The sequence below is a fragment of the Watersipora subatra genome, chromosome 6 (genome assembly GCF_963576615.1).
Source record: "Watersipora subatra chromosome 6, tzWatSuba1.1, whole genome shotgun sequence".
Lineage (NCBI taxonomy): Eukaryota > Metazoa > Bryozoa > Gymnolaemata > Cheilostomatida > Watersiporidae > Watersipora > Watersipora subatra.
In genome coordinates this window covers 13,281,539-13,344,076 of record NC_088713.1, presented here as the reverse complement: position 1 = coordinate 13,344,076, position 62,538 = coordinate 13,281,539, and the positions used below count along the sequence as shown (strand labels likewise).

The 62,538-nt window shown below is 34.4% G+C and overlaps 1 protein-coding gene and 1 long non-coding RNA gene across 2 annotated transcripts in view; both read right to left on the bottom strand.

The window, feature by feature from the left end:
• Positions 1 to 5,086: 5,086 nt before the first annotated feature.
• LOC137398051 (leucine-rich repeat protein lrrA-like) lies at positions 5,087 to 40,146 on the bottom strand. Its single transcript, XM_068084151.1, has 11 exons — positions 40,052 to 40,146; positions 37,330 to 37,470; positions 35,654 to 35,794; positions 30,044 to 30,191; positions 29,787 to 29,831; positions 28,825 to 28,997; positions 21,117 to 21,257; positions 13,000 to 13,104; positions 11,896 to 12,036; positions 7,603 to 7,745; positions 5,087 to 5,181 (listed from the first exon to the last, which is right to left on the bottom strand). Exons 1-11 carry the CDS (start codon positions 40,144 to 40,146, stop codon positions 5,087 to 5,089), a joined length of 1,368 nt encoding a protein of 455 aa, XP_067940252.1.
• A 21,866-nt stretch (positions 40,147 to 62,012) lies between these two features.
• LOC137398557 (uncharacterized) overlaps positions 62,013 to 62,538 on the bottom strand; it is a 3,643-nt gene continuing 3,117 nt past the window's right edge. The window contains exon 4 of the long non-coding RNA XR_010978963.1: positions 62,013 to 62,363. This is a non-coding gene — a long non-coding RNA (uncharacterized lncRNA). The remainder of the gene's footprint in view (positions 62,364 to 62,538) is intronic.

Here is a 62,538-nt window from a genome sequence, read left to right as displayed (position 1 = left end):
TCAAGGTTGGCTTTCGTGCAAGTGGGATGTATGGTCAAAAATCTGCAGTAAATATTTTCATATTTTGGTAACGTGGGTGTTTGACAAACAATACAAAGTTATTTTTGTTAGCAATCATATGTCAGTTAGTGTTTGGTGGTAATTATAGTTGTATACCAAGATGTATGTAAATTATTTGCGTTCATAGTCTTTACTTGGTATAAAAGAGTTGATGAATAATATAATTTTTTTTATCGTAAATTATATTTATTGATAAATTCTTCAAATTTTTGCTTCCATTAATTATGTTTTTGCTGGTCTATATACTTCAACCACATAATTGATTTTACACGTAAAACTGTTTACATACTTCAAGTTGAAAAGTTGTTAGAACTTTGCTTTCTGTAAGGCAGAGTGTAAATAAGTTGATGAATTTCGATTAGTGTAATTTTCTCAAGACATATTAAAAACACACAACTTCATCTGCATACTAAAAGTTAACGAACATTCGGCAATTTTTGTCTGTGATTATGCAAAGATATTATTTGTATCACACAGTTTTATCGTATTGCAGCATCCTTTCATCTAACAAACAACCACAACCTTCGATATCATCTCCTAAAGCCTGGTTCCCATATACGTCGCAAAGCACCAGCGACAGCATCGCAGGCTATTAGTGGTGAAATGGGAACCTAGGCGCCGGTTACCGCCGAGGACCGTCAGTAAGTTGCTGACGGCACTGCAATAGTTTAGCGCTGTTCAAGTTTTGCAAAAGGCCGCAGGCAAAATCTCCCCAAATTGCACTGTACGAGTGAAGGTCACCATTATAGAAACGGTATGGCGAGCAAACATTTTGTTTGAGTTTAGCGATGGAGCTTATACGCGAACATATGCCACCGAGCCTAACACCGCAAACATTTTGCTGCGCAAGTTATTGCCTGAGTCTTACAATTGATATAGGAACCAGGCTTCACATAACTACTAAAACTAAGCAAATTTTGGGAAAGCATAGCTAAAATATTACTATAGCAAACATATTTTGGGAAAGCAATTGTTTGATGATCAACTACCATGCTATTTTTTTGTTAGCAATCATAATGTTGTTATCATTCAATTGGATGTGAGTTAGTACTTGGTATTAATTACATATTTATACATAGATGTCTGAAAGTTATTTGTATCTATGATCTTTTCTTGTTTTACGATTCTTGATTGAAAATAGAGTATTTTTATCTACGTACTACAAGTTAAACAACATTTAGAAATCATTATCTGCCCTTACGCCAAGACAACATGTGTATCACACAGTGTGATCATATTGCAGCATAATTTCACCTAGGATAGCAGTCACAACTTTTAAGCAGTACCCTTTCACCTAGCAAACAGCTGCAATCTAAAACATTGTCCCCGTAGATAACTACTATGGCAGAACAAAGTTCATTTACTATAATGAAAATTGCATTTGTCTCAATTTATCTGTTGAAAACCACTTTTGTTTTTTTGTTCGTTTAAGTGCCTCTCTTTTTTGTAACATGCAAAACATTTCTTCAGGTAAACAGACACAAAACAAATTGATGAATTTTGCTTAGTTAATAATTTATAACTTATAAGTTTATGTCACTCAAGTTCATCCCTTACAAACCAGAAACTGAAAGTCATCCAAGAAATAATTTTTGGATAACAGGATTTCTTAAACACAAAATTGAAAAAGAGTAACTGAATAAGATATAAAAGTATGTATAGTCAACACATTTTATCTATATTTACAACATTCATTCTAAAGGTGTGACGATCACTAGATTAATACAGGCTTTATTTGATCAAGAGTTAACATCGGATGAGTCAGCAAAAGTTTAGTGTCTTTAGGAGAGGCAGTACCTTAACTTTTCACTTTGTCACTTCTTTGTGCTTTTGTTCTAAAACAGCAAAAAATAGATTAAAATAGTTAGAGTTTATGGATGGTAAAGTAAAGAGAAAAATTCCAAATAAAAAACTATCGAAATTGAATTGTGAGCTAGTTTGAGAATATTTCTAAAATAGTATATACCTATTTATATACTGTTACATATTTTCCCATTTTGGTTAGATTTCACTTAACCTATTGTAAAAGCCAGGAATAGACAAGTCCAATGTCACAAAACAAGCTACATGTAATTTACTTTGAGAAACTGACCAATTCCTATTTATCAATGAATAACTGCTGATAACACTAATTATCGCAGCGAGAAAATCTATAATAATTAAAACTCAGTGTATATGAAGTCCAGACCCTGAATGGATGATACTTAGTACAGAACTTTGTTAATATAAAGTTTTTTAAATTGTACAGCATCAATTGATGAATCTACTTATGCATACAAATGAAAAGTTATATATACCCAAATTAGTGTATGAATGTACATATTAATATATGTCTATTTTTGTATTGAAAAATTAAACATATATAAATACATGTACATCCATTGTAAAACCTTTAGCTGAATGCTACGGCGCTCTATTTTTCAACATTTTCTTATAATAGTTGCGATTAATTGGAAGCAGCGTTCAAATAGAGGCTTGCGGTGTATTTTTTATATGTCTCGTGACAATTTTCGAAAGATAAATTTAGCCCCATTACAGGTGATGCTAATTTTGCCTATATTTTGCTCACATTTTTCTAGGGGAGCGATATTAAACTTTTTGGATGCAATAAAACTTCAAAATTATCTCTAATTTGTCAAAGATGTCTTACTAAATGTGTATAAAGAAATTAAGAACTATTTCTATGCGTTGTTAAATATTGCCTGCAATTGACCCGCGATGATATTATAGCCTATGTCCTTCTTTGCAATTGGTTGGCTTTTCCAAATTTCATTTCGTTCCAAATTTGAAAAATATTTTTATTTTTTCACAACCAAACGAGCGGAGTGAATGTTTGAGAGTTTTATGATAAATGCATGTGCACACAACTCACGGGAAGTATTCATCAACAACATTGCAAACCCTTGTACCGAAATCTCATCAACAAATTTAACTCTTTTTCTGTGGAGTCGTTTAAATATAATATTGATACAAAACATGTATAAACCTATTTAAATATTTTACCAAGTCTTTGAAAAGTGTCGACAGTATCTTAAAACTTACCCATCTGAACGGATTATACACCAATAGACAGATTTATTTGACCGAAAATCGTTATTAAAACTTGCTAAGCCTTACTTTTATCAAAATTAAGACCGGCAATTGAAACGCCGAGCGACAGAGAATAAAACCATTAAGTCGTGTGCATTTCACGAAAAAATAACGTGCACAATTCACCAGTCAACAGCATTTTCGAATTGCCGAAGGTTTCAGTAATTAATGTAGAAGTACTGAAATATAATCGCTTCTTTTTTGCCGATTTCAAAGTAACTGACATTTTAGACCCTTTAGGGTACTTTAGTATTCTAACTAATGCCCAACGCAGTGAAAGTAAAGGAAATGACAATGAAATTTTTTTCTAACAATTGTTATGAGATTATTACAATATTTAATTATGAATTTGGATGACTATTGAAGTGTTATAGTCACACTAACAACATCGATGATGGGCAATATGTTACTGTTATTATTTTTTCTATATAATTTTGTTAAATAAATTTTCTAAAAATCTATGTAAATATCACAACTTCTTGACATTGTTAGCTATGACGTCTAGAAATGTAAACAGAATTGTGCATTGGTTTTCTATTATTACTGTATTACTATATTAATAATATTAGCTATTCTAATGATATCAGTGCATTTTACTTCTAATACTGCATTTCTCCTATTGCAGGAGGAAAGATATAAACATATAATCATTTCATTATTGCTGCTTGTTGTACATAATAACACCCACACCCAGTACATTACAGCTACCATTGCAGTTATCCTATTGCACTGCAGTGCCCTTTGACTGCTAATATTGCATTTCTCAACCATCCCTTAATTTTTCCAGTATCACTTTGATCGTGGGCTGTATGACCAGGGAATTTTTAGGGTATCTATATTTAACGAATTTGTATACAAGCTCATTGCACTCATTGATACGTTTTCTGCAGTTTGGAGCCAAAACTAACTTTTTTACATGTATGTGCCATAAAAGGGTTTTTTTTATGTATCGATCCATTGTAATCCGTGTTGAGATAGCCGCAAAAATGCTGTTACGTGTAAATAAAATGCTAGAAATCTGTGTATTTATAAGTTATATAATGATAATTTATCAATTGATACAAATAATATATATTCATGAACAAGTGACATGAACAAACCATACCAATATCACATGGAAAAACAAAAGGTAAAGTTTGTAAAACCAAGATGTGACCATCGTTTGATCGAAAAGCTGCGTTCTGATTGTGGCTTCCGATGAAATGAATATCTTTTAGTTTCCCAATACTTTCCACAGTATTTTGTGGCTTCAAATCTGCTTTTGCACTGCTGCACTAGTCGATATTTGCGTTCAAACCATTTTGACAGAGCAAAACTTTCACGCGTGGCATTTAGCCCAAGTGCCACACATAAAAGTTGGCTCGTTAAACGTAACTTTTGGCCCTAAACTTGTAAACTGTTTAACATGCATGTTTGTCATAATATTAAAACCGTGTTAAGCAGTGAGCTACAAGTAGCTTAAGAAAGTTAGAAATTATTTCTATGATGTTGCTTTCAAAATTCACCTAACACCACAAATTTAAACTGCTTTTTAGATGTACGTGTACTTCGAAATGTCAAAACCATGTTAAACAATAAATTAGTATTAGTGTGAGGCCGTTATTGATTATTTCTATTTCTGTTGTTTTCAAAGTTTTAACCAAAAAAAACAAAAGCTTTGAAGTTGAACAAAGAGATAATTGAATGTTATTAATGTAAACAATTCATTAACAATACGATTTTGTGTACATTTTTCCACAGATCACCTGATATTATAAGTTCACAAAGAGCAAAGATAGTCCAAGCGTCGGTCAAATAGATGTGGTGTTCAAATAGAGGCTGTCGCTTTATTTTCAAACCATATCTCATAGTGGCATTCATTTACAGGTGGAGTTCAATTGAAGGTTTTGCGGTATATTATAAATATAGAATCTTGTGCATGTATTTTGTCATAAATTTAGTCACCTTTTGTAGAAGTTGGCTTTTTTACCAGATCTCCTTCTCCGGTGTGAAGTTCGTGTAAAGTAGGCCGATCTTCGCTGGAATGAGGCACTATCAACAGACATACCAAAATATATACATGTACAGAAATAAGCAAATATAAATACATAGGTATCATACATAAATAATATTGTGCATATATTTTTGGATAAGACTCAGTCACCTTTTCTAGAAGTATGCTTTTCTAGCAGCTCTGCTTTTTCAAAGTTAGGTTGAGATAAAGTAGTTACCGGCTTGCTCCACAGTTCCTCTAGAAATAGAGGTGCATCAAGCCAATGTTTACAAGGTTATGTTTAATACAATACTTTTGCTCAAAATATAGCTGACGACATATTGGAGACTACATAAGAATTCAGGTTATGCGGTTAAACTCGTAATAATTAGCCTCTACAAACAGAAAATGTGCAAACCAACATATTAGCTGCTTTTTTTAAATGGGATATTTCACCGAAAATATTGGTAGCAAATAATATAAAAAAATAATTAGTAAATTAAACTCATGATATATAGAAATCTATGTTTCATGATAAAAGCAGTCTAGATGAAGAAACTGATTTAGACTGTCCTATATAAACAAATCTTTTGGATTAAACACATTATACAGAACTTCGATCATTACCACTTTTTGTGATATATATTTTTATATAGACTTGCACACTCACATACCAAAACACGCACACGCACACGCACACGCACACACACACACGCACAGACCCATACGTACACGGATATGCATGCACGCATACACACGCACTCATCTAGACCAACACATGCGTACAGACACGCACAAGCAACTTGGTTTTTTATATAGATATGAGCCTCCTTATTTGGATATATATCTGGCATTATACACATATATTTAGTTATATTTGGATAGTTATACTTAACCTTATATATACAGTTATATATATATATATATTTATATATATATATACATATATTTTTTATATATACATACAGTATATATATTATACATACAGTATATATATATAGTTATTTATACATATCTGTATATATATATTTATGAAAGTATGTCCGTATGTATGCATTCCGGCTATTGCTTTCAAGTTCTTAGAATAAAGAATCCGTACTTAAAGAAATTGGATATACGAGCTTACCATTTGCAAATCCAATGTCCTACCCAATAGGCCACAGATAATGAGTCGATAACTTGCCGATATAAGTCGCTTTATGAGAGCACATATCCAATAGTTTTGCATACCAGACAGGACGATTGTATAGGTAATTTCTTGTCATTAGCCAGTTTACTAAAATTACTATTGGCAATCTGATAGGTTAATAGGAAGTGGCAGGCAACTTTCATTACTGCTAATTGTTTATAAGCTGATTTTTAATACTTTGACCTTGCCGGGTAGCTCAGCTAGCTCAGCTTGCTATATTTTAATTGACACACAAAAACCAATGCACTCGAAAGACAACATTGATGTTTTTGTTAATATTATTTTCTGTTTAGTGAAACCAGATCCGATAGAAAAACTTTATTGTTTCTGCGGTTTGACTAAAACACCAAACTCCATTCTTTAAGATATACTATATAGTAATTCAAAATAACATATAGCAATCAGAATTATTTGAGCCCCCACTATTGATAACTATCACTTGAGAAAGAACCAAAATTTTAAATTTTTGAAAACTCTAATATTGTGTTATAAATTTGGAGTTAAAGGAAAGCTAACTCTGGCTCACTATTTTAACAAAAGAATGAGCCACCATCGCAATCCTATTGTGAAAACTTTGGACTTGATGTGCGAAATCCATTGTTCGTGATGTATGTTTTCGTAGAAGTGCTAAGGCCAGCTGTTATTAAGACTGTCCTACAGTATGAAAAACGTGGGAGAGTAAAGGTAGGGAATGTTTTTTTTATTTTTCCAGCAGCTACAACATCTCAAAAAGACCAGGAAAGGCCAATCCATCTAACATGAAATATTGCAAGCACACTCAGTCTGTTGAAACCATACATTTATGATTAGATTAGGTAATGGTAAACATTGAACGCAGTCAAATCTAAAGCTTTGCATTTAATCAATATTCCTTTTTAACTTTTAAGCAACATCTATGGGGGTGAAGACTTGAAGCAATGTGCAGTAGCAGTGAAATTACAGTAAAAGGCGCTAGAAGTACCATAAGCGTCAGCTAATCCACATTATCAAACTTTTACTAATTTACGGCTGCAGCAAACCTGAAGGTTCTATGGTTGTTCAAGGTACATTCAAATTATATATGAGTTGTTGGTTTTAGAGTATTATGGAATTTAATGCTCGATAGACAGCAGAGAACCATTTGCATTAGGAGCACAGTTGCATGATCAGTAAATTCCTAGAATGCATTGTAATTGTAATACACTGCAAAATTACTGGATACTGTACAGTATTGATGCAGTGAACTTACAATGTGTAACAAATTTGTCTGATAGAGCAGCTAAAAGTGGCTGATAAGGAGGCTGAGCAATACCTCTGGTGGTGCTGTGTTTTGAAAAGTCAGAATCCCTGATGTCAATAGAAGTATGTCTTGGCAAACTCCTGAGAACTGAGGGATACTCTTCAAAGTAGTTTTTTCTCAGCCGAAGTTTTCTCAGTTTCTTCAGCCTTTTAAAACTACAAACAAATGTTTCATCCTTACTTTAGTCTTGGTATGTATACTCTTAATATTTTAGTAAGACCATCCCTTTTAGCAAGTTCTGTGGGCTAGTTTGACCAGTAAAATGGGATATCAAAATATATTATATTAATTAAACTAGCATGTTATAATTAGTTGGATTAGTCCATTAAAACCTTTTTATCCTATAAAAGTTGTTAGTTTTTTGTATTGTATTTTAACTTTGTCTGCTCAGTGTCGATGGCTTGCAGCTAAGCTTTGACTTCATTTGATTTGACAAATGACCCTGACATATGGATATTTTATGTAGTAAACTGGAAAAATTTTTTCAAAAAACTAAAGACCTGTGGTGAATATTTAAAAGGAACTCAAACGTTTTACAAACCACACACAGCAGAGTTTAAAACAATATGATCTACAAGAAAGCAGATGGGAAAAAAATTAAATGACATTCCCAATATTGATATAATAGTTTTTATATGAAACAAACTACTTGCATTAAAATATATTTTTATGGATAGTAAATGTGGCTTCAAAAAATATTTTCATGGGATGTACAGTTTGATATAAATGGCTATGAGTTATATTACTCATCTTGTTGCGTTTGTAGTGCCTATTCTCAATTTAAAAAAAAGAAAAACTATTCACACGTCTAGGTGTTGAGATAGTTATTGGCATTGACACAATTTTTTAAGTGTTGTAAAAACCAAGCATAATTCAGTTTTATTAAAGGAAGAAGAAACATGCATAATTGGTGTTGCGTGCATGAATAGTTTAGTAACAATAAAAGTTGGTAGTGATGGTAAGAAATATAAACAAATCTAGAGATGGGCATTTTTAATTTTATGATAATTATAACGACAACATTTGTTGATTAAAGGAAATTGGGGTGAAAATCTTTTGCAAATTTTATGTTTATTGCAAAAAATGATTTTCTGTAAACTGATACAAATATTGAGAAAAAAAGAGTCACTCAGTTTGGTTTGTAAAAAGAATTAAAAATGAAAACAGCTGAAGAGAACTACACCAAAGTAGCTCCGACTACAGAAATCTTATCTATGAACATTAGCAAATAATTCACTTTATCAAAAGCTTTGCATGTATTATCATCAATAATACCTTGACTGTCTAGTACACTGTGAGAGGTTATCAGGTGTGCCGATAAAGATGTAGGATCTGCGTTATGGTTCTAGGATGTGGTTATCACTAAATTTATTTGTGCTAGGTAATGTGCTATCACTGTAAAACCTGTATTGGAACAATACCTTTATTTGAAGGCCACCTCTATTTGATCACCACTATAGGAAATTGGTTAAAAAGTAAAATTCCACCTTGTATTTGAAGGCAACTTTTATTTGAAGGCCACATATATTTGAGCAACACTGACATTCAGCTAATTGGTAAAAAAGATGCCTAACTAGGCATGTTGTACTAGAAGAGCAGTGAGATTTTGCACTATTAAACTCATTGAATTGCATCAAACACAGGAATAAACGCACCTGGATCATGGTGCCAAGCGATTAGGTCTACTACATTGAGTCCTGGGCACTCAATTAAACTGCTCTTACCTATAAGTTGTGTGTTAAACATCTTCTAGGCACCACAAGAGAGCATCTATAAACTTTGGCAGACATGTCAAGGACGTACCAACCCATATACCCAAATCATCAAGTCGATCAAGGAATGTGTGTTGACCATGGCTCTAGATGACTCTGAGTATAACACTATTTATTGTTTCAGGTCAGACGGTGCTAAATAGTTTTTCATATGTCTGAAAATATCAGACTGAGTTAAAAAAGGAAATACTCCAAACAAAACATTAGATAAAGTTAATAATTATGTCAATTGGGTCACTTTCAACATTTCAAAGCATTATTACAGTGCACCCTTAGGATACGATTATCCTGATATACGATTTTGTCACCTTACAAAGTGAAACGGAACGATTTTTACCTCACCATACAAATCCTATTTAATCATACGAATATAACAACACTTTTTCAGAAGTTCACATTTTGCGGCTGTTGTGCTTATTACCTATGTTAAAACTACAAAGACACCACGATCCTGCTTGTTAAAAAAAATCACACAACACCTAAAAGAAACACGATGACCGATTGTTCACAATTAGGCTTTTCCCGATGTTTTGTGCGTGTGTGTGTGCATGCATGTGTATGTGCTTAGTAAGATAAACTTATTTATAGTGAATTTCAAAGTTCATGTTATATGTATGTCTGTCTTGGAAGTAAGAACTGTCAACGGTACGCCCTTTGCCACATATTGCAATTTAAAATTTCATTGCCGATCATAACCAATAAATACACTAAATACAACAACGCAACTGTGGATAACTACAATTACTAAAGTTAACATGCTTTTTTGTAGCTAATTTTTAATATGTACACCACTTATATAAATTTTTGACAATTTTTACCAGAGGATGTTGGCATTATATAATTATTACAGTTTCTTTACCCCCACATACAATTTTTCACAATAAGATGCCAACACTGAAACCGATCAAAATCATATCTTGAGGGTGAATTGTACTTTGAGTAAAACAATTCACGAGTACATTTATTGATTATTTCCATGGTACCACTTTCAACATTTTAAGAAAAGCCGTGAATCTTTTCGAATATTAAAACATACTTCGATACGCTATAGCATTGGCTGAAATTCCATAATGCGGCATTCCCAAAGAGTATTTTCATTCTTCACCACAAAGCGTCTACTTTTCAGATCAGGTTTTAAATCACATCATAGATAAATCTGAAGACATTTGATATGTTTTATATTTTGGTGACTGAATCAGAGTGCAGTTCCAATGATTGTGATCATCGATCTTTTCAGGTACACCGCCACTAAAACCGTGGCAACACTACAGCAATGAAAAATAACTAACTGTCATTGATGCAACCATGCTGTTATTATTATTATTATTATTATTATCATTTGTGGACATTTTTATACTGATAACTTTCTATTAAGAGTTCATAAAAACCAAACATAATGAATGTCAAAGTGGTGGTCAATTAGTGGTTGCCTTTGATTGAACGATGACATTGTATTTTTCAACCTTTTTCTCATAGTGGTATTCTATTAGATAGAGTGTATAAATAAAAATAACATTCAAATACAGGTTTTACATCAGTTTATATTCAGGTTTTATATCAGTGAATCTTTAAACGTTTGTTTACAGATTCAAAAAAAGTTTACTGAAAAACTTGTTTGCTAAAAACTAAAAACATTAGTTATTTTTTAGTTTACTTTGGCTTTTTATTTAAATTTGCTTCATAGGATCAAAATTATATTCTAATTCATTTATATAGTTCATTAGCATCATATTGCCTATTTTAATGATATTAGAATAGGCAATACAATACAATACAGTCTAACAAGACAATTTAGTTACTGTTACAACATGAACTCTTTTGATAGATTTTAAATGGGCAGAAGTGTTAACTATAACAGGAAAATTATTATTTCATTAGTTCATGGTAAGATTTTACTTTTCTGGTAAAGTGATTTGCATTCAGAACAAAGCTACCTAGAAATACAGCGAAAATATCAGCTTGAAAAAATGCATACCTTTTACATGTCACAAGCTGCAACCCATTTAACAAAGCAGTTCCTCTTTGAAAATCAGTCTTTTGAATGACCTTTTATATTGCTGTAGATGACCACTTGATAAATATTCGGTTTCATAAACCAAATTGAATAATTTGAGCACTCAATTATTTTCGGTCATTAAAACTTTGACAGTTAGATTTAAAATTAGGAAAGTCAAATCTAGTGTATTCTCCTAACATAGACATGCTTTCTTCAAAATAAAGAAAACGATACATCAACAAAGCTTTAACTACCTTAAAATTGAAGTTAAATATTTGAAGTGATTGGTATTCAAAACGATACAAAACTTTCTAAAAATGCCATGCGAAAAATTGTTTGCAAAACTATGTTGGCCAATAGCACCCCAATGTCTATTACAGTTTTAGTTCATTAATGGAAAAATAAATCTTTTTTAAAGCAAAATTGTTGTGAATGGAAAACTGATAAATTTGATTTTAAAATTTGATTTAATAAATGTAGGCAACCAAAAACCTTTTCCAAAATATTTATATCAATGAATAAGGTTTTTAGACTGACCCGCTTGGTAATTTAGCCAGCTGGCAGGAACCCAAGTCAAGATACTCCAGTGAATCAAGCTTGACTATTTCATCAAGAGTCTCAGGATTTAAAGGATTGCCCCATAAGGCTAAGTCTCTCAGCTTGATCAACGATGAAAGTCTGCAACAGAGAGCTCCAGCAACTTATTTTTACAACAAATAAATCACCCTAAATAACAATATATGCGAGACTCTACATCTAAGAACAGTATGATAGAACATTTTTGGTGTAGCCTGAGAATGTAATAACCTATCATGGTACCATCTCTATTAAAAATAGATGTGAGATGCTAACGTTTTAAAAAATATCGTTGCTTACCTCATTAAATTTCCTTTTCATTTGAAGTAGTATCTATATTCATTAGCAAGGCATTCAGTGAAAATGATTCTCTATGTCATTCATTTATTCTACAATTTTGCTTAAAAAAATCCGTGACTGATAAATAGCCATGTCACCTAGAATAAATGTTTAGATGAGAGGAAACAAGCCTTTACCATTGATAACACTATGTTGCTAAGGTTGTTATTACGCATCTATGAATAATCTTACTGTCAATCATATAACACCAGCAGACGGTAGTACAACCTTTAATGAAGCATTTTCAGTGAATTCGAGTTACATGCATAATCTCATTTCAACAAAGGTAAACAAATGTTATTGAAAACTTGAAAATGATTGTGATTGAGATACTTAACTTTAATGAATTAATCACTGTTACCTGCACGCTAAAGGTACACACAACCATGTGCCGACACAAGAAATAAAAATTTATTGAAATTAACTAGTTTGGCTCAAGTGAATGTTAGATGAAGATAAACAGCTTGTGAGTAATTAAAGTATTTGTGAAGTGTCAGAAGTTTCATTTAGAGATTATAACATTATTACTTGTATTTGTACTATTATCATTAGGGCAATAGAAAAATAGCACAAAAGTAGTTAACTCTAATTTCTTACTAAGTCCATTTGATGTTCATTAAACAGTGTCTCAAAAAATTGAATAATAGAACCTTGCTAAGGTGTTCGATTGAGTGTATATAGATACTGACCTAAATGGAAGTTTTTTTCAGGTCACAAGACCCCAACATGAGCTTCTCCAGTGACACGAGCTTTTCTATACCGACAAGTGAATCAGAATCCAGTTTATTCAAGTTTAAATCCAGTTCTTTCAGATTGGTCAGTGAATCAAAGCTGTAACCAATATACATAGGCTACCATAATATCTGTAACAATAGCCAATCAGGCAAAAGTAATACATGTAACGATCTGACATTCTACTTTCTTAGATTGGTGAAAGGATCGATTCCGTAACAAACAGTCGTAAATATCCACCATATTGCTCGTATTATTCAATAAGAATAAAGTATTTGATGTTTGTTTATAGCTTTAGGTGACACCAACTTGTCAGTGTGTAAAATGATACAGTTTATTGCAACTTATATTCAACTCTGAAATATTGTTCTGTGAATTACATCTGAAACATAACATGACTTATTTATCAAATGTGGTTATACCTCCCATTAAAATTTTTAATCACACAGATTAAAACCTAAATCTGTAGATTATAGCATATTTTGTAAATTTCTAAAATTGTCAGTGAATTATCATGCTGCTGTTATTTTATTCTCACACTGAATGTCAGCAGTTGTGAGCTGTCTCGTCAGTTCATACTCATTTTAGATCTTTCTACAATAATCAAATTAAATTGTCAATTGAAACACAAAATATTAACTTCTGAATGTGCAGTTTTAACAATATTAAAACCAATTATGAGCAGTATGTAAGTAAAAAATAACACAATTACATGATTTCATCACCTAGAAGAACTACTTTATCAATATTACTCGACAAGCTATGAAGTCAGTTGATTCATAAAAAAACAAGAGAAATTGTCCATGAAAGCTAATATGACAAAGTTTTATTACTCTAATAATGCATCAAAAGTTAGTAAATGTTGTAAATTATTATGGAAATGTAATCAGACGCAATATCGTGAATGTTTTCATTAGTTGTAACAATTACGCTACTTAATTAAAAGATAATGTATTACGGGAAAAGTATTTTACTGCATGTTTTGTGAAAATGATAGGGTTGTCGGCATTTGTTTTCAATTAGCTTCACTTAAACCAATTAAATGTTTAATAATATATTATGCTAGTGATTTGAGGGATCAAAGAGCAGGTTTTACTGAAAAATAAATTTTTTGTTTCACACAAACAAAAACTCATGGCGCAGCCTCAACACATATTTTTGAAAAAGGAAGGTTTATAAATTAAAGAGCAGCCCAACCATCTGATTCAAAATGCATTTCACAGTCACAAAGCATTTATTAATACAGCTGTCATATAAAATTGTTTATTACATCTCATCACCTAAGCATTACTGTTTATCACATATTCAAGTATGACTTGACTGAAAACTTAAAAAATATCTCAGCTTGAATCCAGCCACAACTAATCATTGATTGGACCTTTTTCATACTTCTTTGAGAAATTGGTCCCTACAACTGACGACTGATAAAATATTATGTAGCAGGAAATTGAAGTATATATGCAACAGAATAAAGTTCTCAAACATGGTTATGCTCACTTGTTGAAGTTTGGGAATTTTATTAACTAAAAATTCCCTTGTTATACAGCCCATGACCAAAGTGATATTGGAACAAAAAAAATGGTACTGATGGTTGAGAAATGCAATATTAGCAGTCAAATGGCACTGCAGTGCAATCGGATAACTGTAATGGTAGCTGTAATGTTCTGGGTGTTATTATGTACAACAAACAGCAATAATGAAAGGAAAATATTATATATTTATATTTCTCCCTCGCAATAACATAAATTCAATATAAGAAGTAAAATGCACTGATATTATTAGAATAACAAATATTAATAACATAGCAATACAGTAATAATAGAAAACCAATGCACAATTTTGTTTACAGTTCAAAACGTCATAGCTAACAACATCAGGAATTTGTGATACTGTGTTTATATAGATTTTTAGAAAATCTATTTAACAAAAGCATTTAGAAAAAAACAATAACAATAACATAATAATAACATAATATACTTCGATCTTGTAAGTTTGAATGCTTATTCTTCTAATTAAATCTTATAAAATCGAAAAGTTATTCATATAATTAAACCTTATAAAATTGAATAATTATTCTTATAATTAAATATTGTAATAATCTCATGAGAATTGTTAGAAAAAATATCATCGTCATTTCCTTTACTTACACTGCGTTGGACATCAGTTAGAATACCAAAGTACTCATGAGTGTCTAAAATGTCAGTTACTTTGAAATCGGAAAAAAAATAAACGATTACTTTTCAGCACTTTTACGTTAATTACAGAAACCTTCGGCTATTGGACAATGCTTAAGGCTGGTGAAATGTGCAAGTTTTTTTGTCATATGCGCACGACTTAATGGTTCTATTCTCTGTTGCTCGGCATTTTGTTTGCCTGTCTGGATTTTGATGAAAAAAAGCTTGTCAAGTTTTAATAATGTTTTAAGGCCAAATTACTCTGTCTATTCATGTATAATCCGATCAGATGGGTAAAGTCTAGGATTTTGCGGTTCAGTTTCTGAAAAGATAAGTTGCTGAGTAAATTGATTTCTTGACTTGAAATTGGATTTGTGTCCATATCCACCTCTGATAAACATGAAGAACCTGTTGGTCTCCTGTGATGTTTGAAAAATGTTGCAGAAATTGTTCGCACTATTTGGTGGGAAATAAGGGTCGCCTGGTCAGATTATGACTAAATGATTGGGCCAAGCTGAAACGAAACTGTAGAGTAGCGAGTATCTATATTCGTTAAGGGTTTTTTGGTAGGACCCAAAGTTTTTGTCATCAACTACTGCTTCAAGTCATTTTATATTGAGTCTTTTATTGACTTTTCATTTCAGGTGATAACAACACTTGTCAAAACAATAACTACATATAGTTCAATATGTCCTCAAAATCAGGGGTTCCCACCTATGACCGTGTTCTTGATGACTGTGATCGACTGTTTGATTTTGCGCTTTTAAGAGCTTGTAATAAAATTTCTATTTATTTTGAACCTGCAACCCAGCAGAGTAAAATATGGTGAATTTTTCTTTGCCCAAACAACTACGATGTAACTTTTGTTTCAAGTCAAACTTTAAGAAATGTCTCACACATGCATGTCGGAATTCATCACTTAATAGGGCACTTCAGAAATTTCAATTAACATGAACTGCACTAGGCTTGTTTATAACTAATCTGCAGAGAAATACAACCAATAACCCTCAAAAATTCAGATCCGATATTTAGAATAATTTTTTCAAAGGTGATAAGAAATTGTAGAATTTCCAAAATTATTCTCAAAGGACACTAGTTGAAAACTTTTCTAAAAGGAAAATGTACTCTAGAGTTCCAGCGCTCAACTTAGCCATAGTTTCATAATTAATATTAAAGTATTCTAGGAGTAATACAAGTTAACAAGCACCTTTATAATTGAACAAGGTCATAACTATATACTCATTAGTGCTTTAAAACTTGAGAGAAGCCAATAGAATTCAGTGTTCTTATGACAACCTGAAATGTGAAGTTCTATGAAAGTTTTTGTATTGTACTTCCCATAATATATATTGGTTTTGAAAATAGCCATGGAAATTGAAGAGGGATTGGTCTGGAATAGATGCATGTAGTACAAGTTTTAGCTGCCATGAATCAAAAATTTGATGTACCCAGGCAACTTATGGGTAATATTTTTATCGTTAGAATCACCAGATTTTTGAACCTACTATTAAACATCTATGAAATTATTATTGAACAGAATTTCACCAAAAACCTTTTTATTTTCATAATATCAGCATTTTATTGCATCTTAAACTGTTCAGTATAATGAAAATTAGTAGAAAAAAATAAAATAAATGTTTTGTTTGTCATCAAGGTCTCAATGGTATATTGTCTAGAAGTAGCTTTCTGTTTTTTCGTTGTCGATCCCTGCCAAAAGATGAAAATTTTATTCTAAAACGTTCTCAAATTGAGGTTAAGCAGCTTTTCTTATAATTTAAATATAACTCACGATCATTCAAATTTACAAGATTGAGGTATATAGTGACCAATGGTGTGCAATTTGCTATGGTTATTATTTTTCTAAAAACTTTGTTGATGATATATTTACGGTTGTGCCCAATGTCGCAGTTCTGCCAAGCCGTTTTTAATATTTGCAAAATTAAGTAATACTTTTTCTTATAGATACACATCTATTTCTATGACAGCCAGCAAAAATCTGTTTAGATTTTTAAATTCAACATATTTTTTTGGATATAAATCGTAAAATCTAGATAAATATCACATCTTCTTGATATTGGTTGATATGACATCTTAAAATGTAAAAAGAATTGTGCATTTGTTTTCGTTTCTCAAACTTTAACACCAGTTTTCTCAGAACTATGTTTTCGCACTAATGGTCAACGTGCTTTCACTTTATTGACCATAATATATGCTGTAATTAAGCTAAAATCAAATTTTTTTTGCAAGTAGACTGATAATTTTATCCTCCTGCTATAAGCTTGCTAATTCAGCTCTAGTATTGCATTTCTTTTATTGCAGGGGAGAGATATAAACATGTAGCATTTTCCTTTAATTATTGTTGTTTGTTGTGCGTAATAACACCCAGTACATTACAGCTACCATTGCAGCTCTCCTATTGCACAGCAGTGCCATTTGACTGTTAATATTACATTTCCCAACTGGAAGTATCCTTTCTTTTTTTCCATTATCACATTTTGTCATGGGCTGTATCACATGGAAATTTCTAGCATGATAATAATAATCACAAGATTATGCCATCCAGACAAACTTTTTATTTTATGTGAAAATTTTTATATCAATAGTCGGTCGTGAAACAGCAGGGAAAAATATTTTTTGTTGAACTTCAAACCTCTTATTCAACTTATAATTATTAGACTGGCAGCCATAATTCAAAATTATTCTAATCACCGTTTTCAAAAAAATAATTGAAACACTTTATTGGCAAAATATAACATACAGATAATTGCTTTAGTGATCCTTATGAATTGGTTTCGTTAGCATTAACTGTCTTTACATTTATTTAAATAGAGCAATACTGATGAGGGCATGTATGAACACAGACGATCTTCACAGTCAATACACTTTTCTGTAGGAGTGCATTTCCGTTAACTCTTTTGCTACCGCAAGCCGATATATCGGATTTCGTGGTAATTCAAGTACAGACCGTAAGCCGATATATCGGCTTTTCAAAATTGTTTTACTTTTCTTTTACTCACTACGCCTATGCATTAGCTAGGCTGATCAGGTTTTGTCTCCAGTGAAACAACTTTGTTGCCAAGCACTTGCTATCAATAAAAATTTTTTTGGCTAATTATTATCAACATTCCGGGGGGATAAAAGTACTAACCGTAAAACGATCTATCGGCTTATCAACAGGGTTTCACTTTTATTTTCATTACTAAGCCTACACATTTGCTAAAACAATTAAACATTGTCTCCAGTGAAACGACCGTGTTGCCAATTACCTGCACCTAAAAGAAAATTTTTTGGTTCAACTATTTCATTTCTATTTATTATTCAAAACGGCCAAACCAGATCGTCATCGTCATAGCAAGTAAAAACACATTGCGTTCATCCATCGCAAATAAAATGCAAGATATTGCACAAGAGTGGAAGTCATTTTATACTTATCTTGTAGGAAAATTTGTTCTGAATAACCATTTTACATATGCATTTAATATGTATTTTACAGTAAAACATTATCTGTTTTTATTCTCGAGATATTGCTAAAATACTAGCGGTATATCGGATTTTCGAAAAGTTCGTTTTATTAATGCGGGCAGAATATTTTTTCGGTAAGATTTAATTGCCGTAGTGGAAGAGTTAATAATTTGCAATGTAAAAATTACTAAAGCTGGTGATAACTTTTCCTTTCAAATATAGTTTTTATTTACTCTTCTACCCAGTATGTGCTTGACTAACAGCAATAAGTGAGTTAATGTGCATTCATGGCTGTTAGAAAAAAATTATGTTATACACGTTTAATTTCAATCCACAAATGCATCTATAATTAAGCAAACCTTAAAAAGAAGACTAATTAACTTTGCTATAGCAACATAAATATGAATACTATTACCCTTCTTCTACATGATAATTTTTACACCCACTTGATTTAGAAAAGTATGTTTTCAATATAATGACTAACAATAATTAAATAATTTAGATTTAATATTTTGTGTATTACATTATAACCTTTGTTTAATCAAATTTAAATTATTATTTACATTTATTATCTAAATATGGACTATTATACGAACTAGTAAACCAGCCAGCCATGTGCACTTTAAGAATTTTCCGTGAATAATTGGTGTATGCTAAAGTAACTCATGAGACGACAATGTGACTAAATGATACAATGGTAGTGCAGTTGGTTTGGGACCTGATGCTCCTGGTTCCACTCCCGTGCATGGCAATATTTTTTCTTAACGCTTTCAGCATAGCTTTGAATATACGGATAAACAAGATGATGGAATGGTAGATGTTATTCATATGATAGAAAAGATAATAGATGTGATATAATCCTATTATCGACAGCTGAATGCGTTTTATTAAGAAAATTAAAATATCACTTCCCAGTTTAAGATAATCACTGTTGTTAGTAAAACTCTATTAGTCACATTCTATCAAATACATATTATCAATGTATCCAATGTGATGGACTTAACTAGTCACAAATAGAGTTGCAAGTTTTTGATCAGTAAATAGGTAAAACATAAAATTTAAATATCATTCCATAAATATCGATATATTTATTGACTGCGGCAGATGTATGTTGATGCAATGTTATTTGGATTAAACTGCTTTCAACCTTACATTTAAAATCCTAATTTCCAGTATTTTTGCATTGCATAGGGTGTGTCAGAGACCCTGATGAACAATTTACCTGCATCTACATAGCAGTGTTTCAAAGGCCTGTTTCAGAGCAACACCATAAACCAATCAAATTATTTGTTGCACACCATATTAGCCCAAAAATTTTACTTACTTTACCTATTACAAATTGTTTTCATCAAATATCATAATCAACTTAGTTTGATAAAAAAAAACAGTTTACTGGGATGTTGTCACGAAAAAACTAATACGGCTCGTTTGTTGGTATGTGATCAATTATTGTGATGCAGATAAAGAATTAAATGATACTAACTATAATTTTGCAGGTCATTATAGTCAAAACAATTATGAACAAGCCCTAAATAAATATGATGCTACTGGAAATTTTTGTTTAAAGATTTTAAAAATTAAATGAATTTTTTAGATTTTAATTGAAGAACATTTGTTGTTCATTTTTGGCTTTGTCACAAGTGCTTCACCAATAATCATTGACTTATGAACATTTTTAAATACGTTTATTCAAATTTTTAAAAAATCCTGTTGGTAGACAAAATAGACCAAGGTTACTGATGCTGATAAGGATGGCCAGAGTTAAACAGTTAATAATGGATACGATTTTAATACCTCCATATCAACTAATAGATGTCTTTTTTAATTAAAGTGGTTTAGAAAGGAAATACTACAATAGCTATGTAGTCTATCTCATACCATACACAAATGGTCCTACTAACATACCCCGTTCCAAATTAGCATTTGATAAATTTTAGGCATTTTGAACCAGTAAAGATTTACTTAAGTCTTAAGCTATTGTAGTTGCGTAAATTTTCAAAAAGAAAAAAAGAAAAGCCAAAAGCAACAATCTGTGGAGTTGTATTCGTTATTACAATATGACTGAATAGATACAAACTGAGAGATATGACATGCGTAAAAAGCCAAAGCAGTTTAATGTGTTCTTTTCAATGAGTAATCATAAGATGTCACATCATGCTGCCTCACCATACGTGTTCATTAGTATCTTTTGGCTACGATGTCGTCATTTTGCAGCAGAAGTTCACGTCACCACAATATATCAAAAAGTTATTCATATATCATGTGCCGATATATCCCATTTTAATCTTTCTTCTATGTTTTAAATAGATAACACAATATATAATGACATGCTAAAAATTAAAGTTTTAAAAAGTTTAGCAAAACTTACTAAACTCCACGTAAAATCTCATTAAAAAGTTTCACTGATAAGGGAGCAAACATCCGTCAGCATGGAACTCTAGCAAGTCGGTCTAAAGAGTTTATATAGACACTGACCTAAATGAAAGCTTCATCAGGTCACAAGAACACATATAAAGCTTTTCTAATGACATCAGCTTCCCCATTCCAACAAGTGAATCAGAATCCAGTTTATTCATGCTGATATCCAGTTCTTTCAGATTAGTCAGTGAATCAAATCTGTAACAAACAGGCATAGGCAACCATAATATCTGTAACAGTAGTCAACCAGGCCGGAGTAATACATGTCACTATCTTTGATTCTACCCCTCGTGGATAATATATTCATGCATATACCAGCGGTACAACCCAGCGTTAATTGAGTAATAAAAAGCTCCGTGGACAAAATTTATTTGTGTTAAACATACAATAACATATGCCATTTTATCATGCAAACTACATATGGTGAAGAAAGTGTTTTCTGAAATTAAAATATACTATTAGAGAAAATAAAAACAACTGTAAAGGTTTTCGAACTTTGTAAGACAACTGTAACTTCCAAACTTCATGTAATAAGGAAAGTGCTTAGTGTAGGTCCAATAAATTACAAAAAATAAAACAACTAAAATGGTTTAGATGTAATTGTGAAATAATTAGCAAGTAGTAGCTAAATTAAGTCAGTTTTGCTATGAGTACAATAAAAGATCACTCAGTAATGATAAAAATATTACGAACTAAGAAAACTAAATGAAAATTCTGAATATGCTGAATTAGTAACAAATAGAAAGTGTGTGTTAAAAAAAGATTACTGTTCCACCAGAAGATATCCATCAAAACTTTGAACATGACAATACTTCTATCTCTTGATACTAGTGCAAGTGTAAAAATGAGATATGGTAATTTGTCTGACCAAAAGGAATTAAAATTTCGATGCTCTTCTCATGAATGCAGTTTATTTGTCTGTATGAGAATAATTGGCCTTGAGACCAAATATAGTAATGGAACCTTACAAAGAAATATTTCTTAGCAGGGGTATCATCACGCTTAGTCGCATTGGTAAAATAATCAGCTTGGGTAATAGCCGGAAAGACACACATACAGACAGGCACACCAACTTTGAGAAATGTTTAAATACACTGTACTATCTGCATTACCAGCCTGCGTGAACAGATTCACGTGCAGCATAAGGTTTATTGAGAGTTGTCTTTCCTGCAGTAAAACAACTAATTTTCTACTGAAATTGTTGCCCTAATCAGAGTATGCATACACATATACATGTTGATGATGTTGAAAAGAACAATGGAAATCTGCAATGTGTTTTGCAGCTAGTTGCGTGTAAAATCTAGCAAATATTCTAGATTCATGCATCTAGCTTCATTCATTTGTTAATACCAGTCTATAATTGCAGTTGATGAGTCCCCGACTCGGTCGACCAGTCTTTGCCCACTGAGCAGTTGAATATCGCGCTCTTGCACTTGCTTCACAATCTATCGCCTCGCAACCAATCGGCTCGCACTCGCCTCACAACCAATCGCCTTGTACTCGCAACGCAATCAATCGCCTTGCACTCAATCGCCTTGCAATTAACCGCCTCGCAATCAATCGCCTCCCAATCAATCACCTCACAATTTAGCACCTCGCACTCGCCTTGCAATAAATCGCCTTGCACTTGCCTTGCAATGAATGACCTCGCGCCCGCAACCAATTGACTTACAATCAATCGCCTCGTACTCGCCTCAAAATCAATTGCCTCGCAACCAATCGCCTCGTAATTAATCACCTCGCAATCAATTGCCTAGCAGTCAATCACTTTGCAATCACTCGCCTCGCACTCACCAACTCATTCATCCTGAGCATCACGTCTGGAGAATCTCACAGCACTTGGAGCAAAAAGGTTCCACGTATATCCTCCAGTGACGCCGCGACCCCAAACTCGAACCGCTAGCTGCATTACCCGTCCACGCGAACAGATTCATGCGCAGCAAGAGGTTTATTGAGAGTTTTTTTTCATACTGTTAAACAACTCCAAAAATGGAGTCTACTGAAATTTTTTGCCCTGATCAGACTATGCATACACATTGGCAGTCATACGTGTAAATAATTTTGGGAAAACAATGGAAATTGGCAATATGTTTTAAAGCTAGTCTACAATGCATCACTATCAAACCACTCAAATCATAGTTGCCCTAATTGTGTACAGAGAACTGATAATGAAATTGACATTGCTAAGCAAAATGAAGTTCCTCAAACTGGCAGGATTGAAAAAACTTGCATCTTATAAGAAATTCTACAAAACATTTTGCTATCGCTAGCATTTATTGAATGGAGACTTCTACATGCTTAAAACATTAATCATGGCTCACCAGTCCTTTTTCTATAGTCTGTGTTTTGACATGGTATATACAAACAGTAATGTTGTTGTGTCAATAAATTTATATGTATAACAGCACAGACAGTATGATTTCAAGGCAGATACTGCATTAGCACCTTACAATAATAAAATATAACGCCAACATGGTAGCCTTTTGATGAGATACAATAAGGAAAACACATGCATGAAAATATATACATGTATATACTGAAAATATGTTAGAAAATGCTGAACGTGGATAATATCTAGGTACGTATATCTGAACTTGAAGAACATAACATGACATAACAATAACATAATGTTTCTTCAATGAAAGCATGACATAACAATAACACAATGTTAGTTCAACGCAACACTTGCGGACAGACAATATTTTATGTTTTCCTGTCGGGTGTATGAACAAACGGTTTTCAGCTTGTGCCTGCTTTTGAGCAGGCAACGACGAGCTGGTTATGGCTGAAGCAGGGTCACAGTAAGTTGATACCAGCCCCTCTCTTTCTTCTCACCATCGCCTTTCGCAATGCTTGGAGCAACCATACAAGTTCTGTAGTAGTAAGTTACAGTAGGCCTACTCGAAGCTGGTACAAAAAGGTAACTGAGCTGCTGAAGGAAATGAACATGTTGACTATCACGAACAGTGGCAACTATAATGTTTTTAAATAGTAGTGGTGCGGCAGTTCATAGACAATAAAACATTGAATGAGAAGTACTTACTATTTTGAAAAAGAAATTTAGTAGGTAAAACGCAGTAGCAGTACCCGTGCAAGTTCTGTAGTAGCTGTAGTACTCGTAGCTAAAAAAAAAGTAAAACTAACTCCGCTGTAGAAAGAAATGAACATGTTTACTATGACAAACAGTAGCAAATCCAACGTTTTTAACCCTTTCACTGAAGTAGACTCATTTATGCGTTTTCTATGGTCGACCGCCGTAGACACATTTTTGCGCTGTTCCTAGCGATTCCTAGTAAATGAATTTTACTATTCGTAGATCACATAACTAATGATTTTTGGGAATTTTATGGTAGTGACAGTGTTGTCCTAAGATTTTCTATCAAATTAGCCTAAAGTCTAATTTCAACTCTTTGTTCGGGAATTTCCAACTTCAAAACGAAAATATTTTGTGTATGTTCTGTAAACGCCTTCGAGTAAGAAAAAAATTACTTATGTTTATGACATTATAGCCAACTCAGATTTTGGTGATTACGCAATTAATCAAAGTATGAATAGCAGCACTGACTCGGATGGTGTTAAAAGTAATGGTTTGGAAAGAATAAGGAACTATGTAGAGGATCATTTTAGCTTTATATCTTCACATTACTTTATCAATGCACAAAGTATAGATTCAATGAATTTTTTGCATAGTACTGTTTGTTAAAATGTTGGCAAAGTGAAATATATAATCAAAACAAACGTTGTAGATGGAGTTTGAAATTGAAAAATTATTGTATGCATATCATGAAGCAATATCGGCAAAATGGCTGGCAGTAAGCCGATAGCTAAATTTCTGCATGAACAGTAATAAAAGGGTTATGTAGGGGAGGTGTGGTAGTTCATAGACAATACAACAATGAATAACAAGCACTTACCTTGTTGATGCAGAAATTGAGCAGGTGAGAACAGCGTTTTTTTTTAGTGACCACAAGGAATAAATGTTCATGTGACCTTCCCGGTACACAATGGCAGTAAATATCAATTACATGTAAATTACTATTCATTAATTTATTTGATAAGTAGTACATTTTTATAGCTATATAGGGATCTTTGTGTCAGCCACAGAACTTATGACAGTGCTTTTTAACGTGGCAGCAACGTTGCTGTTTAAAACGGAACAGTGCTGTTGTGCACTGTTCAGTACTAACCTACACTTTTTAACCTAATGCGTAACGGAACATTACCGTTAGGCTTTGTTTTGATTGTTTCTTTCACCGCTAGAGGTGCACTAACCAGAGACTCCAGTTAATGCGCCTTAGCGGTGAAAGAAAAACCACAGAATAGCTGCACCCTTATATAAGCAGCTTGGCTCAAATTATCAAAAAAGTAGCGGCTAATAGTCTGAAAGTATGGTATTTACTACTCGTACTAATTCAGTTGGCTTTGCACGACAAAAATGGAATAAAAGACCGCTCTATTATTTATTTACGACTCATATCATATTGGTTCAGTTCTCTTTTACGGCTGAAATTTGTACGACGACGAAAGAAGAAAAGACCGCTCTATTAGGTGGACCAACACAGACACACGCACACACGCACAAACACACACATGCGCACACGCATACACACACGCACACACACGCGCGCACAAGCATGCACACACGTACACACACATTTTGCCATTTAAATAGTAGACAGACAGGGGCACGGTACCGTGTGGGCGCGATGCTAAAAGACTAGCTATAGCTGGACAATCAAAACGACAAATATGCATACGACCAACTTTGAGAAATATATATATATATACATGTATATATTTTTATATATACACCTATGTATCATATCGTATTCATAATATATATATTTATATATATATATATATATTTATATATAGATATATAAATATATATATGTGTATATATGCATTTATGTATATATGTATACATGTATATATATATGTATACATGTATATATATATGTATACATGTATATATATATATATGTATATATATGTATACATGTATACATGTATATATATATATATATATATATATGTATACATGTATACATGTATATATATATATATATATATATATATATATATATATATATACATACATGTATACTATCTGCGCTACCCAGCGTTGCCTGGGTGTTAAAAATTAACTTTGACAATCAGTCTTAAACAATGAGAGATAATGACAGTTGCATGCCACTCGCTATTACCCTGACACAATGCCAATGGATACTCTGAGTTAGCTTACTAATAAGAGCTACCGCTTCTCCATGACATTAGGCCATAATTCTGCATCGTATCGGAAAGCAGTAGACTATTTGCTCCTATATAGTGACATAAATCGCTTAATGAATCCATCAAGCTTGTGTGGCTGATTTTGTAAGGGTTCGGACTGATTAACCGAATGGCCCGAGATCGAATCATCTGCAATACAGATTCTTTATCCCGAAGAAATAAAATAGCTTTAGCTGTACATACACAACGACGACCAACTCAGAGAAATGTACAGTGCTGGACAAAAGTTTGGACTCACCATGCATTATTGACGATATTGAAAATGTGTTAGAGGTTATTGGCTTTAATTTTGGTTCAAACCATGGCAAATTAAATATCAAACTGTTCAGAAAAATAATGGCTATGCAATGAAATAGGTTTATATTTTATTATAAACATATCAAAGGTGATCAGGAAAGATTTCCGCAATCATATATGTCATCAACGAAAAACGTCTACTATGACTTATGTTTTGCAACATTAATCTTGATCAAAAACTTTGTATGTGACAAAGATAAGGTTAAAAATTAACTCTCTTATAGGTTGGTGGCCCTGAAAAAAGTTCCTGGAGTTGTTTGAAGCATTTTAGTATTTAATAGCACTGCTCTTGGCTTTGATAACCATTTGACATCGTTTTGGCATGCTTCTAACAAGTTTGTCTAATTATTCTACAGTGATGACATGGTCCCAGCCTCTCACTATCTTTTCTATCAGCTCCCTTTTACTTGAGCACTTTTCTTTGCTGATAATTGTCTCAATCATCTGCCATAGATTATCTATTGGGTTTAAATTTGGACTCTGCGCAGGCCAGTTGATGGAACACACTTTGTTGTTTTCCATTCATTCTTTGATTTTTTTTACTCAGTGGCAGGTCGCGTTGTCATTTTGGAACGACCACAATTCTCTGTCGGTAAAGATTTCTCAAGTGCATGTTAGCATCTTTCAACACTCAAGTGTATTTTGCTCCATTTATCAAACCATCACAAACTTTTAATTGTCCTACTCCTGATGCACTCATGCAACCCCAAACCATCGCCGAAGTTAGGTGCTTGACTGTTCGGAGGATACAATCTGGTCAGTACTCTTCTCCTGGTCTTCCACAAAATTGTTACCTGCATGGTTCTGTGCAGTGAAAGTTGATTCAACAGAAAACAAAACTCTCTTCCAGTCAGTATGTGTTCAGAACAGGTGCAACTTGGTGCCCACTCCAAACTCTTTTTTGATGGTTTTGTGTCAGCAGAGGTTTGCTCTTTGCTTTGCATCCCTTAAATTACCTGGCCGAAAGTCTCTTTCTAACTGTTCTAGGGTCAACATTACCACTTGTACGTTCTTAGCCAATTCTTGGCTGGTTTTAGGACGATCAGCAAGAAACAGCTTGGCAAGTGCTCAGATGATTTTCAAGGTCTTCCAGATCTGGAACGCGCTTACGGCTTTTAGTCTAATTCCAACGCTTCACAGTTGATCTTACACCTTTCTCACTTCATCCAACTTTTTGGGCTATCTTTTTGGCAAACATATTTTGTGTTTATGGGCAGAATTACTCCTTGCTTATTTTCAGAAAGCATGGCGGGCATGATGTGTGCATGTAGTGTATAAAGAAACGGAAAATTAGAGTATAAAAAATCCACAGTTTGATGCAACTTTTATATGCTATGGAAGGCTTTGTCTAATGCACATTCTTTGCTAAAATGCCAGAAATTCCTCAAATTCCATAAAAGATAAAAAGAAAAATCTCATCACAATTGGATTTCGGCTTTATGGGGTGTTTAATACAGCCAGTTTTTGCAAAAAATTTAATAAAATAGTCATTTAATCTTTTAATACTTTAATCATATTATGTAATATTTATATTAATATTTAATTTGTATCATGTAATCAATAAGAGTTCAGCATCATGTTCAACAAAAAATGGCCTTGATAGAATTAAAATTGATCTGTATATGACAATTTGAAGAAATGCATGTAAGGCCCTTGAGAAATGTAAGGATGAGTCAAAACTTTTGTCCAGCACTGTATCATCCATTATAGACGGAATCTTAAGAGCCTTTCATTCATGAGAGGATTTTAAGAATTTCTTGTCAGATATTCATTGGTTAACTGCAAGCCATAAATTTTGATTGTCTTATTGACATTGAACGACTGATGCCACTAGAAAAGCTCAACTTTTGGTATAGCGACATGACGGAACTTCCATTCAAGTAAGTATGAACAGAATAAAGTAGTATAAGGTAAATGAATATTGCAGAGAGTAGCCTATATTTAGATAGTTTATTCAGCCTTGCTTAATGCCAGGGATAATATATATGCCTTGAAATGGCAATTATATACTATATATTTAGTAGATATTTCAAAATTGATAAATAATTTGAAAAAAATTAGATGACATTCTGTAAACTTTATGTAAAATCTCATAAAAAGTTTCACCAATAAGGAGCAAACTTCCCTCAGCATGAAACCCTAGCAAATTGGTCTACAGAGTTCATATAAAACTGACCTGAATGGAAATTTTGGCAGGCCACAATCATGCAAATTCAGCTTTTTTAATGACATCAGCTTATTCATGCCAACAGGTGAATCTGAATCCAGTTTACTGGAGCTGATATCCAGTTCTTTCAGATTGGTCAGTGACTCAAATCTGTAAAAAACAGTGATAGGCAACCATGATATCTTTAACAGTAGTGAATGAGGTCAGATTAATACGTGTAACTATCATTTGTCTGCATGAATATATAAAAGAAAAATATATATATATATATATTTATGCAGATATATATATATATATATATATATTTATATATATATGTTTATAATAAATCTATATATATAATGCATATGCATATAATGCATATATATAATGCAGATATATATATTTATATATGTATATAAATTTATATATAATCATATATATACATCAATAATTTAGTTATGAACATTAGATGAAAATGAGAAAATAGTATATGTACATGTATATTGTTAGACAAATTGACCTAGGGTACTGAGATTGACAAGGATTGCCAGGGTTAAACGGTTAACATTGGATATGGTTTTAAAGCATGCATTTTGGACCTAAAGTGAATTAAGAATGAAGTGCTACAATGTTATAGTTATGTAGTCTACCTGATACCAAATGCAACAAGTGTTTTGAAAAATTTTAAAAATGTCAGCCAAGTGTAACATTTAAATATTGGTGTAAACCTTCAGTTATTGTAGTTTAGTAAAAATTTCAAGAAAAAGACCAAGGCAAAAACAAGTCTGTGGTGCGTGACTATTTTTCAACTTAAGGCCAACTTAATGTTAAATAATGTGTAGGTACATACCTTGGTACAACACTGTAGAAAGAGTTCGTCCATGAGGCTCTGTGTAGCTTATGTGCCAATGGCACCAAAAAGCCAATAAAGCCGTGAATCCTATACTGTTATTCGGATAGCTTAACACCATTGTGATAGCATCACTCACCTTGACTCCTAGTAACGTCTCACCATTGCCGTAGACATCGTTAGGCTACATAAGGCCTCAAAACACGATTACACACCACGCCCCTATCCTGCGAAAATGCCACCTCAGAAGATCCTAATTTTATAATGTATACTATCATTACCAATCAAGTTAAAAACTTCAAAAGTTTAAAAATTTAAAAAATATGAAATTTTAATCTTGAAGAATTTTAAAATTTCCAAATATTTAAACCACAATTTACCTGTTATTCCAATTACTTTATCATCTTCTTTGCTTCTTAAGGACTCTTTCTCTGCAGCTAGGTCAAAGGTCTTGGACTCCTTTTGATCAGTGCAAGCGTCTGTCGTACTGACAGGCTTGCTGCTTTTATACAAACCTGGGGTCTCCAAAGACTCATCCAGGGAGCTTTTAGCAACAAATACAGTTTCCACCCTGGCTTTCTCCGTACTCAATCTTTCTTCCCTGGAATTCTCTCAAGGCTTGGAGCTAAGTCAAGCAACTTTTTATGCTTAAGCACGGGCGCCGGCAATAATGCTGTTCACATCGGCCTAGCCTTCGCAAATCTAGCTAGCAAGCGGGCTTTCACCTTAGCCATTTCATCTAAGATACCTTGGAGGGCGACAGAGCTCTCACACTAGTTACTCAACTTAATGTCCTTCTTATCTAACTCTCTAATCTGCTCCTAAAACCTGTGCTGTAACCTCTATTTCCTTAACCTTATGTATTTTTTTCCTCCTCAAATTTATTCTCATCCAAAAAGTTGTTGCCTTCTATTTCGTCTAAAACCCATTAACTTCATTCAATATAGAGACTTTCTGAACTTTCCCATTGTTCTTTGCTACACCGGCATAACTAGCACCAGATCAAGAAATTTCTTCATCAGATGACATTAGGTTTAATTCCCTTTCATCTTGATCTTTAAGACCAGGCGCAATCGGTCTGGCTGTTAATAAACTCCATAATAAGTTCCATATTTTCCTTCAAGTTGGTTTTTAAAGTACCAGGAATTGTGCCTAAGCCCTGACAAACATCAGGAAATTTCCTTATATGGTCAAGATCATCATTGCACATACTATTAACGTCAATAATTTTTAGCTGATGTAACTCAGGTAATCCTAAAAGATTTTTCCTACAACTTGTTAAAACATACACAAAAGTGTTGACTGACCTAAAAGTGCTTCTGATTTAAACTTCACAAACTCCAGCTACAGATAGACAAGATTCATTTGCTCTATATAAACCACGTTCAGATTTACTCAAATTCAGACCAAGTATTTTGTTAGTCTCTTCTGTTACCGTTGAAACTTCTGCTCGTGTAAGGAATGTAAACTCAACATTTTTCCATTTACTTTGAAAACCTGTTTAATGTCACTACTACATAGCCCATATTTATTGCTCTTTGTGAATCTCACTCTATGTGAACTCTTTCTAAAACTCTAATTTTTTTCTACTAGACTTCTACCTGTTTCTTGGTGGGCTTCTACTACTACTACTACTACTACTACTACTGCATCTCTTACAATCCCGTCTAGACTCTTGCCTTTCACTAAACTTGTTGCGAGGACAATCCTAAGAACTGTGACGTTTCCTTGACAAAAAATAGCACCTAGCACTTGAGCGATCCCTAACATAATATCTTTTCCTTTTACATGCAAAGAAAATAATACTTCTAGCAAGAGAATTTTATCCTTTAGGTGAGAACCTTTTATAACCTTGCCTACCTCTCCACCCACGCAAAATGGTGTCAGACCAATCACTCCTAAACTATCTCTCCTAGACAGCCTAAAACTAGAACTCTCACCATGAGGTTTCTCACTCTTTCTAGAAACTTGGCAAACAGGGGCAACAGAACTACTGTCACTAGATTCAATATCTGCTCTCACACTGCCAACTTCTACCTTGATATATCTTTTAACACAACTGATAATAGATTCTGATTCCCTAGCTAAATGTCGAGCTTCCAATTTGTTAAATATTTGCTCCTAAGTTAAGTCAATCCCCTGCATTAACTCTTTCTTGGCACTAGATTCATGCAAACCATTCACTGCTACAGCTACACATAAGTGCTGTCTCAAATCAGCATTACCGTCACCAAAATCAATATCTTTACTCAACTTTTCCACTCTCACCAAGTACGCTCTCTCTTCTCCTAAAGCCTATGATATTGTAACAAAATTCATTTTGCTCACAAAAATACTCTCCTCTCTTTCATAATGACCTCTCAAAAGATTTAAAGCAGTCTGATAAGCATCAGCTGCTTGGCTTGCAATATCAAACCTTAAGTTTCTAAGTAACACCATTCCTTTGCTTCTAACCGCGCTCAATAAAGCTAACTATTTTTTTTCTTCCCACAAAGAGCGGGACACCATCTTCAGTATTACCCATATGCATTGAAGTGGGCACACACACAGCCTCAAACTCGCTAAGCCAACTCTTAAAAAAACTAGAGACATTTCCACTATCTAGTCTCAACTTAAGGAAGGCCCTAACATCTAGCTGTTTAGCAGCCATATGCACACACAACTATAATAACAACTGCTTTTACCACACCTAACAATTAACAACTTAACGAACCACTATAGCACTGCTACGAAAATACTAACTCATTACCAATACAACGTGACAACACAAACCTATAAATACTAATCACCTTCCCGAACAACGCTCTGAAACACAAAAGCGTTATCAATTAATATTACCACCATTCAACAAGACAACACAGCATCATAACACCCCTCGATTGATACAATGTAACAACACAGTATCCTGCCTACGATGCCATGTTAGATAATTTGCAGGTACGTACCTTGTTACAACACTCTACAATGAGTGTGTCCGTGAGAACCTCTGTAGCTTATATGCCAATAGCACTGAAAAGCCAATGAAGCTGTGAATCCTATACTGTTAATCTGATAGCTTTAATACCATTGCTATAGCATCACTCACCTTGACTCCTAGTACCGTCTCACCATTGCCACAGATATTGTTAGGCTACATAAGATCTCAAAACATGATTACACACCACTGAAACATATGAAGTATGCTAAATATTTAAAGCAATTTAATAAATTTTTGTAAACGAGTAAACATAACAGGTCACATTATGCTACGTTACCATACATGTTCATTAGTATGTTTTAGCTATCATTTTGCGGCAGCAGTTTACATTCTGACAATAGATGTTAATCATAAAATTGTAAATGTATCATGTGCCAATATTTCCAATTTCAAAGTTTTTCTAATGTTTTATTTAATGTTACAAGATGAAATATAATGACATGCTAAAAATTAGTCTTAAAAAAACTCATGAAAATTTACTAAACTCAACGTAAAATCTCATAAAAAAGTCTCACTGATAAGAGAGCAAGCATCCGTCAGCTTGAAACTCTAGCAAGTCTGTCTACAGAGTTTATATACATGTAGAGCAGTGGTTCCCAACTACCTTGGAGCCATGGACCCCCTGAGCTCTTTATCTCAAAGTCATGGACCCCTTTATAAACATCATAATATATGGTGTTTATAACAATGCATTTTAAATTGGCGTACATTATAAATTAGAATAATATACATTTAAGAGTCAATAGATTTGACATGTTTCTCTTTATTTACTTACATAAAGCAATGCTATATGAAATTGCTTTGACTGTTAAATTTTATTTCGTTAGTGATATAGACCAAAATACTTCTTGTTTTTCACCAAATTCTCAATCTTTGGGGGAATGGTTGACAAAGTCCCAGTCGGTTTCATTGTTTCGATTTGAGAACAGTCATAAAAGATAAAACGGACTCGCACAAGCATGTAGACACAAATGGGAGCAGAGTTCGAAGAGCGTGTTTGGCTGTCTGTGGAGATGGATGAATCATTGAAGGCCACAACTCTTCAATGGTTTTATCTTCATAAACATTTTTGGTTATTTCAACGATCTGCTGGTTTCATATTGTTGTCAAATAAATATAGTTGCCAAATATTGTCAAAATTGTGATCAGTCAGCTGCCATTAACAAGCATTCATCCCATGACCAAACAAGCGGAGCAAAAGTTTGAGAGTTTGATGATAAATGCATGTGCACACAACTCGCGAAAATTATTCATCAACAACGTCGCAAACCCTTGTACCGAAATCTCACAAACAAATTTAACTATTTTTCTGTAGAGTCATTTAAGTATAATAACAATACATATAAACTTATTTAATTATATTACCAAGTCTTTGAAAAGTGTCGACAGTATCTTAAAACTTACCAATCTGAACGGATTATACACAAATAGACAAATTAATTTGGCCAAAAATCGTTATTAAAACTTGCCAAGCCTTACTTTTATCAAAATTAAGACCGGCAATTTAAACGCCGAGCAACAGAGAATAGAACCATTAAGTCGTACGCATTTCACACAAAAAATAGCGTGCACATTTCACCAGTCCATAGCATTGTCGAATTGCCGAAGGTTTCTGTAATTAACATAGAAGTACTGAAATATAATTGTTTCTTTTTTGCCGAAATCAAAGTAACTGAAATGTTAGACGCTTCTGAGTACTTTGGTATTCTAGCTGATGTCCAACGCAGTCAAGGTAAAGGAAATGGCGATGATATTTTTTTCTAACGTTTTTTATGAGATTATTACAATATTTAATTATAAGTTTGGATGACTATCGAAATGATATTGTCACACTAACAATATTGATGATGGACAATATGTTACTGTTATTATTTTTTCTAAATTGCTTTGCTGAATAGATTTTTTAGAAATCTATATAGACATCACAACTTCTTGATATTGTTAGCTATTACGTTTTGAAATGTAAACAAAATTGTACATTGGTTTTCTATTATTACTGTATTACTATATTATTAATATTGGCTATTCTTATAATATCAGTGCATTTTACTTCTAATATTGTATTTCTCCTATTGCAGGAGGAGAGATATAAACATATAATCTTTTCCTTTCATTATTGCTGTTTGTTGTATATAATAACACTCACACCCAGTCCATTACAGCTACCATTGCAGTTATCCTATTGCACTGCTGTGCCATTTGACTGCTAATATTGCATTTCTTAACCATAAGTACCCTTTCTTTTCTCCAAAATCACTTTGGTCGTGGGCTGTATGACAGGGGAGTTTCTAGTGATATTAATGGTCGCCATTGTGAAATGACCCAAATTTGGTTTTACATTTAGACTTTGAATATGAAAACTAAACTGCACAGCTTTGCTGCTGTCCCATCTTATTGGCCAGGTCAAACAATGTGACAACGACAAAAAACTTTGCCATTTTATATTGTAGGTGGAATAGTATTAATGAAAAACTATGGAAATAAGGCCGTTGATTGGACGATTTGCGGTAAGTTATATTTAAATTTGAGCATATACTAAAACTCCTACCAATCTGAAAATTGGTAAAATCAAGTAGATTGAAATTTTTTATCTTCCGTGGATCTTTGTATATCACTTAAATTAAAGAGGGAAAGAGAGAATTACGTGTTTGCTGGTTACCGGCTGTGCTGTTTTGTACTACTAACCGGAAATCAGGTACTATCCAGCGATTGACGCACATAGGTGATAAAAGTCTAGACCAAAAAACCTAACAAGACAACGCGACCGCCACACGAGAATCGCATTAGCTTGGAAACCCAGGCTAGCACAGTCCCAACAGACTTCGATCATTAAACCCAACCCATATGATAGCCGTTGTCTATCTTTTTAGGGTTTTATATCATTGATCCAACCACTATGACAGAAATAGCAGTAAATATCTAGCTAGAAAAACCATTACTGGCTCCAGCCTGTGGACTTCTCAAAACCTCCTGTAGACCCCTAAGGGTCCATGGATGACCAGTTGGGAATCATTGATATAGAAACTGACCTGAGTGGGAGTTTCGTCAGGTCACAAGAATGCAAACTCAGCTTTTCTAATGCCATCAGCTTTTCCATACCAACCATTGAATCAGAATCAAGTTTATTCGAGCTGATATTCAGTTCTTTCAGACTGGTCAGTGAATCAAATCTGTAACAAACAGGCATAGGCAACCATAATATCTGTAACAGTAGTCAACCAGGCCAGAGTAATACATGTCACTATCTTTGATTCTAACTCTCATGGATGATATAATCATGCATATACCAGCAATACAACCCGGTATTACCCAGGTAATAAAAAGGTCTTTGGACAAAATTTATTTGTATTTAACATATAACATATGCATTTTTATCATTCAAACTACATATAGTGAGGAAAGTGTTTTCTGAAACTAAAATATACCAACAGAGAAAATAAAAACAACTGTATGGGGTTTTCAAGCTTTATAAGACAAATTTAACTTTCAAACTTCAAGTCATGAGGAAAGGGTTTAGTGCAGGTCTAATAAATTACAAAAATAAAACAACTAAAAGGGTTTAAAAGTAATTGTGAAATAATTAGCAAGTAGCAGCTAAATTAAGTCGGTTTTGCTAAGAGTACAATAAAGGATCACTCAGGAATGATAAAATTATTACGATGTGAGAAAACTAAATAAAAATCCCGAGTATGCCGAATTAGTAACAAATTGAAAGTGTGTGTTTAAAAAAGGCTACTGTTCCACCAGAAGATATCCATCAAAACTTTGAACACGACGATACCATTATCTCTTGATACTAGCGCAACTGTAAAATTGAGATATCGTAAATTGTTTGACCAAAAGGAGTTAGAATTTCGATGCTCTTCTCATCAATAGATTATATTTGTCTGCATGAGAATAATTGGCCTTGAGACCATTATAGTAACTTAACCTTACAAAAAATATTTCTTAACAGGGGTATCGTCACGCTTAGTCGCATTGGTAAAATATTCAGTGTTGGCTATAGCTATAGCCGGAAAGATACACATACGGACAGGCACACCAACTTTGAGAAATGTATAAACACCTTGTACTAGCTGCATTACCAGCCTATGGGAACAGATTCACGTGCAGCATAAAGTTTATAGAGAGTTGTCTTTCCTGCTGCAAAAACAACTAATTTTCTACTGAAATTGTTGTCTAGATCAGAGTATGCATACACATATACTTGTCTATGATGGTGGGAAGAACAATAGAAATCTGCTATGTGTTTTACCGCTAGATGTGTGTAAAATCTAGTAAATATTCTAGATTTATGCGTTTAGCTTCATGTATTTGTTCCTACCAGTCTATAATTGCAGTTGATAATCGTGCACTTTTGCCCCGAGTCCCCAACTTGGCCAACCAGTCTTTACCCACCTAGCAGTTGACTATCCCGCTCTTGCACTTGCCTCACAATCGATCGCTTCACACTCACAATCAATCGCCTTGCAGCCAATCGGTAACCATACTATTACTAACACTACTTAATCAAGCCAAAGTTATCAAGTTAAAATATTTTATTCTGTTTCTCATAACATGTGGCTTTTAGAATTTATAGCGTTGGAAACATTTTGGACAAATCCACCAAACTCTATCGTATAAAACTTTTCACTGATATGTAAGCAAACATGTGTCAGCATGAAACCCTAGCGATGCGGTTTACGGAGTTGAGATAGAAACTGACCTGAATGGAAGTTTCTTCAGGTCACAAAATTTCATGTCGAGCTTTTCTAATGACACCAGCTTTTCTATACCAACCAGTGAATCATAATCCAGTTTATTCCAGCTGATATTCAGTTCTTTCAGATTGGTTAATGAACCTAGGCTGTAACAAACAGGCATAGGCAACCATAATATATGTAACAGTAGTCAATAAGGCTAGAATAATTATACATGGAACTATCTTTGTTTTACCTCTCATGAATGATATATCTATATATATAGATATATATATATATATATATATATATATATATATATATATATATATATATACATGTATTTCTCAAAGTTTGTGTATTTGTGTATTTGTCGTTTTGATTGTCCAGCTATATCTATTATTTTAGCATTTCGCCCACTTGTTGCAAATGCCCAGTTAGGAAATTTCAATCTAAGACGTTATCATATTTGATACATTGTAACCACACGCTAATTATTTTAGCTAAGCGCTCACACGTTACAAAGCCCCGGCTAAAAAATACTTTGAGACTTATGTATATGCAGCACGATGCTTTTTGTCTTTATTTCGTTAGGGCTAATTTGTTCAGCTCCACAATATTGACAATAATTTACCTACGACCTTAAAATTTGGTGAATTGTTTACTGATGGTTTACGTTATTAGGAGATATCAGTGTGTTGCCATGGGGAGTTCAGCGTTATCCGTAACAGTAAAATAGTTCGCAAACATAAAATCATTTAATGATAAAATTTTAGCTAAATGATGTTTTCGTTGATACATAAAGCTCACAAGTTACTTTTTCCTTATAAAACACGAAGCTTTCCACCAAACCGTATCCACAAATTTCTCTGGAAACAAATAATTGACCATTGTTGTAGTGCTTTTCATTTGCTCATAACATTTTTTATTTTGTATTAATTGTATCATCACCAAATAATATGTTTCATAGCTTACCTTCTTGATATTTCTTTCACATCTACATTTAGTTCTCTACTTAATTATCCCAGCTCCTCAAAATACTTTTGCCCAGCTAAACTATGTTTCTTTGATTTTCATTTGGTACCTTGCGTTCCACTTTCATTCTTTTTATTTTTTTATGGCTTTCACATTATTTCTTTTAGTTATATTTAAAACATCTTGGTTTGTATAAATCTTTTTCAATTTTTTATTTAACGTTTGTTTTAATAGCAAAATTCTATATTGATAAGCCAAATTTCCTTGTCTCAACAGACGAATATTGAGTTGTTACACACGTGTTTCATGAAAGTTCCTATCAGTGTTCGCTTAGTGTGTTAACTTATACATTTTTTCATTTAAACCTAAACAATTAGTAAGTCATGATTTATTTTGCATTTTGCAGCAAAAATTTGTAAAATTACAATAAGATTACATGTCAGATGACCTGTAAGATTTGCTGGACTATTTGCTGGAGATTGGCTTGTAAGAATAGAAGTATCAGTTTTCCTCACTCTCTTATACATGTATATACATTTATATATACAGATGTGTGTTGTTTTATTACCTTTATAAATTATTTATTACCTATGAAGTTTATAATGTTATGGGTTTACTATGCTGAGCTGCTTTAATTACCATAAGCTTTCAGCTATTCTCAGATTAGCCCTATAACTTATAAGCCAGCTTGCGTGAAAAGCCTGTTGATTAACACTCAGACCTTGCTATATAAGCAAAGGTGCTCCAGTGTTAAGGGAGAGAACAAAGAGCACAGAGCTAGGATACAGACTATGAATGACGAAACCAAAGACTGAGAATTACATTTGTAATCTTCATTAAGAACAGCGTGGTAACATTAACCTCCCTTTGTATAGCTTTGTATTTATCTATATATCATAACATTCTAACATTAACAAATGTAACTGTTTGAGTATTTATTCTTTGTAACTCAATTCAGCATTACGCTTAATTGTAGTGAATTGTATCTAATTGTTCTATAATTTCATGCTTATAGAACTTGTGTAGACAAAGAGCCATCATTTACCAGACACATTGCTTGCAACAATTACAGTTGTACACAAGACCTATTACTCAATTGGTGTAAGAAAACTTTTACGCAGAACCCACTTGCAAGTGGCTAGTCAGCGCTGACTTCCACAACATTGGTCGCAGCAGTGGGAAATCTGTAATCTTGCTGCTACTGAAAGTTTAGCTGTAAGCACAACTTAGTAATTGGTAAACAGGTCTCCGGAAAATAAGATGGCTCAAGGCAAAGGCTCCAGAATGTCTACTAATCTATTCCTGACAATCAGTAACCTATTCTTGGACGCGACTAATCCAATTACAGATACTGATGAGAAACAGCTAAAGCAAGTCATGCACTCCAATACATCAGTACACGTTGATGGGGCAACCTTCATCGCTAATTTGTATTGGAAATATGTTGTGGAACTGCAGAACAGACAGGCTGCCAGCAGTGGCATATCTTTTTCAGCAGCAGAAAAAACTCCACAATTTGGCACGTTTTAGTGTTTTTACTTCCTGGCCAACAGAGTAGCTGCATTGTACCAGCATGGTCGAGCTTGCTTTAGAGAAGTTGGATAGTTGTTGGTCTGCCCAAGAGTTGTTGCGCACGCTCAAAAAACCATTAAACCAAGTCTGTAATAAAAAGCTGAGGTTCTAAACTCTATACTCGGTGATCGAGTGAATATCAGGTTACTAAAAATTAATGGACATGGAGATGTTAACTTATTTATACAACTATTTACTGACATTTGTGGCGTAAGCCAATGTGATGACCAAGCCGCACTAATATAGCTATGATCATGCTTAGAGCGAACAGCCAAAGACTGTTGAAGATCTGACATGGTTGCTGAAGAAAATAGGAAGCTAGTACAGATGTTCGGACTGTCTGTGTTTAAAGCAAAAGCACAGCTGCTCTATTTACACCAACGAGCAGTAGAATATTACCTATCATTGGGTAACAGAGTAGAGAGGCTGTCAAATTTAGCCTATGGTGATTTTGAATGCGCTGTCAAGAATGAGTTGGCCTTAGAAAACTTCCAGCAAGCCTCGGATGACCCTGCTCTTTGGGTGCACCTGCTGCTAGTCAGGGTCTAAATTTTGGAGGAAGCCGTCACCACAGAAAAACATTATGAAATAGCTTGGCGTAAACCAGTACAACACTCAAGAACTAAATATCCTTCGAGAGTTACCCAAATAGATATTCCTAGTGATACTAGTGGCAAAGCTGCCAAAGAAAACTCTGAAGCAGATCTGGCTGAGGCTCTATTCTCCATGTCATTAGAACTGGAAAAAACAGACAAAACTGATGAAAGATCAGTCTGCCGGATTGCTGCTCTAGAACAAAAATATGTTGACACAACCAATGTCTAGTCTCAAAGAGTCAAACGTTGTTTCATATGTGGTGACCATTCCCACCTAATGAGGAGTTGTACAGTAATGAAGAAATGGCCACTACCATCCTCAAACCCTAATCAGAAAAACTAGCAAGGTTCACTCCTAAGGTTACAGGTAAAGTGGGTGGACCGGTGTCAGATAATTGTTACAGAAAGCCAAATGAGCAAGGAAAGAGAGAAAAAAGAGTGAGCCAAGCAGACAGTCCTTGTGAGTTGTCACAATTAAAACTTATCATTAGGAAACCTGATTTGCTTCCCTTGCCTCTTCAGTGCTCTGCCGATGCTGCAAACCTTTCGGTAGGTTAATCTAATGGAAGTACTAGAGTTGATGCAGAGCACGCTCGTATAAATTTTGCAGCCACTGCCTCTACACTCTAAATTTCAGGAAAAGTTGAAAGCTGTTCAGTACACTATTTTGTAGACAGTGGATGTACCCTCAATTTGCTGGCAAGGAGAATGTATGATAGGCTGCCTCAGAGGTTTCTTGGTGGATTGTTGGCATTTGAACACAGTACAAGCACTCTGGCAGATGAAGTTGTTTTGATATTTTATGAACAGATAAAATTAGCTGGCAGATTAAGGTCAGAACCAATTGAATTAGATTTTGTTGTTGCAGATATTGAGCCAGATGCCATACTTGGAATTTTTTTTTTAGTAAGCCACAATTGCTTAGTTAGTTGTTTAGACTCTGCTGTTGCGATGAATGGTAAACACTTTGAATGCACCAACCATCGTGGTATATATTTTGTTAGTATACTACAGGTCTTTGCTAATGAATCTATTCCTGCTAGATCTGAACGGTTGGCCCGGTGTCGGTTGGTGAATGACATTTGTACCTCTGTTGGCGTAGTGGAAGACACAGGAGTTGCGGCTAAGCATGACATGGCCATTGCCGCTAATGTGAGTACATGGAGTGAAAAAAGGAATTTTTTCTTAGATGCATTAATCCTGCAATGCAAGTATGTCATCTTAACGCTGGATCTACTATTATAGGGCAGTGTGTCAGCTTGAAGAAGGAACAGATTGTCAATTCATATAATCATATGATGGATGGGAACCACAGAAAGCTTGTCTCCGATGAAATTATTCCTGCTATTTTATCTCACATAGAGATCCTATATGAAGAGGCAACTGAAGCATGTTTTCATCTTTCGCAACGCAAAGCGATTGCTAAGTTGTTGCATAGTTTCAGTTAGGTCTTTTCGAAAAGTGACTCTGATCAAGGACTGACTTCTTTAATAAAACGCTCTTTCCCTGTTAAGGTAATGTCAAAGCAAATCAAACCGGCTCCAAAACGTTTAGGGGTGGAAAAAGAAACCAAGGTCAGTAGGAAAGTTCACAAGTTGTTAAAGCAAGGTCTTATTGAGCCTTCGTATGGAGCATAAAGCTCTTCTGTTGTACTCGTGAAAAACAAAGGTGGCAGCTGGAGGTTTTGCATTGACTATCGCAAATTAAATGCTGTTACAGTTTATGATGCTCACACCCTGCCTCGTATAGATAGAAGTCTGGAGGCCTTGGCTGGCAGCAAACTCTTTTCCATACTAGATTTCATGAGTGGCTATTGGCAATTTCCATTAGATGAAGTTGCTAAAGATCAGTCGGCATTTTGCACTAGAGAAGCCTTGTGGAGATGGAAAGTCTTGCCGTTTGGTTTGACAGCAGCTCCGGCAACATTTCAACAAATGATGGAGCAAGTGTTACAAGGATTGCATTGGGAGACTTTGCTCTATATCTAGACAATGTTATATTCATTTGTAACAGCTTCAAAGAACATTACCTCAACCTTGAAGAGGTTCTATCTCGGTTTTGATTGGCCAAGCTCAAGCTTAAGCTATCCATATGCCATCTCTTTCAAGAAGAAGTGGCATTTTTAGAAAATATAGTTAGTAGTAGTGGTGTAGCAACTGATCCAAAAAAATATCTGCTGTTGCTTGTTGACCAGCTCCAAGGAAAGTGACTGAGCTACAATCTTTTCTTGGGCCTTTTGGTCACTATCGTCACTATGTCCGGCACTTTGCCAACAAAGCCCAACCACTGACAAAGCTAACTTGTAAAACAGCTAAGTTTGAATGGACTGAGGAGTGCCATGCAGCTTTTAACACACTAAAGCAGTCACTGTTGACGGCCCCGGTTTTAGGTTATGCAAACTCAGCTCTTGATTATATCCTGGACACAGATGCTTCTTTTAATGGGTTTAGCGTTTTTGTCTCAAATCCAAGATGGCCAGGAACGAGTAATATTTTATGATAGTCATTCTTTGTCGTTTGCTCAGCAAAACTATTGTGTGACTAAAAGAGAACTGTTAGCCGTTGTTAAAGCTTTTGCTCATTTTCTTCTTTATTTTTATGGTAAAGAGTTCCAAATTCGTACTGATCATGCTTCACTTTTATGGTTATGCAGGAGGACTATGCCTTCTGCCCCAGTTGCAAAATGATTAGAGATCTTGAGCAAATTCACCTTTACCATAGAACATTGACCAGGGAGCAAACATGAGAACGCTGATGGGTTATCAAAGAGGCCATTCCACAACGGCACCAAATGTGACAAGGTGACCAAACAGTGTGGAGGACCAAGTATGGGCCACATTCAACATGAATTGTCAAAGAGGGCGCAAAACAAAAACCCTGTGTGTACTAGGATTGCTGATGAGGCGTTGATTGCACAGAATGCGCTGATGATTTGTTTGATGAAAATCGCATCCGTATAGTGGTTGGTACAGACTGTGAAGTATCAGCTAGGATTGGACAAGAGTCCTCACAAGCTGTCAGCTTAATCATAACTAATGGTGATGGTTGTTGCAAGATAGAAAGTCTAGCTCTAGTGATAACTGCCGGAATGAGGAGGAGCAGACGACATTAGACTACTCTTCTAATCAACAAGGGCGTAGCAACCAACCTTCTGCAAAATCACAATCGGATACACCTAGCTCTGATGAACTGTGTCTGGCTCAGCTGCTCCCAAGTGATATTGCGACTATCTACAATGCTGTTAAGAATCAACAACCTCGGGATCCAGCTACAGTCAACCTTGGCAGTACAGAATTATGTAAGCTTAGCATCATGCTCTCTTTAATGCAAATAAGAGAGGATCAAATGCTGGTAACTTGTATACAGGTTGAGAAAAGATCTCGGGAGGTGATACTTTGTCCTATGAACAAACGGAAGCAGGTGGTGTGGAACATGCATACCCTTTCTCATGCCGAGATAATGAAGACACTCGGGAGACTTACACTGACATGGTACTAGCCTGGAATAACCACTAATGTTTGATGTATAGTGAACAGCTGCGAAATATGCCAGCCAGTAAAATCTGAAGGGTTGCATCATTCTTCGAGTCATGGGATTTTCTGGGTCGGCCGTCTTTGGCAAAAGGTTACGATTGACTTAGTGTGACTGCTGCCTTTGACCCCTCAAGGAAGCAGATGGATTTTAGTGTTGACAGATCATTTTACCCGTGGCAGGCTGCCGTACCTCTACCTGATGCTACAGCTCCCAAAATTGCTGAGGCTATAGATAGCGAGCCGTATCTTTTGCTACTTTGGATTACCCAAAGAGCTCCATAGTCACCGAGGAACACAGTTTAAAAGTGACCTTATGGCAGAACTTTCCGCAATGTGGAAGATCACTAAAACTCAGACAACTGCCTATAATCCCCAATCTAATGGGGTGGTGGAACGTGGAAATAGAACTTTGGCGACTCCTTTTGCTGTCTTCTACTCAGTCAGATGGAAGCTCAAGAATACTGAGACATTGTGCTACCACAGGTCATGAGGGCCTTTAGAGCAAACCCACATGCAGCAACAGAGGAAATTGCAAACTATTTGATGTTAGAACAAGAATGTATGCTCTCTGACCAGTTAATAGGTGGTACGCATGATGTCGATGAGACTACACAAAGTGAATACGCTTCACATATGTAAAATCAGTGAGATAATGCTTACCAGTTGATTCACACTCAGCTAATGTTACCTCCTGGATTACTTGAACAGGAGGATGCAATCTTCAAATAAGATATCTGGTGTTGGTGCAAAATAAAGAGTGAGATAAAGGGATTCATCCAAAACTATAACCTAAGCTTAAGTGCCATTCATTCTAACGAAGGTATTTGACAACGTCACTTATTAAGTTGCTGGTCAAGGAACCATCAACGACTTTTTTTCAAGCTGTTCATGCCAGCATCTGATCCAGCTGGACAACTGAGAAGCCCAAAGACACGCTCAGATGTTGACCCGCCGATGAATTATTCTCTCAGTGATATAGAAGAGCATATTGAGGCTGAAGAGAATCCAGCATCACCAGATTCTGCATTCGATCAGCATTTTGATGATCTCAAAATGTCCTTGGAAGAACAATTTCCACCTCCTGAACGGCCAATGCGAGCCTTGAGAAAACATGCCAGGCTGAAGAATAATGTGTTACATTGACCTTTGTGGCCAAAAAAGAATATACTGGTATGCCCGATGACCCAAGTTTGGAAGCTCACTTGGGGAGTCTTGGATGCCTTTATCTACAGTCTCAACCTTGCTATAGCATCAACTGTCACTCTTGCATGCCTAACATGAAACAGCGCATTATCTCGTGTAACAGACACTTGTTAAACAATAAGCAGAGCACGACTATAAGTAGGGCCTGCAATTGTTGAGCAAAGAACAACTGCCAACTAGATGGAAACTGCCTAACTATGAATGTAATATATCAGGCTATAGTGGAAAAAGAAAATACCGGCACTGAAAGCACGTGCATAGGGCTATTCACAACTGACTTCAAATCCAGCTTTAGAAACCACAAGGCCTCGTTCATACACAGTGACAAACAAAACAGCGCATATACCAGTAAACACAACTGGAAACTTAATAGTGACAATACAAGCTACAGGATTACATGAAAAAGCATGCAGAAAACTAAACCTTATTTAAACCAAGCAAAGAAATGCCATCTGCACCTTACTGAAAAGTATTACATCATTTGCAGGCCAGAAACAACCACATTAAACAAAAGGAACAGAGATAAACAACACATGCCGACACTCCAAAAAATACCTTCTTAGACCTTCTTAGCCAAAACGATCTAAGCAGAGGCAGAGCTACCAACACCACTAGCAACACCAGGGGAGGCATTTCTACCAGCCATTTAACACAGGTCACTTGGAGAGTGCACCAGCACGGAACAGACCTGTCATGACCAACCCCAGAGAAAAACATCAATCCGGGAGAAAGATAAGCAACATTGACCTATTCCAACACTCTAGTTGGTTATAACACTCCACACTTTTTAGAGCGTAGAGTGCTGTTAGCAGTAGGCCTGAAAACATACATATATATATATGTATATATATATATATATATATATACATATATATATATATATATATATATATATATATATACATAGCGGAGTGAGAGTTGACTAAAAAAGCTTTATTACTATTAGTTTAATTTCCATAGTAAAACGTACAATCCTCAGATAAAACTCATTTACTAGTGACAAGCAGGTAAGATATACCTTGAACAACCCCACTATAGGATTAAAACATAATTATATGAAAGCCATGTTGTTAAGTATATGGCTAGGTTATATTACTGGATAATAAGAATTTTTTACGCATTCATAACCCTTAAAGATCCTAAGGAAAACTTCATAAATACACCTAGCGCTAGACTAATCAACTCGGCCAAGTCTGAAATCAGTAAGATCAGTAAACAGCTGCTTGATAACATCAACAAGTGTGTCACAGCTAATTGTAACGCTAATCTGTGGAGAAATACTTCAGCAGTCATAGAATGGCTTAACACTACTGACAAAAAAGGTACGAATTTTATATCATTAGATGTTGTGAGTTTCTATCCATCTATAACAACAGAGCTAATGAACCTGGCTCTAGAATATGCCACTAATTTCACCACCATATGTGCTAATACCCGACACATTATCATACACGCCAAGAGAACTATACTAGTAAATAAAGATACTCATTGGGTGAAGAGTACCAGAAACAGCTCTTTCGATGTAACAATGGGATCATATGATGGGGCGGAGACATGCGAGTTGGTTGGCTTGTTTATGCTACACAAGATTCAGGAGAAAAGTAATCACATTTTTTGGATTATACCGAAGTGACGGGCTAGGAATTGTTAGGAGCACACCTAGGAAAGCAGAAGCGATCAAGAAAGGCCTTTGTAACATCTTCAGCAAATATGATTTAAATATCATTATAGAAGCCAACTTCAAAGATGTAAACTTCCTGGATATAACACTTGACCTTAACCAAAACTCGTACAAGCCCATCAACAAGCCAAACAACATACCACGCTACATTCACACGCAATCCAATCACCCACCGCAAATAGTTGCAAACATACCAGACTCTATCAGTAGGCACCTTAACAACATATCGTCAAGCAAACCCATCTTCAACAATGCTACTAAAATATATCAGGATGCCCTAAATGATAGCAAATATCAATTAAAGCTGATATACAAACCACAGAATAATGAAGATAGGAAACGACCAGACAGCAGAAAAAGAAACATATTATGGTACAACCATCCATATAATCTGGCTTCCAGTACCAACATAGGACGAGCTTTCATCATAATGATTAAAAGAATATTCAACAATTTCCACCTGCTTATAAAAATATTTAACCAGAATACACTCAAGCTAAGTTACAGCTGTATGGACAATGTAAAGGGCATTATAGAAGGCCATAACAAAAAGCTACTAAACACGGAAAAGAAGAAAAACAACACCAGCAATAGAACCTGCAACTGCAGAAAGCCAGAGGAATGCCAACTAAAAGGAAGGTTTCTAACCACAAACCTAATAAACCAGGCAGTAGTTACATATGACCAGCAAAACAGCCAAACATATATTGGGCAGTGTGAGACCACTTTCAAGGCTAGATTCACCAATCACAAGGCATCATTCAACAACGACAAAAAAGACAAGCAACAACGCTCAGTAATTATATTTGGGAGCTGAAAAGGAGCAACAAAGGGTACACCATCAAATGGACTGCAGTAAAGCAAGCGAAAGCATATGACAACACCTCAGAAATATGCAGACTATGTTTGTTAGAAAAATATTATATAATTATGCATCCAGATAAGGCCAGTCTAAATAAGAGACAAGAACTTATTTCTACATGTCGTCACAGTAAAAAATTCTTATTATCCAGTAATACAACCCAGACATATACTTAACAACATGGCTTTCATATAATTATGTTTTAATCCTATAGTGGGGTTGTTCAATGTACATCTTACCTACTTGTCACTAGTAAATGTATTTTATCTGAGGATTGTGCATTTTACTATGTATATGAAATCGATAGTAATAAAGCCTTTAAGTCAACTCTCACTTCGGTATATATCAGGTTTTGCTTTTGGTAATTGAGCACTATGTTAGAAAAGTTTTGAGCTAGCATTCTATATTATATATATATATATATATATATATATATATATATATATATATATATATATATATATATATATATATATATATATAATGGAATGTCAGTTCAAAACTTATAAAATAAAAGTTTAGAACTTATAGAATGTCAGTGTATAACTTATATATATATAAGTAAATTTAGAACTTCACTTTATAGTTTAAACATTTTATTATAAATTGTTTCATGTGGTACATAAGTATCAAACTCTTTAGTTAAAATCTCTACAATGAATCTCATACACCAGTAATATGCTGTTATACAGAGTTAGATAAGCGGTTTACAATAAATGCTAATAAAACCATCTCTAATGTTACTATTAACCTAGACAATGTTACGCACATTCTATACATAAAACCCAGGATAGAACAGTGTATGTCCACAAAGAGTCCAACCACCCGCTGGGTATAATTAAGAACATCCCCAAAAACATAAATAAGATACTTCCTACAAGTTCATCTGATGCTGAGTGTTTCAATAAAACAGCAATTATCTATCAGGAAGCACTGACTAAGAGTGGATATGACCACCAACTGACATATCAACAACAGCAATCAACATTTTAAAACAGACAACGCAGGCAAAGCAGAATAATTACACAGTACAACCCACCTTACAGCAATAATGTCTCTACTAACATTAGTAAACTTATCGTCAAAATATTTAAGAAGGAATTTACAATAAGGCACCTACTACATAAAATATTCAGCAGCAACACTATCAAAGTAAGCTAAAGTTGTATGAACAATACAAGAAACCCCGTCAATGCTCACAACAAAACTATACTGACCACCAACACCGCAAATGCAGATAGGACACAAAACTGTAGAAAAAGTGAAAAGTGCCCAAGGAATAAAGACTGCCTGAAAACATCATTGATATACCGGGCTACTGTGAAAATCAACACCGCTTCATCAGACCAAACCCACATTTTACTCACAAAGAATACTTATGCGACGTGATTCACAAACTAAAAAGCGTCTTTTAACCACCCCTCTAAAAGAAACTAGCTGAATTAAGCAAATTCAAATGGTCACTAAAGGATAATAATACCAATTACACGATATCATGAAAAACTCTATGACATCTGAAGCATACAAGACCACCTCCAACACGTGCAACTTATGCCTATGGAATTTTTTTATATTATTTACATACCATCACTAGGCACTCTTAATATACGTAACGAGCTATCGTCATCATGCAGACATTCGTGTAAGTTCTTGCTACGTAATTGTATCACTCAACTATTTGGCTTTTGTTTTCTATACTCATCATCAGCCTATCTAACTCTTCATAACAGCTTATTACTGGTGTATGCGATTAACCAGTAATGATATTTTATCTGAAGAGTGTGATACTTATTGTACTGCAAGAAACTTCTAGTAATAAAATGTTTAATTTATAGAGTGAAGTTCCACTTTTGCATATTTTATAATTTAGCTGCGATTCATCATTGAGCACTCTATAACAAATTATGCAGCAACCACTTTATGTATATATATATATATATAAAAAAAATTGTTTCCTCACCCCGGGTACCCCGTATGGGTGGTAAATTCTGCTCTAACTCGGGTCTCCTACCAGAGACCTGGGAGTTTGAGCACTCGTCTCAAGATCTTAGCTGTTCCCAATAGCGCACTTTTCTGCAACTCACCTGAGTTGATTGTTGTTGGTATTTGGGCAAGCCACATTTTATGCGCCGGTGTTATTGCGCCCAGTGCCCCAATGACTACTGGGATTACGGTTGTTCTTACATTCCAGCATTTTTCAATTTCTTCTCCAAGAGGGAGATATTTTTCTACCTTTTCTTTTTCTTTGCTGGCTATATTGTAGTCATTGGGTACTGCTATATCTATTATAGTAGCCCTCTTGTTCTCCTTGTCTACCACCACTATATCTGGTTGGTTTGCTAGGACATGCTTGTCAGTTTGGATGTAGAAGTCCCAGAGGATCTTAGCGCGGTCATTTTCATTCACCTTACCAGGAGCTTCCCACCAGTGTTGTGGTTTATTAAGGCCATACTCATCACAGAGACTTCTATACACAACACCTGCGACATGATTATGCCGCTCAGTGTATGCGTTCCCTGCTAGCTGTCTGCATCCACTGATGATGTGTTGGATGGTCTCAGGTGCATCTTTGCACAGTCTGCATCTAGGATCGTCTCTAGTGTGATAGATTTTCGTTTGGAGTTGCCTTGTTGGGAGCACTTGCTCCTGGGCTGCCATGATTAGCGACTCTGTATTGGCCGTTAGGTTTCCTTTGTTCAGCCACATATATGTCTGGTGAAGATCGCCAACCTTAGATATTTGTTGGTGGTAAGCACTATGAAGAGGTTTCGTGTGCCAGTCAATTTCCTCACCATCAGGGCGTAGGTCTGTTGTGAGAGCAGCCGATTGAAATTCTGCTAGCAAATTATCTGAGATGGCCATGGAGGCTGCATATGCTTTGATGCTTTGCTCCTCCTCTTTCACTGTCTGCTGTACACTTTTGAGTCCCCTACCGCCATCTTTCCTATCAAGATACAATCTAATAGTATCAGATTTTGGGTGGAGTGCTCCATGCATGGTCAGCAGTTTACGAGTTGCTATATCTGTTTCTTTGATGGCTTCCTCTGTCCACTTTATTATGCCTGCTGGATATCTTATTACTGGCAGTGCGTAGGTATTTATTGCCATGATTTGGTTCTTGGCATTGAGCTGGCTCCGTAAGACCTGCCGAAGGCGTTTCTTGTATTCGGTAATGGCTTTGTGACGTACCTCGGCTTCGTGGTTGATGTTGCTTTGCATAATCCCCAAGTACTTGTACCCTTCTTCTATATCTTTGATGGTACCATTTGGCATTCTTAGGCCATCTGTGAGCATAGAATGGCCTTTCTTAAGAATTAGCCTTCCACATTTCTCAATACCGAAGGTCATTCCGATGTCCTTGCTGTATACCTGAGTGAGGTGTATTAGCGAATCAATGTCCCTTTCTTTGTTAGCGTACAGCTTGATGTCATCCATGTAGAAGAGGTGGTTTATCTTGGTGCCACTCTTAAACTGGTACCCATATTGAGTCTCCTCCAGCATATTGCTTAGAGGGTTTAGGCATATGCAGAAGAGCAGCGGTGATAAGGAGTCACCTTGATAGATGCCTCGCTTAATTTGTACACTCGCCAGCTTTTTGCCATTAGCCTCCAGTTCCGTCTTCCATTTGGTCATTGACATCTTGATGAATGCCACAAGAGCAGGGTGAACATTGTACATACTGAGGCACTCAAGTATCCAACTATGGGGAATTGAGTCATAGGCCTTTCTGTAGTCAATCCAAGCCATAGCAAGATTGGTTTGCCTTCTCCTGCTGTCTTGACAGACCGTCCGATCCACCAGTAACTGATGTTTAGCTCCTCGGGTGTTGCGCCCAATTCCTTTCTGAGCACTGGTCATATAGTGACTCATGTGCTCTTCCAGTTTGTCTGCAACTATTCCTGAGAGCAGTTTCCAAGTGGTGGGCAAGCACGTTATTGGTCGATAGTTTTTGGGAATCGGCCCCTGCTTTGGATCTTTTATCAGAAGCACAGTTCGTCCTTTGGTCAGCCATTCTGGATGGTCACCTTGTTCTATTAGGCATTCCATCTGCTTAGCCATTCTAGTGTGAAGTGATGTCAATTTCTTTAACCAGAAGGCTTGAATCATGTCATGGCCAGGTGCTGCCCAGTTCTTCATACGCTGCACTCTGCACTTAATGTCATCTTTGCTGATGGTGAGTCCTTGCTGAGCCACAGTGTGTTGATGGTTCTCTTTAAGCCTCTTCAGCCAATTTGCAGTGGTGTTATGAGTGGTCTCTTTCTCCCAGATGTCCTTCCCAGATGTCAGATATATATATATATATATATATATATAGATATATGTATATAGATATATATAGATATATATATATATATATATATATATGTATATATATATATGGGCTCTCTAAAGGAAACTTGTCCATGCGACCTAGACGTTTGTAATTTGATGTCTTGATTGTTCTAGGGCGAATAATATGTCAGAAATCAATTTCTGAGGTGTTTGATTTGCTGGGATAATTCATTAGACTGTTTTGCAGACTTGGGATGAGACTTGGGATTGGGATGGGATGGGATTGGACTTCGATGGGATTATTTAGGCTTACAGTGTAGAGAAGCAAGTAATAGTGATTCCTGAAGCAATAAGATCGATTCAGATCTTGAGAGTAATTGATTAGAGGAAAATTTTCAGCCAAGTTTTACTGATAACAGTCGTAGTTTAGAGATCCTGTCGTCATGACAATATTTAACAGAAGGTTCGAAGCTTGGTACCAACACTCCTTTGACTAGACCTTTTGCTGCTCACAACAGATTTAATTATGCACAACAGGTAGGTCAATAACATTTTTAAAACATTTCTTGTTGCTTGTTACAAAACGCAAATCTTATTTTATTTTTTCGTCAAAAACGCACACGCAGCCCATAAAATAACAAGTTTTACTCAAATATTACAACGTATAAGGCTATGATTGTAGTGTTTTAAGTTGAAGCATTGCTGACTTTTAACAATTGGCAATTAGCAATTGCAACTGCTAGTTAAGAATCATAAAACAATCAAATTTATAAATTAAAATATGCATTTAAAAGTTAAAATATAAATAGTAAGTGTACAATGTACTTGCATGTCTATAAAAAAAAACAAAAATGTTCGCTTTGTTTAATTCTTAGGTCCACTACTCTGGCAACCCACAGCAACCTGGGCCACTCTATTTCAAAACCTCTTGGATGTGTGCGCTGTTTGGAGTGACCTGTGACACCTTCCTGCACAAGTGAATTATCTTATCTGATTGATGAGACTGTTTTTTGCGACGAAAGGAGCCAACAGCGTCGTATCCTATTTCCATCGCTATCTAGATACCTATGGCCTTGGTGAAGAGGAGGCTTTGTTCCACACTGAAAACTGTTAGTATGCAAGCAACAACCATTGTTTCGAAGTTTTATGTTTGTATTGAAAATGTATTGATGAAATTATGTATATCAAACCCTTTCTAGTGGCCAGAATAAAAGCACCACAGTAATACAGAACATGACTTGGTGCATTGCAAACAGGCTGCACAAGGAGATTGAACTGAATTTTCTCATCGCAGGTCACACTAAGTTCAGCTGTGATTACTGCTTTGGCCTGCTAAAAAGAAAATACAAAACTAACATAGTTCCTCTCTTTCTGACATAGCTGAGGTATGTTTCTCATTTTGTCAATTAGTGAAAAAAATTTGCAAGTCTTGCATGAGCTATTTATACACAAACTATCTTAAGGTTCTTGGTTACTTAATCTGAGTTTTATTTAATTAGGTAGTAAATGGCTCGCATAAACAGTGCCCAGCAACTAGCAGTACTATCCATCGATGGCCGATTAATAAAAAAGTCTTTGACAGAAAATTAATTTGTATTTAACATATGTAACAACTTTTGCCATTTTAACTTTCAAATTACACATCATAAGATACATGTAAGTGTTTTGTGTAGTTGTTATAAAAAGTGTTCAACAGAAATTTGATTTGTATTTAACATATTTGACAACATTTGCCATTCTATCTTTTAAACTACATATCATGATAGAAGAGTTGTGTGTAGTTAAAATAATTCAAAAGAGAAAATAAAAACAATTGTAGAGGTTTTCACACTTTGTCAAACAACTGCAACTTTTTAACTTGTTATCCTGTAAAATTATTTTGTGCAGGACAGGTTCTTTTCTTTGGAGGTATTAGACAATGGGTAACTTCTGAGAATACATGTATTAAACAGATTAATAAAAAATATGGCAGAATATGGTAGTATTTTGTAATTGAAAATTTAATAAAACAATGTCTGCAAAAATGGTTGAATAAAGAATTACTATTAATATTAAAGATTGGAAACTAATTTCTTAGGGATAACTGATACAGAACTTGTAATCTTACACGATAGTAGAGTAAATCTTACAGAAAATCAAACAGATAATCTCATACTAAATTTACAAATGTGTCCTGTGAAATGTGCAATTAATCACGAATTACTAATTGGTTAGGTTCAAATGGAAATATGTTTAAGTTAATAAACAAAGCGAGCTTAGGATGATAGGAATGATAAAAAACCTTCATGAAACACGTGTGTAACAACTCAATATTCATCTGTTGAGGAAAGGAAGTTGCGCTTATTAAAATACTATATACTGTAGCTATTAAAATAATCGTTAAACTAACAAATAAACAAAATATTCATAATAACAAAGAGATTTTAAATAGAACTGAAAGAAATAACGTAAAATCCGTAAATAAACGAAAGAAAAAGATTTTGTTTGCAAAAAATGAATGTGGAACGCAGAATACCATAAGAGAATCTAGAAAACAAAGTGTACCTGGGAAAAGGTTTTCTAAGCAGCTGAAATAAATAAGTCAAAAACTAAATGTAAATGTGAAATAAATAGCAAGTATATAAACTACGAAACATACCATCTGGTGATGATACAATTAATACAAAGTGCAAAAACAAAATAAAATTCGTTATGACCAAATGAAAAGCACTACCACAGTAGCCAAATGTTTATTTCAAGATAAATGTGAAACCATTTTACTGTAATAAATAATGCTGAACTCGCCATGGCAAGACACTGATATATTTTAATAACATATGTAATCAGTACACAAGTCACCAAATTCTAATTTCGTAGATAAATTATTGTTGATATTGTGGGGCTGAACAAATTAGCCCTAACAAAAGAGGTCCCAAAATATTTTTCCATTAGGGCTTTGTAACGTGTGGGCGCTTTGCTAGAATGTTTAGTGCATGGTTAAGACATATCAAATATGATAACGCGTTACATCAAAACTTTCTACTCGAGTATTTGTAACTTGTTAAATCAATGCTAAAATAATAGCTATAGCTGGACAATCAAACCTACGAATACACATACGACCAAATTTGACAAATATACGTATATAGATGAGAGGTATATATAAAGATACATGTTTATACATAAATATACCAGGTGAATACCCGGCATTGGTCAGGAAATAAGTTTTTGCATAGAAAATTAATTTTAATTAATACATACCAGATATAGTGTTATAACTTATATGGAACTGTTTATTTCTAGAGTTTGTTATTTGTGGACATAAGTCATTTTTAAACCACCTTGCTAGTTTAATGCCGGTTTTGCGTGGGTAATTAAATAGACAGAATATTTATTCTTTTTCAACATATATTTTATATTTTTTTAAATCTATCATTCTATAGATGACCGTAATAGAATGACATCACGAAAAGTATCCTTAATTTTAGTGCATTTTTTGATTACTTTCTGCATGAAAATGTAACATTATAATGTGCTATGTGCAGACATCTTATTTTCAAAAAAGCCGCATAACATATACACTGAATCTAATTCATATGAAATTAGCTAACTAAAATCATACTTGAAGGAAGTTTTAGTATGTATTCAAGTATATTTTTAGTATGGATTCACAAATGTTACTTGAATATATTAACTGAGTGAAAAATATAATGAAAACAGTGATGTTTTCAAAAGACCTTCATGTTTAGCTGAAACCACACAAGACTGATGCAAGTGTTGACTTTTCAACATAATGAAAGAATCTTTAATGATTAATTAAGCAGTTTGGTTTCCTATTCACAGATCTACAAGTTTGACACACAAAGCTTGCTAAGAGTTTCGATTTTCAAATTAAAAACGAGAGACAAAAATGCAAAAGTAAGTTATGCAAGAAAAATAAGTCCTGACATAGAAATGTTGTGAAATTTAATCTAATTTTGTCAAATTAGACTCAGCAGTAATTTACAGTTTTGCTTTCTAGTTTTTATTTTGGTCATTTTATCATTTTTAATGAATGACTAGTAATAAGTTAATTACTAGGTTTTGCTGTTTTGTTGGTTTTTTTCCTGTTCATTTTGAACAATGTTGTTTTGTCAAAGTTGTCACAAGCGGTTGCTTTTATGACTTTGCTGCCTAGAAATAAATTATATTGAGAGTGACTGTCCATACCAAGCGCTTCACTGGCTGACGCGGTTTAGAATCTCACAGATTTTTTGCAAATGCATTGTGAAAAACACCTGCAGATTGCTGCCCAGCTCGTAAAATAAGGGCTTGCTAATCCACTTGTTATATCGCATGCCCAGATCATCAATGGGCTCCCCCCACTAGTAGAACAGCTGACGAAGCAGGTTCAGCAGTTGCAAAAAGAATGATATGGCCTTAACCTCTCCAGTGTTGCGTTCGCAAAAGCCAGTGGCATAGCCTGAGAGTCTGTTTAAGCAAGAAACAACTAAGCCGGTCAAACAGTTCATGATTCTAAAGTATTTGTAGGCATATTTCCACTTTGTAGTTATATTTAATAATATTGCATAATAGTTATTTGAACCCTTTGATATGTTTGCTAAAGTTTTAAGCAATAAATTGCTCTTTGGGCAAAAAAAAATGGGTTATTTATAAGTTAATTTATAAGTATAAGTGCAAGTTATAATTTTTATAATAATAACCTAGCATGGGATCAAAGTATATAGTCAAGAACAAATTCCATAAAAAACCTGTAATTATAACTCAAGAAGACATAAAAGTCACATTTTTTGAACAAATCTTTTTACAAGTGCTCGGCTCGTTCTGTCTGAGTGGTGATTTTGTTTAAACTAAATCCATATTTTTTGACCTCAACCCTTTTTGCACTTCTGAACTAGTTGATATCATAATACAAATGACCTTTTTGGCTGAGCAAAACTTTTACGCATAGCCACTGAGACTACATACTTTTTTGCCATGCGTCAAGAAAAACCTTTGGTCACATGTACAGCTTGAACATTTGTGCTATATGCTGAATTCACAATGAAACAGTAGTATGGTGTCTATTGCAATTATTGAAGTCAAAAATTGGTTGTTTTAACACATACTAACAAACCAATACACTCATTTTAAAATTGTCTATCACAAAGTGAGCCCGCCCAAAGCTGACATTTGTTTGTTAGGGTAAGACAAATCTCTAACTACTATATAATATGTTTTGGTAAACACTAATTATTTACCCAGAAATCTAATTTCCTATTTATAGGTCTTTAGTTTAAACATTTAGAACCATACGAAGAGGTTAAAAGCAGAGACAGTAATGTCCCTAAACATGACAGAGTCTTACGAAAGTTTTTTGTGTGACAGTATTTCGCACCTACCTGGATGGTAACTTGGAAAGGTTGCAAGAGCACATAGCAAGTTTCTCTAAAGAAACCAGACTTTCTAGGACCACAGGACCAGCAGACTCCATTTTACTGTAAGAGAGGTTCAGCTCTTTCAAACTAGGCAGTGAAGCAAGTCTGCAACAAAAGGTTCAAAATTATTCAATGATTTCAAATAAAGCTTTCGAATTTACTTGTTGCACATTGAGTCAAAGGCTTCTACAAGAATGATATTTTTAAAAGATTTGAATTTCTGTTATTTGGTTCTAGAGGTCAACAGACTAACCATGCACACAATAAATAATCACTCATTGAAAAACCATTAATCACATCATTTTGATCGTTTTTAAATCAGAATTGACAAAATTGAATGAACAAAGCAGTCAAAATCAAAGAATTTTGAGATTTCTTGCCAAATCACATTAGAGACATTATAGTGTAAATGCAGATTTTGCAAGAGGCAGTTCTTGTAACAAAAACATCAGGCGAAATTTAATTTTAAAAATATTACGCAAAATTAGAGCTGAATAATTTAGTTTGCTTGGTTTTCTATTGCTTAATTTTTGCAGCTTTTTCATTTACAATGAAAAACCTGAACACCTTAATAAATGCATACAGCTTGCACAGGTTGCATATTGACAGTGACTTTTAGCATAGAATGTAACAAGCTGCTCAAGTGTAGCTGTTTTTAACGATTACCCTAATTATTTCACTGCCAAGTTTATTATTTTACAGCACATAATGACATAAATACTCATTTTATAAAATATAATATATGAAAAGAATGTATACAAGTAGTTGTATTATTAAGCTTACCTCATAAAAATGCCGCAATTTTTGTGAAATGAGCTTAAAAATATTCTCTGTCATTTTTGCTAAAACCGTGTGTGATTGAGAGAGTGAGAGTGGCGTAATTTCGGATGAGCTGAGTTTATGTTTTCTAACACCTGCCTGGTGAAACTCTGCTTGTCAAATTGAACCAGTAAATGGTCGGATTATGTGACAGGTGAGATAAAAAATTAATGAATTCTGAAACACAGGTTCCATGCCAAAATTTTGGACTTGTAACAATCAAAAACTTAATTAGAACTCACAGTGGACTACTTTCTATTATTTCTGTAGAGCTTTGAAGTAACATACAAGTATTTTTTAAGTATAACAATAAAGCTTATGATTTTTCAGAGACTAATTATTTTCTAAGGAAATTGACTGAAAACTAGCGAGAACTGTGTTTCTTTTTTTTCAGATCTATTGGCTAGTGAATTAGTTTTATTTCAGTTTATTCATTAAAGAACAAGGCTGGTTTCTAAACACAGATAAAACCAGTATATTACAACAATCGGTTAAACAGAGTTTAAAAATGTAAAAAATCTATTTTCAAAGAACCTTTAGATTTAGCTGAAATTACGCGAGACCGATATGAAAGATAAATTTTTCCACAAAATGGCACCATTTTATGCAAAAAATTCAACAGTTTAGTTTCATATTCAAGAATCAACAACTTTGACACTTGAAGCTCAGGGTAAGGGTTTATGAAAAAAACTCATACGGAAAAGTTCAAAAATGTTAGAAAATCATACAAAGACAAAAATATCAATTGTTAACGCCTTCATGCCCATCTATTCGAAATCTATGGGCGACTGTTGTATCCTTATTAATGAGAATTTCCCAGGCATTGCCTAGTAACTTAAATTTATTATTTGTTGAGAACACAACCAACATTTTTTAGGACTTTTGTGGTATTGACAGTGTTGTCTGAAGATTTCTCAATAAAATTACCCTAAAATAGCAAAGCAGTTCCGAAGCATATTCCAAATTTCAAAAATGAGAGTTTCCAACAAAAACAAACACTTTTTGTGTAAGTTTTGTTAAGTACCGTGCGAGTTAAAAAATAAATAATTAGTTTTGTTGATGACATTATATCCAATTCAGATACAGATTTTTGTGATTAAACATATAATTAAACTAGCAGCATTGACTCTAATAATGGTGAAAGTAATAATTTTGAAAATTTTGTAAGAGTAAAGAACATTGTAGAGGGGCGTTTTTGCTTCGTAACAAACGTCGCTTCACACTGCTTTTGATATGCACAAGGTGTAAATGCATTGAGTTTTTTGCACAGCACCATTTGTTAACACGTTAACAAAATAGAACATATAACAAAAGTGTTCGAGATATTTTTGAAGTTTAAAAAGCATACATATCATAACGCAAAATCGGCAATTTTCGTTAAAATTTTTTGCAGAAGGCCAATACCTAAATTTGTACATAGGTAGCAATGAAAGGGTTAAGAAAAAAATAAATTAACACATATTTTAATTGTCAATTTATAAAAAATACACTAAAGCACAAAGGTTAGCTATGCAAGAGGAAAAAGTCTTGCTAAAGAAATGCTGTTAAACTTAATCAAATCTTGTTAAAGTGAAACCGGTGGTAATTTGGTGTTTGTTTTTTATCGTTTTTTCTATTGGTCATGTTATTAAATAATTTTCGATGAATTACTAGCTACAATTCAGTTAACATGTTTAGTTGCATTCTTGGTACTATTATCACACAATTATTTATTTTGGTCAATAAATTTTGATTGAACTTTTCGAGAGCAGATTGCTTTTTACAATTGTCTAAAAGAAGTTGTATTAGATACTTACTGCCCCGACCAACCCTTACACTGATCGAAGTTGTTCAGGCTGACACGGATTTTGTCTACATGTGGTTTGAAAAGTGTAAGTAAATTTTTATTCAGTCTGCACAGTAATATCTTGCCAAAAAGTTGGCAATATTTCAAAATAATATCATCAACTGGCTACCATTCCTGCTGCACAACTGATTAAGCAAGTTCAGCGGTTGCAAAAAGAATGACATGATCTTATTTCCCATTGTGTCAAGTTTTTGAAGTCTAGTAGCTCATCTAAAAAAATTGTCTCAGAAAGAAACTGCTTAATTGGAGAAACCGCTCCTCATTCTAAATTTGTAGGCATTTTACCTTATGTAAAGGAATTTGCCAGCCTTTACTTGGCACTACCCAACTAACAATTTTACGTTCCCAGAACGTTCCAGGGAGGTTCCGAAAAGTCCCAGAAACGTTACATCGTAACGTTGTCACAAGATTATTTGTAGACACATTTTCAACGTTCCAGCAACGTTGTGGGAAAAAATATTGCTGGAACGTAACTCTCAAAACGTTCCATCAATGTTGTGGGAATTACTTTGCTGGAACATATTTCCCATAATGTCCCTACAACGTTGTGGGAAATACGTTGCTGGGACGTATTTCCCACAACGTCCCAGCAACGATGTGGGAATTACGTTGCTGGAATGTTAGCAAATGATCCTGCATAACATTCCCACAATATTGGGAGAACATTGCGTAATATTCCACGAACATTTCTTACATAATATTGTCTCAAGGCTATTAGCTAACATCCCAGGAAGGTTACGCATAGAACATTGGTGGGACATTGACGCGTAGGGATTTCCACCTTTATTGTACAATATTCCAAGCTACTGAGAATCGTTTTCCATGCCGCGGAAATCGCGTTGAGCTAAAACGAAATATAATTATAAGGGCAAACAAGTTAATGGGCATTGGCTTCGCTCTACTAACGAAATGATTTACATACGCGTCGGCTTGTCAGACGACACGGAAGGTTAGTCAATCGGTAGATAGACTACCACCAACCATCTGACACAACATGTATATGTAGCGACTTGGTCAGTTGCGATGAGTTCACACTGTCGCGTCTTACATTGACCCGTTTAACGGATAGACAGAGCTAATGGACCCTAATCATTTTTGCGATATGTCTAATGAAGTGCGAAAATTGAAATTTGTTGTGAATTTTCATTTCATTTACATAAATCATTCAAATTTATCATTATTTTTTTTCATTATTTTGTTTGTTTTTATATCTGTAATGAAAAATCTATAAAATTTTTAATTTGTTACATTTTAAATAATTTTTTGTTATGAAAGGGGGACAACTTCCAAAAAATGAATCATGCGTTTTTGTACCATTCTAGCTAGAACGTTAGAACGAGGAAAAGGTTTGCTAACGTTATTATAACGTTGTTACAAAACATTGTTATCGAATGTCCCAGCAATGTTACAGGATTGCTACTTTGAAATGTCTGGGTATAAGCATTCACATAATATTGTCTTCTAATATGTTCGGAACAGTATGGCATTACACCATTATGGAACATTCAGCAGATGATCTGGTGCAAAATTCCTGCGACATGGGGAGAATGTTACAGAACATTCCACAAGCATGCCTTTCATGATGTTGCCTCAAAGATATTAGCCAACATCCCAGGAACGTTTTCGTGCAGAACATTAGTGGGATGTAACTGTGTAGACAATTTCTAACATTTTGATGTTTCACAGAATGTTCCTCTAATGAATTGCGTACAATGTTACTATAATGTACCGAGCATAACCGTCGACAATATTCTTTCCTTAAGCTATACAACATTCCGCCAACATTACGTCTCGGAAGCAACCTAATTTTTCTATAATGTGCCATGCTTGACCTTCACACAACATCTCTTCTCAAGGCTGACGGACATTCAACAAATATTGCACCTTAGATATATACGAAGACTTTTACTAGATTATTCTTAAAATAATCTTTGTGAGCATCTCAATAGTTAGGGCATGGTTCCGAAGCTGTATATTTTGGTACAAACAGTTGCATGATATAATAACAAAAAATAATATGAAACACAATAAAAATATAGCTATAAAATGACTAAACTCTATATATATTGTCATCATCAAAACATGGCAGAAAAATACCACAACCTTTACACCAGAATAAATTATATATCAATGATACACAGAGACAAACAAGCAAAGCTATGATCATATTTGTGAATAATGCTACAGTCCACCAAATGCTTTACCACATTAGACTAAAGTTTTTCCAGCTCGTCCGTCCTTGGATTGTGGTGGCGAAGGCTGTTCTTTCATCCAACAATTCAGATTACAGTACAATCCTTTAAGCCCTGAAATGTGAAGAAGCATTTATATTAGCAGATGAGAACTGCTAAAAAGTACAGAATACAAACAAAGCAAATATGAGTATAAACTAAATATGGCAACAACCTGTTAACAAAGTAATTATGAACATCGAGGTTGATCTGCCACATCACAGTGTCACTTGCTAGATACATGAAATAG

Excerpts from the sequence above, each read along its gene's own strand:
- LOC137398051 (XM_068084151.1), bottom strand. The coding sequence starts at position 40,146 with ATGTCAGATCTTCAACAGTCTTTGGCTGTTCGCTCTAAGCATGATCAT. Across the intron at positions 21,258-28,824 it reads CTGCCAAAATTTCCATTCAG|ATTTGATTCACTGACTAATC; the intron begins GTCAGTTTTATA and ends TGTTTGTTACAG. Across the intron at positions 7,746-11,895 it reads CTGGCTAAATTACCAAGCGG|TTTTAAAAGGCTGAAGAAAC; the intron begins GTCAGTCTAAAA and ends ATTTGTTTGTAG.